The 72,089-nt window shown below is 44.5% G+C and overlaps 1 protein-coding gene across 1 annotated transcript; it reads right to left on the reverse strand.

Annotated features, from left to right (window-relative positions):
• Nucleotides 1–32,599: 32,599 nt before the first annotated feature.
• Nucleotides 32,600–46,238, reverse strand: MAPK6 (mitogen-activated protein kinase 6). The gene is made up of 5 exons (XM_065411661.1): nucleotides 45,684–46,238; nucleotides 44,099–44,243; nucleotides 37,392–37,556; nucleotides 35,800–36,001; nucleotides 32,600–34,963 (listed from the first exon to the last, which is right to left on the reverse strand). Exons 1-5 carry the CDS (start codon nucleotides 46,236–46,238, stop codon nucleotides 33,865–33,867), a joined length of 2,166 nt encoding a protein of 721 aa, XP_065267733.1. The 3' UTR covers nucleotides 32,600–33,864.
• Between the last annotated feature and the right edge of the window lie 25,851 nt (nucleotides 46,239–72,089).

Genomic DNA, 72,089 nt, shown 5'->3' on the forward strand with positions numbered 1-72,089 from the left:
ATTACGCGGCTTGATAGCATCGTCAGACTCCTCACCCTCACTCTCACTGTCACTTTGGATCTTAAGGAATAGTTCGACAACCAAACGTGACGTGCTGGCGACATAAGTCAGCATACGCCTCAGCAGTTCGGGCTCCATTTCCCGCAGACAGATTGCGCTGCCCAGAAACTGTTGAAAGATGGTGCCAAAGGTGAACAGAAACAAAGGGATTTCTGGGATGCGAAGCGATGCATCACTGGGCTTTGGGACAGGACCCAGAATGCCCCGCATCCACTCCCCCTTCCCACAACCCACGGCGCCAGAATGGGAAGAGGTGCTCTGTGGGATAGCTGCCCATAATGCACCGCTCCCAATAGCGCCGCAATTGCTGCAAATGTGGCCACGACAGTGCGCTGGGCAGCTGTCAGTGTGGACAGACTGCAGCGCTTTCCCTACTCAGCTGCACGAAGTCAGGTTTAACTCACAGCGCTGTACATCTGCAAGTGTAGCCAAGGCCCTAGTATCATACTGGTACATTTCATCATTACTTTTTGCAAGAAAGAGCTTCTTGTTGTTAAGATCAAAATCACTAGGAAACCTCATAATGTGTGTAAGCTGACATGCCTCACGGCTGTGAGTGCTGATCAAGCTTTTCAGCTTTATCCCCTCTGCCAGGCTGCTACATGTTACTCATCATGAACCAGAACACCCTAGTAAAGGCAGAAGGTTAGCTCATGGCACATATGATGGCAAGAATCTTGCACCTAGCAAATGCTTTAAGCTGTAGCAGGCTTGACTAATATACAGGAGAAGGGTCACCTCTTTTTTAATGCCTGGACTTGGAGCCAAATCCTGGTTGCATTGACATCAATGGGAATTTTGCTACAGACTTGAACTGGACCATGATTTGGCGTTTGAAGCCCTAGACTAGCTACTCTAAGGCCTGGCTATTCGCAGGTGCGTACCGATATAGCTATTTGGGTTGAGGTGTGATTTTTTTTTTTACCAGTATAGTTATATCAGTACAAGCCCTCGCATGGACGCAGTTATACTTGTATAAAGGTGCTTCATACCAGTATAGCTTATTCCCTTTATCATACAGGAATGAGTTATACCAGGATAAGCACATTTGCACTAGTATGACTGTGCCCACACTGGGTGGAGGAGGGAGAGGTTGTGCCAGGAAAGCTATACAACTTTGTGAGTACACACGTTCTAGCACAATTGCTAAAAATTTGACCTCTTGATCCTAAGGGTTTGAATGCTGATTCTCCATCTGCACAGTGTGGGGACTTCCCGTCTCAGCTTTCATTGCCTTTGGGAGACTGCTTGTTCTGAGTGTGTGGCTGTATCACTAGGAAACAGAGAAGCTGTTTTATACAGTCCCTTATAAAGAAAGCATAGCGTTCGTTCTATGCATAGCCAAAGAACATTAAGCCTATTTGTCTAAGCTAAATGACTTAGATGCAGTTGCATAAGAGAGCACTAGAATTAGAACAGTGAGTTTAAAAGTCAGCAGATTGCAACCTCAGACCTTTGTAATAGCCTAGCAAAGGATTCTTGTATATTTCAGAAGGTTAAACTCATTAGTTTCAACAAGAGATGTCTCAGGCTATGCTCTCTGCCACATTGTCCCAGGCTATATTGTGGCGGCAGCAGCTGAGAATATGAAGATACCAGTTACCACAGTATCAGAAATGAGAGTCTCATGGGCACAATTGTGGTAAATGACTTAGGGGAAGTGTGAGGTGATGAAACCGGTCTGTCTCTGTGCTCTAAGCACAGCGGCAAAAGGTGATGAAGGATAAGGTAAGAAGTAGACAGGCACCAGTCAAATTTGGGGCTCCGAGTTTGTTAAGGGGTGAGATTAGAAATTGCTGTTCTGTTGCCCATTTAAAAATAACAAAGCACTCTGGGCCAATTCACCACAGCCAGCATGTAACAATGGCAATATTCTGGGTCTGGTGTTCCTCTGCCTTGCACCTTGCATAGTCATGTATACCAGCATAAAGTTAAACACCTGCTTAAGTGCTTTGCTGGCTCCAGGGCTATATGACTACACAAGTCTGTGCAATATGAAGCATATAGGCCCAAAGGAAGTTGTAAGCATGATATTATTACTTCCAGGGTAGGTAGCATCCCCATTTTAAATAGAGGCACTGTTGCACAGAGAGGTGAAATGAAAGGTCTCACAGTGAGTCAGTGGAAAGGACAGTTACCCGTTCCGTAACTGGCATTCTTCGAGATGTGTTGCTCATGTCTATGCCCAGGGCCGGCTCTAGGATTTTTGCCGCCCCAAGCAAAAACAATTTTGGCCGCCCCCCCAGTTTTTTTCTTACTCCACCCCTGGCCCTGCCTCAACTCCGCCCCTTCCCCAAATCCCCAGCCCTGCCTCCTCCCCCCAGGCTCTCAAACCTGGGAGGGAGGGTGAGCAGCGGCGCGCGAATCTGCTGTTTCGCGCGCCGCGGCCACTCGGGATCTCCCCCTCCCTCCCAGGCTCTCAAGCCTGGGAGGGAGGGCGAGCAGCAGCGCGCGAATCAGCTGATTCGCGCGCCGTGGTGCGCGAGTGGCAGCAGCGGAGGTGAGCTAGGGCGGCCGGGGCACATTTTTAGGGGCGGCAGGGGCGGCATTCTGGCACCGGCCATGCCGCCCCTAAAAATGTGCCGCCCCAAGCACCAGCTTCTTTTGCTGGTGCCTAGAGACGGCCCTGTCTATGCCACAGTAGGTGTGCGTGCTCGCCACGTGCACCAGTGCCGGAAGTTTTTCCCTTAGCGGTACCCGTAGGGGGAGCGCTGCTGTGACCCCTGGAGTGGCGCCTCTATAGCGCGCTATAAGGGGAGCCACGCGCTCCCCCCACGCTCAGTTCCTTCTTGCCAGACCAACTCCGACAGAGGGGAAGGAGGGCGGGATGTGGACTAGACATGAGCAACACATCTTGAAGAACGCCAGTTACGAAACAGGTAACTGTCCTTTCTTCTTCGAGTGCTTGCTCATGTGTATTCCACAGTAGGTGATTGCAAGCTATGTCTGATGGAGGTGGGTAGGAGTTCACAGATTCCCTGGCTGAAAAACAGCTCTACCGAAACCAGCGTCATCCCTGGCGTGGGAGACGATCGCATAGTGCGACGTGAATGTGTGTACTGAGGACCGGGTAGCGGCTCTACAGATGTCCTGGATAGGGACATGGGCCACAAAGGCAGCCGATGAGGTCTGAGCCCTTGTCGAGTGCGCCCTCACAGTAGGTGGTGAGGGAACCCCTGCTAGGTCGTAGCATGTGTGGATGCACGATGTAATCCACCGGGAAAGCCTCTGGGTGGAGATCGGTTGATCCTTCATGTGTTCGGCTGAAGCAACAAAGAGTTGCGAGGACCTGCGGAACAGCTTAGTCCGATCCAGATAAAAAGCGAGCGCCCTGCGCACATCGAGCATATGGAGGCGGCGTTCCTCATTAGAGGCATGAGGTTTGGGGCAGAGGAAAGGCAGGAAGATGTCCTGGCCCATGTGAAAGGCGGAGACCACCTTAGGGAGGAATGCAGGGTGTGGGCGGAGCTGCACCTTGTCCTTGTGAAAGACCATGTACGGGGGGGTCGCAGGTCAGGGCACTGAGCTCCGAGACCCACCGAGCTGACATGATAGCCACGAGAAAGGTTACCTTCCATGAAAGGTGAGACCATGAGCATGTGGCCAGGGGTTTGAACGGGGGCCCCGTGAGGCAGGATAACACCAAGTTTAGATCCCACTGAGGAACAGGGGTGCTAGCATACAGAAAGGACCGGTCTAGCCCCTTGAGGAAATGCCCAGTCATGGCATGGGAGAAAACCGAGCAGCCCTGGACCGGCGGATGGAACGCCGAAATAGCTGCCAGGTGCACCCTGACGGAGGAAGGCGCCAGGCCCTGAGTTCTAAGATGAAGGAGGTACTCAAGGATAAGTTGGAGCAGGGGAGCCATTGGGGAAGTACCCCGCTCGCCTGCCCACCTGGAGAACCTGGACCACTTCACTAGGTAGGCTCAGCGCGTGGATGGCTTCCTTCTTTCTAGAAGGACATGCCTGACCCCTTCAGAACACCTTGCCTCCTCCGCATCTAGCCATTGAGCAGCTATGCTGTCAAATGGAGGATGGCCAGGTTGGGGTGGAGGAGGCGGCCCTGGTCCTGGGAGAGTAGGTCCGGGCGGAGCGGCAATGGCCGCGGAGGGGCCACCAGCAGGCCCAGGAGGGTCCCATACCAATGTTGCCAGGACCAGGCTGGGGCGATCAGGAGGACACGTGCCTTGTACATTTTCACTTTCTCTAGGACCTTGCCTATGAGGGGAAATGGGGGAAAGGCACAGAGGAGTTGACCCGACCATGACAGGAGGAAGGCATCTGAGATCGTGTTCCTCCCCACCCCCCCTCTGGAGCAGAACCTGTGGCAACGCCGGTTCTGTCGGGTCACAAACAGGTCTACTTGGGGAGTGTCCCATGCTCGGAAGAGCTGGTGAGTGACCTCCGAGTGGAGCGACCACTCGTGTTGGGAGGAGAAAACCCTGCTCAAGCGATCGGCCTGTGTGTTGTTGATGTCTGGCAGGTGGAAAGCCTTCAGGAAAATGTCGTTGGCTATACAGAACTCCCAGAGGCTGAGGGCTTCCCGGCAAAGGGCCGAGGACCTTGTCCTGCCTTGCCTGTTGATGTAGAACATCGCGGCGGTGTTGTCTGTGAGTACTCTGATTACCTTGCCCCGCAGTTGCGAGCTGAATGCCCACAGGCTAAGCGTATTGCCCTGAGTTCCCTGACGTTTATGTGAAGGGACAACTCCAAGGCCAACCACATCCCTTGGGTTTGTGAGTTCCCTACGTGGGCCCCCCAGCCCAAGTCTGATGCATCGGACACTAGGTCTAGTGACAGAGTCAGGTCCCGGACAGGAATTCCCTGGAGCATATTGACCGGGCAGGACCACCATTGTAGCGTGGCGATCACCGGCGCAAGTACCGAGAGGACTTTGTCCATTTTGTCCCGGGCCTGGGAGAACTCTGAGGCCAGCCAGAGTTGGAGGGGCCTCATCCGAAGCCTGGCGTGGCGGACCACATACATGCACGCAGCCATGGGGCCCAGGAGCTGCAGGCATGCCCTGGCCGTGGTGACGGGGAACTCCGTGACCGAGGCTATGAGCCCCTTCAGGGTCTGGAACCTGCCCAGGGGAAGGGAGACTGTGGCCCTGGAGGCATCCAGGAGAGCACCTATGAATTCTACGCGCTGCACCGGAACCAGTGTCGACTTGACCTCGTTTACTAGGAGGCTTAGGTTGGCACATGTAGCCAATAGCAGCTCCACATGGTTCTGTACCTGGGACCGCGAGCTGCCCTTGAGCATAGCCCCTACTTGTAAGAAAATTGCCACAAAACATTGACTATCCTTGCAGGTCTAATAGGGCCACAGTTTGCAAAGCCTCGCCTGAAAGACATGCAAACAGTAAATTGGATGGAACTCATCTCCTTTATCCTGGGAGAACGGGCAAAGGGGTGAGTTGCCTCTGCCAGGATTTTTTACTTTAGATATTTCAAATCTGATTGATGCCAAGACTATTAAGCTACCTCCTCTGGCTAAATCACACAAGGCCACATCATGCCCTCCCACAGAAAAAACTGCAGGTAGGGATTCTAGGTCAGGGCAACAAAAATTCTGTGATGTTTCCCTCCATATTCTGCCCACGCAGGCCTTGGTTGAGACTCTTCATCTGCAGGCCAATTGTGAGGGCAATTCCTGACATGGCTACCTGCCAACTGGACAGCACAGTCTGAGAGAATGCAGCATGCACCGCAGCACACAGAAGGAGCAACATGTGTATCAGAAAAAATTAAACAGCCTTTTCCTGCAGACAGAGAGGAGGAACAGCTGAGGAACAGCAACACCCCTCCTGGAGAGGAGTGTGGTGCTGGGCTGTGCACAGGCAATTTTCCTAGAGCAGCAGCAAGCCTGGCTGGCACCACCTGCTGCTGAGACAGAGGAGAGTCAGCAAGTGACAAGTCATCAGGCAGGGGACGTCATCACAGCAGCAGCACAGTGAAGGGAGCATGAGAGGACTCCTGAGTAGCAGCAACAAGGGAGGGGGAGAAAGGGCAAAGAAAAGAGCTGGGGGGAGGAGAAAAATGGGGCCCAGAGACCAGTGTGGGAGAGAAACAGGGGTGGGGGACTGGAGAGGGTGAGAGAAGAGGGAAGGAAAACAAGACAGACAGGGGCGGGTGGGTGTGTGGTAGAATCCCTGACAAGATGCAAAGGCACGTACCATAATTCATGCAGTAAGAGAAGTAACTGGTGCTCTCCCCGTCCCTTTCTATCATGACTGCTCCAGCCTGGGGAGGTTGTACTACACAGACAAGTGTCAAACACCAGCTGTGTGGAGTTGAGGGAGATTTGCCAATGGAAAAGAGTGAAACAGGAAGGGGAAAAAAGCCTATGTCTCGACTTTGAATATTCTGGGGGAAAATAATTATAAAAATAATAAAGTAAATGCTTTTCTTTTCTTTACTCAATAATGCTCTCTGGGCTGGGCATTTCCTGTTAGTTAATGAACCAAGCCAGCCATTAGCTGCCAGGAAATGCCCAACCCAGTGGTCGTTATTGCTACATTAAATCATTAAACGAAAACATTACCTTGAAAAGTGAAAAGTTGCCAACCATCCATTGTTCTTTTTACAGTACTAACTGGCAAAGGCTACTACAGTAACCAATAGAAAATCAGGACTTCAGACTCCATGTTCCACTGGATTTATAATTACTATTAAAATTGATTTATTTCTACTCTAGAGCCCCCGTCTCCCCTCAGGATACCTATTCTTGCAGCAGCATCACATTCCAACAGAAAAATCTTATGTCTTTAGATAATTATGCAAATATACCTTCAAATAATATATAAATATATGTAAATAAAAACTTGCAATAATCTTCAATCACTACCATGGTCCTAGGGAAGAGACTGATAGATGCCGCTCTTATTTTTATGGTCACAGATTTCTTAAATGATGAGCACATTAGACGAGTATCAATATATGATTACATAAGAGAAAACGCACTTTATATAAGACTGTTCTGCCTTCAAATTATTTATACTTAGAATAACTATTCATATTGAGAACATAAGAAAACATGTTATGTAAGATCCCTTTTAAATCCTTTGGTTTTAAGTTGGTTTAAAAAAATAGTACATTTGAACTATGTTCTAGAAGCAAATCCTTAATATATTCTCAATGTCTGGTTGCTGTAAGCCTTTTGACTCCATCCAAAAATACAGGGACAAGAAAAGAATGCTTAGCTACAGGGCAATTCTAAACTGACTTGATGTTACTTTCATGTTCTGAGCTTTTCATTCGTAATGCTCTGGATGCTTGGCCAACATACCAGAGATTGCCAGGCAATAGTGAGGTATGAACTTCTTAAAGCATGTAATATTACAACAGTTGGAAATGCTACTGAGATTGCTCAGATAACATAGATATAGACCAAAATCTATTGTACATTTGGAAAGCTTCTGCCTGAAACAGGTATTATTTACCAGTCAAAGGACAACTAAAGAAAGGAGCTGATTTACCTCTTCATATACTTAACACATCTTTTTTTTTTTGGCAAATAAATTTTTCCCCAAGCCCCAGAGAAATAAGCAAAAGAAGGTGAAAAGTGAAATAAAATTATGTAATTCCACCAAGTCAGTTGCGCTACTTTGGATTTACATCAGAGGAATTCGGGCTCTGGCCTGTATCACAATTCTGTAACATAGTTAGAAAAAGATTTGCTTCCAGCCACAAAAAAACCCCGTTTTATGACATGGCTAAGCCTCTCCTGTGTTGTATCACACTGTCCCATCATGGTAAAATCTGTGATTACATGGACCCATTGCCTACATTATGCTTTTATACAACATTTCTCAGGGAAAATATCCTTGTCCACCCCAGACAGAGAAACTTTGGTGGAAGCTGTTAGCAACAAGGGGTTCTTAAACACCATTGTTGCAAGCATATCTCCAACCACGTGTCCAGGGTTCATTCTGTATTATTTCCATTATGATAGGGTGTAAGAGCTGCATTTAATGACTTGGACCACATTGTGCTAGACACTGTACAAACAGAACAAAAGGACGACCCTTGCCCCAAGAAGCTTACAATGAGACAGGGGCGGGTTGGTTCAATATGTTCTTTCTAATGTCCGTAACTAGTGGAAACAAAACTTTAATAAAATCAGATTCACTGATTTTTTTTTCACCTCTCTTATTATTAAGACCCCAATTAGACCCTGAGTTCCTTTATAGTTCTCCAGCTTGTAACTAAAAGCAAGGTAATAAATCACTTCAATTTTGTAACCATTGACCAAAGAAAAGAAAGAGACCAGCAGTTGTCTACAGTAAAGTGCTGGACAGAGGTCTAATAATGTCACAAAGAAAATAGTGAGCAATCTTGGTAAACACCGCTATGAAAGTACTCATTCACTTGGGTTCTGGCACTGTCACAGAAAGGTGTCAGTTTGAAGAAGGATAGGTGCCTGCAGTCTGCTCTGCTCAAACGTCAGTATCACCGGGACTTGATTTATTCAACTTTCTCAGACACACAGCGAGAATGCCAATATTTTCATATTTTTCTCTCTTTTTTCTTTGCTGCTTCAGCATGTTCCCAGCCCTCTGTCTAGCAGCTAAGTGCAGAAACAGAGACACAAAGCGTAAAAGGCACATTTCCTCTGTCTAAATGGGTCACTGGGCATTTGGTTATAGCAGAGGCAGCAGGTTGCCTAACTCACTTAAACAGTGCATTCCAAACAAAACTCCCTCAAAGTTACCAAGCTCCGGTTGGTATTGTAAGGCAGTGGTCTCCAAACTTTTTTGATCGCGCACCCCTATCAGTAAAAGTTTTTGAGCACGCACCACCTGCCGCGCCGGCTCTACCATTTTTGCCAAAGAAAAAAAAAAATGCCGCTCGGACTCCCGCCCGATGAAGAAAAAGAAAAAAAGCACTCCTGCCACGCACCCCCCGGGATCCTCTTGCGCACCCCACTTTGGAGACCACTGCTGTAAGGTGTCTAGGATGGTGAATAATGTTCTGGCTGGATACATACATGGACTCTGTCACAATAGCACCAATACACTAACAATTCTCGCTCCTGAGCCTTGAACATAACTGGCTAAACAGGAAAGCACTGTCATATTAATCATAGAACTGGACAGGACCTCAAGAGGTCATCTAGTCCAGTCCCCTGAACCCAAGGCAGGACTAAGTATTATCTAGACTATCCCTGACAGGTGTTTCTCTAACCTGCTATTAAAATCTCCAATGATGGAGATTCCACAACCTCCCTAGGCAATTTATTCCAGTGCTTAACTACCCTGACAGTTAGGAAGTTTTTCCTAATGTCCAACCTAAACCGCCCTTGCTGCAATTTAAGCCCATTGCTTCTTGTCTTATCCTCAGAGGTTAAGAAGAACAATTTTTCTCCCTCCTCCTTATAACAACCTTTTATGTGCTTAAAAACTGTTATGTCCCCTCTCAGTCTTCTCTTCTCCAAACTAAACAAACCCAGTTTTTTCAATCTTCTCTCATAGATCATGTTTTCTAGACCTTTAATCATTTTTGTTGCTCTTCTCTGGACTGTCTCCAGTTTTTCCACATCCTTCCTGAAATGTGGCACTCAGAACTGGACACAATACTCCAGTTGAGGCCTAATCAGCGCAGAGTAGAGCGGAATAATTTCTTCTTGTGTCTTGCTTACAACACTCCTGCTAATACATCCCAGAATGATATTTGCTTTTTTTGCAACAGCGTTACACTGTTGACTCTTATTTAGCTTGTGGTCCACTATGACCCCCAGATCCTAATCCTTAAGAAACATGCTAGTTTCCAGGGGAGAAATACCTGAGATCTAGCTGTCAGTAGCACCACAACTCAGAGCCAAGCACTGTAGGTGCGTCAGCAGTTAGACCTTGTTGGCACAGGCCCTGGTGTTTCAATAATCACTCAGATATATGGCTAAAGTGAAAGGATATTTTACTAGCGCTAGCAAGAAGGGAAAGGTTGCAAATACCCTAAGTATGGAGGTTTAAACAGTTATAGTACAAAGTGAGTGACAGGGGTAAGTGTTTAGGCCCCTGGGGCAGTCCAACTGAGAGTCAGCGCTTTTCAGGCCTTGTGCCTGGGCTGCCCTCTCCAGTCCAGCCTCTCTTCCAAGTAAATGAACATTTGTGGATTTCCAAGACAGGTTCCATTATTGTCTCTCATTGGAGCCCCTTAGCACTGGCTCCCTGCCCAGCCACTGCTGCTCCCCCTAAGTCCCACACAGCTGTAATGTCTGGCACTCAGCCTGTTCCACATGTGTCTCTGTCCACAGTTCCTAGGGCTTCTCTCCAGCTCCCTGCTTGCCATGTGGCTCCTGTTTCACCCTCTCTACACCACGAAGCCTGGCAACGCCCTGTGCAGGACTTTCCCTCTAACCCGGCAAGGGGAAAGAGATGTGCAGTGGGAGGGAGCTGATGGGTGTTGTAGTTCCCTGCTAAGCAGATCCATCTACAAGTAAATCGGTGACAAGTTCTTGCAGCAGGAAGGTGAGTGAATTAGAACTCTTGCCTCTTTGCTTCCCTGCAGCTGGAAACATGCACTGACGTCCAGCCAGCTTTCCCCACCCAACCAGCTTCCTGGCTGCCAGCCCACTACCTGGAAATCAATGAAGGTTAAGTGGACTGCCTTAGAATACCAGTCTGTGGTTATCAGGAAATGATCTACCTAGGAGGCAAAGTGAGGATGTGTCTTGGTGGCAGAGGAAGGAAATCAGCCTATTCTCATCTTTCTACTGCAGTGGGGTTTTGTTGGCTTTTATGAGTTTTCACATAAACCAGAATCCTGATCTTATAGAAAATTGGCCAGTGCTTTAACTGAAAGAATTATGTATAATACGAAGTATGTTGAAAAAGTTTGTGTTGTATCTTTTCAAGCTGGTATAAAATTCTCATTTTAAAAACCAGAGCTAAAATTCTAAGGCAGACAGAGGTGAGGCACGGCTGCAGATAAAGAGCAGGAGGAGGAGAAGAAGAAACAGGTTTTCTGCAGAACTTTGGGAGTATGTTGAGACAATTAGTGTCGGCAGAGCATAACCAGGGCCAAAAAACACTGGCAGGGTGGAGTGGAGCAGGCAGACAGCCAGTGTTAGCAGCAAACGTTCACACAGATATTAGGTATAAAAAAAAAAGAGGGAGAGCACTGATGGAAGTCATACAGGTCTAGGACACTGCAACAGACTTGCATTTTTACTTAGCACAGGAATCATTGCACAACAGGAGTCACTATCTGCCCCCAAAATACTTTGCATATACAAGCTTTCAAGGTTCTTAATATCAGCTTCTCATCTGGATTTGCTCTCCACTGCTCTGATAGCTTCTCTTGACAGATCACTAACATGGATCAGCGTTCACCGTCATACTCCCTGTCAGTACCTGGCCCAAGCAAGGGCAGCTACTGAACCAATCAAGGGACCAAATTTGGTGATGAATACTGGTCACGTGCCATCTGAAGCATGTTGCGCATATGCTAAGAGACTAGCAGTGGGGTTACCATTAGCACTGATGTAGGGATCTTGAGCCAATTGCTGATTATACTAAACTCACCTCCTTGCTGTTACACAGTTAGTATCCTTGCTGCCTACTACATCCTACCCTGTCATCTGCAAGCTCAAACAGCTGTCCTTAGTACAAGCCTTCCAGAGCCGTAATTGGCATTTTGTCCCCAATCCACACTTCACAATTATTTTTATTTTGTGAACCTATCCTGCAGAACCATCGTTATTGTAGCACCTAGTCATGGGCCAGGAGCTCATTGTGTGAGGTGCTGTATAAACACGGAACAAGACAGTCCCTGCCGCAACGTACTTACAATATAAGTATAAGACAAGAAACAACAGATATATACTGACAGATAGATGGGGTAGTCTTGAGAAGATTGCAAAGGGATCTAAAGTGCACCTTGTCCTGTGACTGTGACATCTTGTCTAATGGTATCAGTGCTAATTCACTTCTAACTATTATGATGGTGCTCACTTATCAGCAAACAAGCGCTTTTGGATGTACTCCACCAATTACAGCATGGCTTTCTGAAGATCTCACGCTATGCTCTAAGAGGGAATCATCTCTAATTTAGGTTTCAGAGTAGCAGCCGTGTTAGTCTGTATCCGCAAAAAGAACAGGAGTACTTGTGGCACCTTAGAGACTAACAAATTTATTTGAGCATAAGCTTTCATGGGCTACAGCCCACTTCATCGGATGCATAGAATGGAACACACAGAAAGAAGATATTTATGAGGCTCATCCTATGCACAGTCCATGGAGCAGTAATAACCAGACATGCCAAACCTGTGAAAAAAAAGGCAGAAATTGGGTTTGTTTTTGGCTTAATTGGCTTGTGAGTTGCTTATTGGCTAGTTATTGGCTTGTAGTTTGTTGGGCTTGTAGCTTGTTGCTTCTTTTTTTTGATCGGCTCCCAGCAAGCAGGGTCAAGGGGGGGAGGGCATGGGGCAAGCAGGGGAGAGAGTCAGGGGTGCACAGCAGGCCCACCACAGTCCCAGACTGCACACGGGGGGGGGGGGGAATCTAGTCACATAGAGTGTTGGGGTTCTTAGGGATTGGCTTGTTTTGGCCTTGTTTTGAAATGGGATTAGCTTGATTTTTGCCTATTGTGAAAGTCAGGGTGCTTATTTACCGCATGAAAGTTGGCAACTATGGTAATAACCCTTTTAGAAGACACCAATCTCCTTCCTCAGTCCCCTTCCTCATACCCACTATGGTCTCCTGAATCAAGCACTGGAGATATTCCAGGCACATTAGGTCTTTCTGCTCATTCCCCTGCACTCCACTTTGAATCAAACTTGTCATTTCAATCCTCTGTGCTGCTACTCTCTAATCAAATGACATGGTTCATTAGATGCTATTAAATGACCAAAACCTCTCACCTGGGAAGTTTTTAGGGACCAGAGGCAAACATAAGCTATAGATGATCTTGTTGTGGATGCCCCATGACTTGCTCTGTGGTGTTGGTCAAGTCACTTAGGCCCAAAATTCCAAAAGTAGCCTCTGATTTTGGGTGCCCCACTTGAGATATCTTGGTTTCAATTTCAGAAGTATTGAGCACCTGCAACTCCAGCTGGAGTCAAAGGCAGCTGCTGGTCTCAACACCTCTGAAAATCAAGCCCAAGCTCACTTAAGCTGAGCACCAGAACTTGAAGCATCCAGAATCAAAGGCCTCCTTTGAAAATTTGAGCTTTAATCTCTCTCTGCTTCAGCTTACCCAATTGTAAAATGGGGATAATAATACCATCCTCACCGGGGTGTGGTGAGAATCAATTAACATTTGAAAAGTCACACACACACAAACACACACAGAGCGAGAGAGAGAGAGAGAGCGCAAGCTGAAAACAGTTAGCATCCGAAAAACCTTGCAAATGCTTTGTCAAGAAGTTTTCACTGGAATGAGAAATTTCAGCATCATCCATTACAAATTTTGTTCAAGAACTGTGCTAGGAGTCAAGTGCTGCTGGCGCATGACTGAAGATGGGTTTGTTAGGCTTTTGTGTGGTTAGATGACTGTGTGGAAATCTTCATTTTGGAGAAGACAAACATGGATAATATAAATCAGCTCCAGTTATGAGCATTGAGCTGTCCAGATTTCTTGCATCTGATTTTCTGTGGACTCGTTTTTTTCAAATGACAAATGAGGAATTGTGTGAATGTTTTAATTTGCCATCCAGCTGTCATTCTTGCTTGATGTTCTCTGTTTTTAGACAGGTCACCACTGCCAATATGCTGTGAGGGTTATGTGTGCTATTGTATGATGTTTTGCAAGGCACTAATGCCACACATGGCATAGCCCACAAGTGTGTGCTTTCAGAGTTAATCCATTCCCAGCCATTAGTCAGCTGAGCTGACCTTGGGCTCATAGTTTTGTGGCCTCAGTCAGGAGGGTTTCCTGGCTCAGTGCCACTCTTCTGTCATGCCCTAATGCACAAGTCCCCATCACTTCACATCCTGGATCAAATAGCTTCAGAGCATTCTTGTCATACTTCACTGAGCCAGACCATTGTAAATTGGATCAAAGTGGTGCCGGAAGATATTTCTGGAGCCAAATATTTTTAACTAACTTTACTTTTAACTATTTTATCACTTTTACTGGGAATGCACATTCCCCTCCCCACATGTTCAGCGGCCTCATGCAGCTTTGGTTTCACAAGTGCTTGAAGCCAGTGCTGACTAAGATGACATAATATTTAGCATCTACAGATGACTCAACCCTAAAAGGCACCAGTATTTGCAAAGTAACTGGGGCTGCTTCAAAATGTCAGCAGCGCACGGGGGCGTTTGACCTAGTTCCATCTTTATTGAACCCTTCTCTGATGTGGGCGTGTGCAAGTTTCATCACAAGTTTCAAATCAGGAGAGGGCAAGGTCACACCTGTTACATATGATCACACTGGAAGTGCACACTTCTCTGACATACTAGGTGTGAGACGCTCAGTTCTTGCCTTCCACTGATTTGAATGGATGTTCATCTATTAAAACTGGTGCCAGGACTCATTGGCAGTCCTGCAATAACCTCGCCTTCCCTGCCAGCTGACGTACCTTCTGAGCCTGATTTTCTGTGGTGCTCAGCGCCCACAGTTCCAAATGAATTCAATGGGAGCTGCAGGTGAAAGGCTTAAACTGCCTGAACTCACGGAGAGGTAAAGTTGCTGACACTAGCTAACCATTTTATCTTTCGATAGAGCCACTCTGTAACATATTTTAATAGTACAGTGTATTCCTCACTTGTCATAAAAATCAAGTGATCTAGTCAACATCTGTAAAGTACCTTGGCTGTTTTATCGACTTGGAGCACAATGTTGTCATACTACGTTAACATGGCACCTGTTAAACTGTGATCATGGCACCTGGATGAAATATTGATAATAGCTGCCTTTCGAGAATCAAAACTTCCACAGTCAGAAAGCTACTTAGAAAAGTAACTTTTGCCTAGGAAAAACACTAGAAGGAGCTGCTTCTCAAATAATCCATCGAATCATAAAATATCAGGGTTGGAATCCAATCCCCAACTAAATCATCCAAATTCAATAATGTCTGATGGGGAGGAGATAGACATTTATTGAACATTTTTCTTTCCCATTCATATGATATAATCAGGGAATATTCTGTATATGGACACTGAATATTCCTTTTTAATCTGTAATTAGGCAGGACAAGATGACAATGAGTGAATTTGCACTATGCTGTAGTTAATGAAGCAAAACTATGGATTATATTAGCATATTGCACTATATTATAGCAAAATGCACAGCATATCACCACCAAAATATGAAGCCTTCTCCTGAGACATGTGCTAACCTTGGAGTGGCCAACAGTGCATTGCAACTTACAGCAAGGCAACATGCTCAATCATACTGGTTTGAGCTGTGTGAGACGATACAAATGTCCTTTGAGAATGGAGATCTAAGAGGTATGTAGGATGGAATCAAGAAAGCAATAGGCCTTCAGCCAAGAAGACTGTCCCATTCAAATCTCTTAATGGAGATACCGTCACTGACTGAAGCAAGCAGATGGAACACTGGGTGGAACACAATCATGAACTCTATTAGTGTGAAACCACTGTTTCTGACGCAGCTGATGCAGATCTGACGCAGATCCCCAAACTATCAAAAAGCTTGATACAGAACCATGTATATATGAGCTTGAAAAGGCAATCACCTGCCTAGCACCAGAAAAGGCTACAGGACAGAATTCCAGCTGAAGTACTGAAACAAGGAGGACAGGTGGTCCCTTAAACATATTCACAGTGTCTTGCTTGCCTGCTGGAGGGAGGGAAAGCAGGATACCACAAGACATGAAGGATGCCAACATCATAATGTTGTATAAAAACAAAAGAGATTGGAGTAATTGCAATAACTACAGAGGAACCTCTCTCCTTGTGTTGCTGGCAAGGCATTCACGTGGGTCATTCTCCAAAGCAGGGCCGCCCGGAGGGGGGGGGCAAGTGGGGCAATTTGCCCCAGGCCCCGCAGGGGCCCCCATGAGAATATAGTATTCGATAGTATTGCAACTTTTTTTTATGGAAGGGGCCCCCGAAATTGCTTTGCCCCAGGCCCCCTGAATCCTCTGGGTGGCCCTGCTCCAAAGAATGCAAGTTCTTGCTGAACATGTAGATCCAGAGAGTCAGTGCAGCTTCCTTTCTGATAGATCAAATATTGACACACTTTGGTCTTTGCACTATCTGTGGCAAGGACTGTTGCTCAAGAATTGGATTTTTTAGCCACAGATGCCGACTTCCCAAAGTGCCAGGGGGCGCTTGACCCCCGGCTCTGCCCCAGGCCCTGCCCCCACCCCACCCCTTCTCCCAAGGCCCCACGCCGCCTCTTCCTGTCCAGTTCCACCCCTCCCCCAAGTGCCCCGCATCCTTGCACCCCCCCTTCCTCCAGAGCCTCCAGCACGCCACAAAACAGCTGATTGTGGCAGGCAGGAGGCGTGGATCTGCGGGGCCCACTGGTGGGCGGAAGACACTGGGGGGGAGCTCATGGGGGGCTGCTGGTGGGTGCTAAGCACCCACCATTTTTTTCCCATGGGTGCTCCGGGGTTGGAGCACCCACAGAGTGGCTCCTATGTTTTTAGCTACTTGAGAAACTGAACTGCTTTAGTGTTTCCTGTCACAATGTCTGGAGTGACTCAAGACCATGCATGCCAACCTCAGGGCAGCCTGTCAAAAGGCAGGGCAGAAACCCTAAACTGGGTATATGTTCTACAATTAGGTTTCACCAACCCAGTAACAAAGTGTGAACTCCTAAAGCATTATAACAGCCTTATCATGGAGTCACAGACAGTCCCCTTGCAAGGCAAGCTGGACTATGTGATAGACGGTTACTTTACATCAAAAATCCCAACAATATTCAGGTTACTCCCAGTCCCAGAGGACCAGTCACTTACCCCAAGTCAATTGTACTCCGATCTCACACCAAATACAACGCCTGTTGCCAATCCTGTAATAAACTAACTAAAGATTTAACAGCTAAGAAAAAAATGAGAGTTCTTTATAAGATCAAAACAGGACACATACATACACAAATGAGTTACAGTCTTGGATTTAAAAAAGTAATATAAGCTTCTAAAATAAGCAGCTGTATATGTCCTTTAGGGCTGGCCCATGCCAAGCAGCATGGGGATTTCTTGCTTATGTATAGGAATCTTTTCCCTTCAGAGTCCAGAGAGCATTAAAGATCCAGTTTCTCCTTGTCAGGGATTTTTATCCCCTCTCCCCCCAGAATCCAAGCTGATGGGACAAGGGCTCAACACCTCTTCATGGGTGAGGGGAGAAATTGACAAAGTCTTTATTCCACAATGGCCCATTTGGATTCAAGCCTCCTTCCTGATGAGCAGGAGATGACACCTCTTGGGGTAAACTAATATTTCACACTTGGTAATGCTTTTCCCCTGACTCTGGGGAATTTATAGTCTTAAACATTTTTATAGTTACAGAGCAAACATTTAAACCTTACCTTATAACATGGGGATACAGATATTGTAAACAGGATTAATACATGCAGCATCCTACAAGCGTTCCATAAAGTTTAAACACTAAACATGTTGTTATAACTGTAATGTCTATTTTGATAATGCTAACACCCAGGTGAGCAAGACTGGTTTCCAGCTATGCATTTGTAAGTGTTCAGCGAGGCCTAGGCATGAGCTGGCACCTTGTCTACCATTGTCTTTTGAGACACAGTTGCCATTCCTATAGGTAATGAGTGGAATAAAAAGAAATATTTATTCCCCACTCATGGAATATTTTGCTTCTATCTTTTTCTGAATTTTACTGTGAAACTTTCTGCTAACAGACTGTAGATTGTAAGTGAAATTTGATTGTACTGCTTATACAAGTAAATTTAGTGGTTACAATTTGCGTTGCTGGAAAGCTAGCTGTTATTACACAAGATAAAATAATATCCATTTGTTTTTGGACATCAGAGCTTTCAGAATTATAGGAACATGAGTCTGATTCTTAGCCTAAGAAAAGTTTATTTTCCTGTTGCACACAATGGAACATATTATGCTGCTTTCGTATCTTGCACTTTGATGAGAATAAAAAGCTTTATTATTTATGGATTTGGTTTGTCTCTAGTATGTTGAGATGGCTACAGTAGTTGGAATGCAGGGTTCAGAATCAAAAATGTTTTAAGATTCTGAGAATGATGATTCACCAGCCAATGATGATTCAGCTAATGTAACATCTCAGAATAGCATCACACCCAGGAGTCAGGAGATGTATATTGAATTCATCTCTGCTTGAAGCCTTTTCAATCTGGTTTCCATGGGTGAAAATAAAGATTTTGCTAAATGTGGATTGTAAAAGTCTTACCTTATCCTTACTCATCTGCCATACAGTCCCCAAACCAGAAACCTGCCTCCAGCACTGGAACTGACTCTCATTTCTCATGAAGAGGCCTAGATATCACAATCACTGGTGGAGAAAGGTTTAGATTAGATTGGTAATTGTGAGGCCAAAAAACATCTGAGAACGAGTATTCTGACAGTTCTCAAATAGGCCTTTCACGATGAAAAGGAGCTTTTCCACTGGCTGAGGGGACTCATCTCCTCTGGAGTAAATGCAAGATGGTTACAGAATACTGTGTGCTGGCATCAGACATTTAAAGAGAGTCAGTTATTGGGGGGAAACGTTGCTTGCATTTTATTTTGTTTTACACTTGAAATCAGCTATAGATCACAGCTCTGGCAGCAGGTTTAGATCAGTTCCCAGGGCACCAGAGCTGTGAAACAGATCTTAGTTTTGCTAGTTGACAGTGGTTTTTAGATCATATAAGTTAAATAAACATAATGCCAGACTGAGATATAAGAAATGGTTTATGACCTTCATCATATCAAAAGGGAAGAGAACAGGCAAGTGCTAATATAGGAAGAGAGAGCACATTTGTGTAAATAGGAATAATAAACAATAAAACTTTAAAAAAGACAATACCCCGAAGTGCATTTCTGGGTGATGCAGTGGTGCTGCCGAAGGGCTTTTTTGGTGGCCCAATAAACATTCAAGGCTGCTTACCCTCACAAAAGGCTATAGTTCCAGGTCCTCCTGTTCCCAAGCCACCTGCTTTCAGACAATATTCAATTGCCTCTTTGTAATGAGGTTTCCAAGAGCCCCTTTTCAGGGCAGTTGTTCTAATCTTTCTGTTTCTCATCTTTTATTAATTATTATTCCACCACATGCAATGCACTGTCTCATTTCTGGCTGGTAGGATGGATATAGCATCTGCTGGCTGCACCAGCAAAATTTTGAACAACTAACTGGAATCCTTCTAAGGCTAATCCACTGGTTTCACTTTACCACAAGTCCACATGCATACCACTAACCTGATCACTATGCACGCTGACCCTCTTCCAGCAAAGTATCTAACCATATGCTTAACATCAAGGATATGAGCAGTACCAGTGAAGTCATTTAGACTTCATTCGGTCAATGGGATTACTTGTGTGTTTAAGTATTTTGCTGGATCAGGGCTCGAGCATCAATAAAAATCCACTTTGTTGCTTATGATTTTATCAAGCCAAGGGGAATTATGTTGGCAGCAGATTTACTGTCAAAATTAAAGACATATAGCATTAGGGTTGCCAACCCTCCCGGATTGGCCGGGAGTCTCCCAGAATTGATCTCACGGTGGCTACTGAAACCAATCCGGGAGATTTTAATATGCCAAAAGTCCAATCGTTGGTGCAGTGGGGCTAAGGCAGGCTCCCTACCTGCCCTGGTCCATGTGGCTCCCGGAAGCGGCCGGCATGTCCCTGCGGCCCCGCCAGGCCACCACTGAGCCTAGGAACTGGACATGTTGGTTGCTTCCGGGAGCCGCCCGAGGTCCACCCGGACGGAGCCCACACCCCTCACCTGCTCCCACACCACCTACCCGCCCCAGCCCTGAGCCCCCTCCCACACACAAACTCCCTTCCAGAGCCCACACCCCCTCCTACACCTCAACCCCCTGCCCCAGCCCTGAGCCCCCTCCTTCATCCCAAACCCCTCATCTCCGGCCCCACCTTAGAGCCCACACCCCCAACCAGAGCCCACACCCCGTCCTGCACCCCAACCCCCTACCCCAGCCCTGAGTCCCCTCCCACACCAAAACGCCCTCTCAGAGCCTGCACCCCCCTGCATCCCAACCCCTTGACCCAGGCTTAGCCCAGAGACCCCTCCCACACTCCGAACCCCTCAGCCGTTCCCCTCAACCAAGAGCCCACACCCCCTCCTGCACCCCAACCCCCTGCCCCAGCCCAATGAAAGTGAGTGAGGTTGGGGGAGAGCGAGCAACGGAGGGATGGGGGATGGAGTGAGTGGGGGCAGGGCCTTGGAGAAGGGGTGGGGCAGGGGCGTGGCCTCAGGGCAGGGGTGTTTGGGTTTGAGCAATTAGACAGTTGGCAACCCTATATAGCATATACAGACACATTATGTAGTGGCCATGTTTTCAATATTTAAGCTGCAAAGTATGAGCCTACTAGTCACCAGTAAGTTTATAGCACCTAAACTTAGTCTTCTGGTTCATTTTTAATATTGTTGGTTTCTTTCAATACAGGATGACACCTTTTATCTTCCCTCCTATGGGGCCCTAAGCCACGTGTTCTGAGGTTTCGTATCTTGTCTTTGTAGAAAAATATTGTATACGTTAGGTTATCCAATTAACAAGGTCATTAGAAATAAAACTCTGCCAATAATACTCGAAGCTCATTCTCTTGAACCCACCCCCAGCCAAGAGCTGTGGAAGATGATGCAACATTACAATTGGAACTTCGTACCTTTAAAGGAGGATTTGTACTTTGTATCTGGGCTTGCAAGCATATGAGAAATGCAAACAAAGACACAGCAGCAGGAGCGTCTCTGAACAATGGATCCATAACTAATGCAATAGCATATGGTTAGAGATGTACTCTTGCCTATTTGCATACAGCAAATTAAAGCTGACTGTACTATAAGTTTAAGGATTTCCAGGTACTTTAAGTTTCAGTGACCACAGGTAGGTGCTTCCAGTTGGGACGAACTGGTACAATAGTGTGAAGCATGGAGATGGAGGAACATATGTTTGATGCACATGGACCAGAGTCATCACAAATTCAAGTTCGGTGACAACACTGTCCCAAGACTGCCGCTGCCTCCTGCTACTTTCTAGGAGGCATGCTGTTGACTCAGGCAACTGCCCCTTTGTTTGCTTGTGTATCTGGACTCTTATTTTACATGCTCTTTTGGCACAAGACAATCTGATATGTCTGCTTTGTGTACAGCCGGTTTCTAATCTCTCATGATTGAGTCATAGCAATGAGGCAGCTGACTGCTCTGTTGCTACACTATGGGATAGCTGACGCGCAGGGGGCTACTCATGTTAGCGTACCTACTGTGGCATTGCTTGCTATGTTAGGGCACATTATGTATGATGGATGACCAAATGGGGTCCAGACCCTTGACTTTAGCAATGCATGACACATTTAAAAAAATCAAAACAAAGTGCTGAAGTAATGCTCCATTCAGATGTGAGGGGGAAGTTCAAAACTCTGTTGGAGCTATGTTGCTTCAGTCTGTTTAGCTACAAAGCAAACAGAACAGCAGCACATTGACTGACTGCAGAAAAGCTATTTTTACAACAAGAAGAGAGAGGTGTATTTGTTAGCAAAACAGGAAAGTCTGTGGAAAGAAGCTAGACTCTGGCATTTGCCTGCACCTATGACTCTCCATCACTTCAGGCAATGACACACTAAAGACTTTCTCAGTTCAGTTCTGCACTTCCATCACTATTATCTCATAGAGCAGCTTGGACACTTCCCCCCCCCCCCAATATCAGGGTTGGAAGGGACCTCAGGAGGTCATCTAGTCAAACCCCCCGCTCAAAGCAGGACCAATCCCCAGACAGATTTTTGCCCCAGATCCCTAAATGGCTCCCTCAAGGAGGGAACTCACAACCCTAGGTTTAGCAGGCCAATGCTCAAACCACTGACCTATCCCTCCCCCCATTCTATGATGGAAGAACAGTTCTTGTTTCTCTTAGTCTTACCAGTTCAAACACCGACTGGCTGCTACAACAGGGTTAGCCAATTCACCGCAGAATGTCATCTGGAGAGTGTGGGCAGGGAGGGCATCCAATGATGAGGACTTCTTCAGTGATTCCTCTCCACTCATTTCAGATGTCTCTATAGGATTCATCCCTGGTTCCCCTGCCCCACCTCCTGTTTCCTGGGTAACCTGATCCAGGTACACAATTCAGTTACACCCATGCCAACATCCAGGTTTACTTCTCGACTCCTCAACTTCCCCCTAGGTTCAGGAGTGTGTTTCTGCCATCTTTCCAACACCTCACCCGGGATGGCTGGTGCCAACACACTAAAGCTACTCTCCCTCTCTTTCCTCCTAAAGCCTCCTCTTGCCCCTTAGATCACCAGTGGTAATGCCACCATATACCTCATTCCTCAGGCTCAAAACCAGTGTATCATTTTTGACTCTCCTCACACTGGAAATGTTGCTAAATCGTGCAAACTCCGTACTGAGCATAGGCAGAAGGGAGAGGGGAGTCTTTCCTGTTTACAGGCAATCTGACTGACCCACCCCCGCACATCCACAATTGTGACCAATAAAGACAACCAGCCCAGCTCTAAAGCGGAGAGAAAAGCAAGCGAAAGGGAGGCAGAAAAACCTGGGATAGTAGCGGGGTCACAGCCCCATGCCAGGCTGCCTCTGGAAAACTGACAGGGAGACAAAAGGAGACTGCAAGCCCTGGAGTTTAAGGGCTGATAGACTCAGTTTAAGTTAGGAGGTTGTAGACTGGTCTAATTGTAGATGAATTGAAGGGAACCAGTTAGGAGAAAGCTGGGGCCCCCAGAGAGACTGCACCAAGAGCAGCTGACAGTGCTGTTTCACTTACACACTTCTAACTCTGCCCATCGTCTCTATCCCCACTGCCAAACCTTCGAGCAAACCCTGATCCTCTCATGCCTCGACTACTTCAACTTCCTTCTTTTTGGACACAGATACTCACCTCACTGCCTTCAACCCAACCAAAATGCTGCTTTAAATATTATCTACCTAGTCCACTACTTTCGCTCCAGTAGCTTCCCACTACCAACCAAATACAATGTGAGCTCCTTCTCCTTTCCTTCAGTGCCCTACTTAACCTGGCTGCTCCCTGCCTCTGGGCTCATCTCTTTCCACTTCACCCCTCACCCCCTTTACTCCACCAAGCTGTGTGACTGTAGCCTCTCTGTGTTGTCTTCCCACTGTGCTGCCTTCCACACTGCTTTAGGCATGGGGATCTCCTCTGGACAGCAAACTGTCTTTCCTCCACCCTCTCTTCCTAACACTCTTCATCAAAGGAACCTATGAACACTAGCCTGTCCCCAGCACACACACATCCTGCAAATTGTAGAAGTGGGCCCACACATACAGCCTAACTCCTTCAGTCACATTGCTTGCATTGATCCCTTTCTCCAATTCCCTGGTTCCGTGTTGTCCGCAGAGATTATTAGCTCCTTATAGCAGGAACTATAACTTTACAGCTGATGTGAACAATCCAGTACACTGTTGGTGCGATGCAAATAAATCATAGCAGCAGCTTGGTGGGGTGACCAAGCTTCGGGAGGCACATTGGCAATTTGCCAAGAGTCACACCTAAGTTGTATGTACATTTTATCAAAAACTAAATGCATGCAATCTTACAATTTGCTTGTGCCTGTGTTTTCCTCTACAGGTGAGTAGGAATTACTGGTTGACACAGTTCAGTAACAATAAAAGTCTGCAGTTAATAAGCTTTCTTCCCACACTGGAGTTACCAGCAGTGGGTAGGTGTGGGCAGCACATATCCCTCAGGTTATGTGATGGGCATCCCTGCACTGAAGTCAGTAGGAGTTAAGAATGCTCAGCACCTCACAGAACCGAGGTCTTAAAGTGTTAGTGAGCTGACTCAAAAGCTGATTCTGCAAAGTCCTGCACCCCACGGAATGCTGGGAGCATTCTACACTTCATGAGGGGTTGCCTAGCACCCTGCAGGCCTTGACTCTTGAAGGCTACTAGAGTTTTCTACCTCAAGTTGACTGATTGCCTGCCCTAGAGGGTATGAACTTCTGGAGCCTGGCTCAAACGTGTGCCTTCACACACTAGCCTTTACAAACATTTTAAACCCTCAAGTTAATTGGCAACCAATTAATTCAAGATATAAATATCTAGTATAGACAAGTTCCCAGAGAGCGGGAAGGGAGGGGTAGCATTGACCTCAACATAAACTTTAAAGAAAGATACCCATACTGGTTTCCTGAAAAGAAATTGTGGATGAAGTTGGTTGATACCAACAGAAGACACCAATATTTGTAAGTGTGGATCTTTTAATACAAAAGTGTACCAATTAAGAGGGAAAAAAAGAATCAGGTTATAGCTATAAGTATATCCATAAGTGTCCAACAGGATCTTTTAGCATATAAAACTACCACGATCTTTCAGTATGCATAGACACTACTGAATTTGCTAAGAAACACATGTAATACAAAAACAATTGCCCCCAAATAGGGTGAGAGATGGACAAAATTTAGAATAAAAACCAAACCCATGTGCTGTCTTAATCATAGTTTTTGGAAATGTGCCTGTGCCAGTTATCCAGTCTTTTCAAGAAATGTACTATATACATCTTTGTCCAAACAGAAACATGAGTCACATTAAATCTGTCATTCAATTGTTTGGTCTTTTCTTACAGCTTTGTACATATTAAAAAATATTCTACTGACCCATAGCTTTGGAATACAGCTGGAGGGACATACCAAAATTCAAATGCAAAAGGCTGCTTGTAATTTGATTAACTTTATTATCTGTTTTATTATCTGTTCTCCTATAGTCCAATTATATTAAACAAATCAAGGAGGAGACCATCTACACATTCTGGGCTGTATCCAACCATAACCAATTACACTGCTCTACAGCCAAAATGCTTCTGAAATAAATGTAGTCAAACTTTACTAATTCTGGGTCACTGAGAACGAAAATGATGCTTAAAATTGTTGATTGGCTCTAGTTTTCAAGATATGCTATTGGGTCAGTATATACGACCCTTGACTTGGGAATGGCGGAGGATAAGTGAGTTATAAAGGGAAGGGATCTCAATTTAAACCAGAAATGACTAAAATACATCTTTGACTGGATCTATGAATAAATCTATGACTGGGTTTGGACAGTACTTGCTTTTTAGGCAAAACAATGAATGATGCAATCTGAAGCTGGTATTGCGTCATACATGATATGAATTGCATCATGTTATTCCTAGAAGGCATGGATGATGCAATCATAACGAAGCTTACATCACTCTGCTGAACAAATTGCCCTATATCAGCTCTAGAAATCATACAGTGTCGTGCTCTCTTATTTGTCAGTGTTTCATTTTGCAAAGGGACACATTTCTGTTTAGCCAAAGTGAGCAGAGATGCCTCGTACTTGTGTGAACAGTACAGATAACTTCTGCTATGTTTGTGGTGAAGTGACTTTTGCATCACAAAAGCGCAGTATAACCACTATGGTTAAGAAAGCCTATCACCTTTATTTTGGCTGCAAAATTGGAGATCAGGACAAGAGGTGGGCCCCACACATACGCTGCAACATTGTGCAACAAACCTTCGCCAGTGGTTGAACAGGAAAAGGAAATCTATGCCTTTTGCAGTGCCAATGATTTGGAGAGAGCCATCAGATCATACCAGCAATTGTTACTTCTGCATGGTGCCTCCAGTTGGGAAAGGTGTGTCAAAGAAGAAAAAGTGGACTGTGCATTATCCATACATTCCAGTACGCCCAGTACCCCACAGAGAAGGACTGCCGGTTCCTGATGCACCAGAATCATTCTCACTTGAGTCAGACGAGGAAGAGGAAGAGGATGAAACTTCTGGTCCTGAACCATCAATGTCACAGGACCCACATTTTCTCCCATCCTCCTCCTCTGAACCACACCTCATAACACAAGGTGAACTGAATGACCTTGTCAGGGATTTGGAACTACCCAAGAGTAAGGCAGAGCTGTTGGGCACCAGACTACAGCAGTGGAATCTCCTGGCAGGTGATGTTAGGGTTTCCATGTTCCGTGACCGTCAAAAGGATCTTGTCCCATTCTTCTTCATGGAAGGTGATCTTGTAGCCTGCAACAACATCGATGGTGTGATGGCAGCCCTCAACATCGTTCACGATCCAGATGAGTGGAGACTGTTCATTGATTCATCGAAGACGAGTCTTAAAGCTGTTTTACTGCATAATGGCAATGTTTTGCCATCAATTCCAGTTGGTCATGCAGTCCATAGGAAGGAAACCTATGACAACATGAAACAACTTTTGAGGTGCATAAACTATGACCAACATCCGTGGCAGCTTTGTGGCGATTTGAAGGTTGTTGCTCTCTTGCTTGGTCTGCAGACTGGATACACAAAGTACTGCTGTTTTCTCTGCGAATGGGATAGTCGTGCAAGAGATTCCCACTACATCAAGAAAGATTGGCCACTCCGACAGTCATTGGAGCCCGGGAGGAAAAGTGTTCAGCATCCACCACTTGTTGAATCAAGGAAGATTTTGTTACCACCCTTACACATCAAGCTGAGTCTGATGAAGAACTTTGTCAAGGCCATTGACAAAACACAAGCAGCTTTCAAGTACCTCCGTGGAAAATTTCCAAGGTTAAGTGAAGCTAAGATAAAGGAAGGTGTCTTTGTTGGTCCTCAGATTCGTGAACTTCTTCGAGATGATGCATTTGACCATGCACTGCGTGGCAAGGAAAAGACGGCATGGAAAGCCTTCCAGTTAGTGGCAATAAATTTTCTCAGAAACAACAAGGCAGACAACTACAGGTTGTTGGTGGAAAACCTCCTCAAGGCATACAAAAGCCTTGGTTGCAACATGTCACTAAAGATACATTTTTTGCACTCTCATCTAGATTTTTTTCCACCGAACTGCGGAGCAGTGAGCGACGAGCACGGCGAGCGATTTCACCAGGACATTGCAACAATGGAGAAATGCTAGCAGGGCAAATGGAGCCCATCAATGCTTGCAGACTATTGCTGGACAGTGACAAGAGATGCTCCATTTAATGAGTACAAGAGACAAGCCAAGAAGTGCCGAGTAGACAGTGAATAGGACTAAACTATGTACATAATAGTTTTTTGCCTTTTGTTTCATAATAAATTTTATTTATATAACCCTTTTGCTGATTTTTAAAGTGTTACATAAACAGGACAGGTGAAATATTATCATGTAAAGCAACCATAAACACATGAAAAGACCTAGGTTTACAATTTATGATTAAAACTCTACTATCTACACAATATACATAGACATACAATGTAAAAACTTAAATATCTTAGAAACAGCAGCCAATCTGTTGTTTTAATTGTCATATTTGAATTCAGCACATCAAAATACATAATAAATAGCACATTTTATCTCTGAAGCAGACGACTTCTCAAAAATTGTAGACCAGTGTTACTGGAAAAAATGTACTAAATAAAACAGAAGTTTTAATGAAATTTGAAACAAAGTGCAGTTGAAAGCATCACTAACCTGAACAGAATAGATAGCAAAGGGACAGAATGGATAATCATCAGACTTCTATTATCAAAAGCACTGGAACATAAGGCCAACAATCCAAGAATGAATCACAACAACAAAAACAGCCATATGTGAAAGACTAATGTCCAGAACATAGGATAGAGAAAAACCTTGAGGGCGGAAGCCATTTCTGGACCACAGAGAATCAACAGATTCAACAAACATCACAACATTCACCCTTCAGCTTCCCCTTCTCCATCTATCTACCCATGCAGCCCATCCCTCTCAGTCTTTCCTTCACTCTAATTTGACATAGGGATGAAAAAAATGTTTTTAATTAAAAAACTTCATTCATACATATTTACTAAATGCTTCTCCTTGTAATCTATGGTTGGGAAGGAAATGTAATGGGAGTACGTAAATGTTTGATGTTTAAATCACCTTGCTTTATAAAAAAATCCATTTTCTGTGTGTGTGTGTGTGTGTGTGTGTTAGGGGTGTCTAGATACATGCGACTGGACAACAAAGCTGAATGTAAGTCACTTTGAGAATAGGAACAAAGCTGTGATATTATGTAGCTAATTCAAATAAGTGAAAAAAATCATTTATATGTGGCATAGTTTTATAAGTTATTTTGTTAGATCAGGAATACTAAGAAACTGTTAGAAGTCACACTATAGAAAGAATGCACATAAAGAGAATTATAATCCTAGTCAATGTTTTATGTTGCGCATCACTTATTACTGTTGGCACAGCAGTGAAATAAAGAGCTGGCTTACAACTCGAATGGTTAAATTCTAGATGGTATGGGTGGGGAACATTAACTCGGGGGTCAATGCAACTCCCATTAGTCAATAAAAAGACTCCCACTGACTTCAAGGATGGGGTTCTAAGTGGCCAATTGTACCCACTGGACATCAAGAGCAACACTCCCATTAAGGATTAGGAATGAATTTGCTCCTGATACATACCTATAACATGGGGAAAATACACCTCTACCCCAATATAACGCTGTCCTCGGGAGCCAAAAATATCTTACCGCGTTACAGGTGAAACCGCATTATATCGAACTTGCTTTGATCTGCCGGAGTGCGCAGCCCCGGCCCCCGGCGCGCTGCTTTACTGCGTTATATCCGAATTCGTGTTATATCGGGTTGCGTTATATAGGGGTAGAGGTGTACAATAAAAGCACACCAACGTTCTATGAAAATCATCATGCATAGTGCTTATATGTTCCTCACCAAAGCACTTAGAAATACCAGCTATGGGATCCTCATAACATCAGCATCACAGGGATGTTCTCTCTATTATATTAATAGGGAAACAAACACAGGAAGGTTTGGTGTCTTGCCAAACAGCACAGTAGAATGCTGCATCAGGATCAGCAAGAGACTCCAGGAGGTTTCTGGCTTCCATTTCTGCATCCAGACCATGAAAGCTCACCTCTCTTATACCAAAACCTACACTTTCATAAACGCCATCTTTCAGCGTGGGTGACACACAGAGATTAACTGTAATTTTGGCTGGCACTGGAATAACATTTTACTTATAATAGGAATGTTAGTGTTTGAATTCACTATAAAAGGTCTGCCTTGACTGCAGCCAGACAAATGACAGAGAACATTTGTATATCGTAGCAACCTTAGGCAATCATTAACAAAACTATTTCTAGAAGATTGTGGTACCTAATTATCAATGCATTTTGAGAGCGCTATCATAGCAGGACTTTCACCGCATACTGATTCTTGCATGTAAATTACACTGTCATTAGCTCTGATTCTTGGGGGAAAAAATTGAGGTCACTGAACTTTTAGTTAATTAATGTTTTGAGCAGCTGTTAAATACCACTCAGAATAAATAGACAACCATTTCAAATGTAGTGCCACTTGTTTGAAAGAGTAAGCCTTGCAGGTATGAATGGTTTTGCTGATTACCTGGTTTGTTACTACAGATGGGGAAATATTATTCCACAGATTGTTAGACCTAAACCTTATGTAAACAGATGTAGAACAAGCAGCCAGAAACTGCAGGACTAAATAAGCACAGAAGTAATTCAAGGACTAAAATGCAAAGGGAGTTGGGACTCCTGTGACCATCCCACGATAGAGATTAACATTGAACATACTGGGAGTTGTGTGGTGGTTCTTCCCTTTCTTTATCCTTAACTGATGGATTTAAAACAATCTCTCTGCAGAGGAAGAGCAACTCAGAGACACAGCTTGGAGGAAAATAGATTCAGGACAGCAAATGTCATTAAGGCGTTTCTCTCTCCCTCCCTTTTCCCCCACTTCTTTCTTCCAGGAATGATCAATTCAGCAGTTCTATCACTTAACTCTTCAGGGAGTCCCAACTAATTCTTCATTTGTTTTGTGGCCCCAGTTGCGCAACAAAGAACCTGCTCTTTTGCTCTCTCTCCATCACTCTCCACTTTGCCCTCAGGGCCATTTCTTGTGTCTGTAAGAAGTCCACCTAATATGTAAACTGGAAAAAACAAAAACAAAAAACAACCCTCTCTCTTGCTGACTACAATGAAGTTCAGAAGTGGCAGAGAAAAGTACTCATTTATGACACTGAATGTTCCTAACACATTGGGAAGAAAATTCTCTCTATGAGCCAGGAAACCAGTTAACTAGAAACTGTATGTAGAAGCAATGTACAGTTTTTAGGCAATGAACTAAACCCCGGGGAAAAGGGAGAATCTGCCAGGGTAATTAGGTGCCAGGCAAGGTTCAAGTTGCCTTCCACAGTAGAGAAGGCTAAGATTTTTTTTTTTTTTTTTTTTAAAACAGGACTATGGAACAGGAAAGAAAAGGAGAGGAGTATGTATGTGAGGACACGTCATACAGTTGTGAACAATTAACTAAGTTACCATTATGTCATGGGTCAACATTGTTAAGTGTAAACCAGGACAAATAGTGCTCATCTCAGTGCCAGCTAACTGTGATTAAAATCTCTGGTGCACAACAGAATGCTCAACACACTTTGTCCTGGTCGATGTTATTAAGCTGTGGTCAGCATTATCTCATCTAGTTAGTTCACTTATCATTAATCATATTCAAATTTAACAGAGAAACCCAGAAAACCAGTCAGAAGTTGGAAAAACAAACTTAAAAAATGATTAGCATTTCTCTTCATTGATCTGCTTTCTCTTAAACAAAACAATAGAATTTGAGTTGGCAAGCACCTTGGCATTTACCAGAGGAGCTTTCATCTGGCTTATTCTTAACCCTACTCTATACTGTCATTTTTATATTTTTTGCTTTGGTGATGAGCCTTAGTGACATCCAGGGCAAAAGCAATCTTTCATCCAGAATGAACCAGTCTCAAACCTATGTAAGTACCCTCTGTTCTCCCAAAGTAGGATTTTTGCAGGCTGGCAAGGAAGGACCAAAGACCTGACCAGCCTGTTGTCAATTATTAGCAATAGACTTAACTTTGCCTCTTACTTCTGATGCATTTCCACCTCCTTTAATTATCTGCTCTAAGAGGATTTGTTCTGCTAAGCCACTGCCTTGGCCTCTCAGCAAGAGCATAGACCAGCTGGACGCTCCAGGTGATCACAGACCCAGGCCTCTCTCAGAATACTACTTCCCACCAAAATAAACGAGTAATGTCCATAAAGCACTCTTTTCTACACAGAACTCCTGGAGGTCTACAGCCGTGAAATATCATACTCGATTTAGACTTGGCATCAGATTCTTCACAAAGTGTCCTATTTATGGGTGTAAAATGCTCACATTCTGAGGTGGTAGTATTTTTGCACTCATGTTACATACGATGTGAGGCAGTGGAGAATCAGCCCACACTGACAGTAGTGGGCTTCTGGGCTGAATTTGGTTTGCAATTTCTAATAATTTCATACCCACTCTTCTCATCCAGTTTCAGAATGGACTACTTACCATAGTTCATTTCAAAACAGTCTCCTCCTCCCACTCTCCATCCTAGGCAAAAAGAGGTCATAGAGGGGTCCAGCACACCAAGATGACAGTTTGAACTCAGGACACAATGTGTCTTTGCTAAAACACTTTACACTAGCTAGCCCCAAATGGCCATTTGTGTGCCATGTTCAGCTTGTTGCTCCATCGTTTGAGGAGCTCTGCAGATGGGACTGGATAACCCCCTACGGAAGGGTGGAGAGATTTGGGAGAAGGGCTAAGGCTACAGCATCAACACCATGTTAGTTCTCTCCACATACACATTATGAAGTGCTGCCTATTTGATATGCAGTTACAAAAGGGCTAGATGCCTAGATCCTAACAATTTGTAAAACAATGCTCATTTGTGCCATGTTGAGGGTACATCATGCCAGACCTGCAGGTAGGACTAGCTTTCAGGCCGCATACTCTAGTCAATCTAGCCAATTTTGCTGTCCCATGCATTTGGGGCAGACATGGCTTAATTTCTTCCCTATGCCTATGCGCTTCAGGGAGCATAGGCTATGGTGATAGGGCAGGACATGAGGAGCCCCTTCCTTCCCCACCATGTGACCTGTTTATGCATGTGGAATAGGAGGGCATAATCTGACCCTGTATAAGCAGGGCTCCAAGCAGTGGCCAAAAGAGAAAGGGTACCTTGAAAATTTGCTGGTACTCTTGGAAAATTATGCTCATAGCCATGCTGTTTTGTTGCTGTGTGCGGTCAATGAAAGCAGTAATGCTTATTTATAAATTAAAGATTTTCACCTACAATAACTGAATTTTCATTGATCAGATGTATAGAAGCTACTCCTCATCTGCCTCCAAAGAGTATAGTCTCAATACAGCACATTTGTGACCTTCATAAATGTAATATTACAGGATACTGCTACAGTAGGAGATCCAGTAATACATCACCTAGGGTTTGTTTCCACTACAAAGGGAGTTTTGTTTTCTATCTGGCAACACTCAAGTTATCATAGGCTGAGGGTGCAACAGAAACCATTTAAAACTGGGGGCAGGCACACAGGCCACAATATAAATGGTGACATCTACCTAAGTTACAACGCAGCAGGTAATTCTCATTGTACAAATAGCGAAACGAGAGTCATTTTTTGCTGGCCATGTTTTATTTGTCTTTCTTTAAACAGGGGAGCCAATAATACATACAGTATCCCAAAAAACCCAAAAAAACAACAAACAAATAAAAAACAGAAGGTAAAACAAATTTCCAGAAGACCAAGATGCTACATGCTACATTTAACCTAATTTTATTCATGCTTGTTTTGGGGCTGGGAATTATTCGGTAAAAACATACAGTAAAAGCAAAATGTTTCACCATATAGAACTTTTAACCTACAATAATAATGTACCTTAATTATTTCCATGCACACAACTAACATTACAAAATTTAAAAAAAAAAAAAGAACACAATTAAGATTTCTAGGAGCATTTTATAATAAAGCAATTCCTAAATTTTTGTAGAGAGATCAAGCACCCCCAAATTACAAATTCCTATACACAGTGAGTGCTTTACTTGAAATGAAAACTTAAAAAAAAATAGATGTATTGGACAGCCTCAGAATAAGCCAATGTTATTATATATTCAGATATGTAGGCAATAAACCATAGTGCTAAACAAAAACCTTATCTGCCAAGTAACTTCAAAAATTAAGTTGACTTTCTGTAATTACAGAAAACATTTATTTGTTAAAATAAATAAAAGTGCCACATATTAACACTTCACTATAAAGAATGCATACCAGAACATTTATAAATATTGAATGATTTTTCAGGAAAAATAGCTACTATGATAATGCTGGCTAAAGAGAAGTGCATAATGAGAAGCACTATGGGTGATTAATGTTTTGCCACATACTGCTGTTACCTTGAGGTAGATAACACATGCGTACCAAATTCTGCATTCATTTTCAGTTGCTGCTGGTATCATGTGTCTAAGAAATGTTTACAGTATGAAAAACTAATACACGAATGAAAAAATGTTTCAGGGAAAAATAGATATTTTCATGCAATTATGTACAGTCTCACTGTGTAAATTTCAAGGCAAGATTCTTTTTTCTGCAAAACATGGACAACTGTTTTACTGACAGAATGTTTTTACTTGGTTTAGTGCATTTTTTTCTGTTTCCTCCTACATTTTGCATTATTCTGCTCTATTCTTTTATTTTGTGTGCAAACGACATGCCAGTTTAAAAACAAAAAACTAACTCATGTATAGAAATTAATTCTGGATTGTAAAAATGATGGTAAACAGAAAGCTAATGAAATCCATACCAAAATTACACCATCTGATTCAAGTAAAAAAATTACTTACACTAGTAATAAAAAAGACAAAAACATCTCATGAAGAATACCAAAAAAATGTCTGCTGAGTGTTTTAATTTAGATGTTTCAGAATGCTGCTGTATGTTTTATGGGGAATTTGGGGAGATGATTTCATAGCAGAAGGTGTTAATGTGGCCTGAATTGATTTAAGTGGTGAACCAACAGGACTGTGAAACTGAGGGATACCTATAGCCTCTAACTGCTTGTTAAAGAGAAACTCCCCACTGTTACTAAGAAAGCTCTCTTCTCTTTCCTTCTCCCCAAGCTTCCCATCTTCTACTGGCTCAGTTTCTAGCATTTCTGTATCTTCTTTCTTACTAAAGAACTTGTCCAAATAACTGGTGTAAGTGTTTTCTTTTTCAATTTGTTCATCTTTCCTGACTTCACAACAAAACTGATCTATGAGGAAGCACTCCTCCCCATCACTTACAAACTGGCTATCCCAAGAAGTTTGGTACAGCGCTTCCAACTGTGCCAAGTTGGCCATTCCTTTTTCCTGTTTCTCTCTGCTTACTGACTTTGATATTAAGGCTTTCAATTCCAGTTGGGACACTGAGCTATTCAAGTCATTTAATTTATCAACATCAGTAGACTCATGTTGTAAACTAAGTTGAATGGTTCCTGCTATAAATGAATCAAAGTCAAACCCTTGATTCTTCTCCCTTTCTTTTTCAACAAGCTGCTGTGATGCTTCCTCAAGAGCTATCTGAGCTTTCACCAATCCATTCCTTTCACATTTTGACTTGCCTTTCTTATCAGACTTTTCTTTGCTCTGCTCCTTCCAGTTAGAAAGATCTATAATAAGCTTGGGCTCATAGTAATGGTTAACTTCACTATCTCGCCAAACTAAGTTATCTAGGTATGAAGATGACCTCATTTTGTAATTACAAGTGTGGCTACATTCCAGATCACAGTACTTGTTTTCATGGTGGTCGGGATATTGCCAGCAAGGCTCAGTAGAGAAGTGTGTGTCAAAAGCAGGATCCTCCAGATACTTTTCACGATCTCCATCCAAATATTTGCGAGGATCTACTTGCACTTCTTCCTCATCAGTGACATCAGAAAGAGCCCTTGGATCACGCTGAACTTCATCAGCTTCAAAGTTATTATGAATAGGCCAGTCATGATCTGAAAACTGACTTTCATGGTATCTGTAATAATTAATTTCCTAGAGTTAGTGAATGAAAATAAACCTTCTTGATTACAAAATTATCCCAGACAAAAAAAAAAAAAAAAAAAAAAAAAAAAAAAACGCTAGACCATTTACAATTCAACATATGCAAGTAATTTCTTAACTGATCTGGGCTGTATCTGTATTTTAGATTTTTAAATGCATCCTGAATATGGTAATTTATACATGCATGTCTTTAATAATTTTAAATCCCAGAATATAAATCACTAAAATATGAGATTTAACCCAAATTAAGAATCCCCCCCCACAAATATTCTCCTATCAGAAATGCTATTTTAAGTAAAGATATTTTTAAATATGACTATTGCAATTCTATGCTTTTACTAGTGTATTTACTGAATGTAGAATATGGAAAATTTGCATTCCTGACCAATTTGTCTTACTGAAGAAAGTTAAAAAAAAATTAATCTTAAAAGTCTAGCAGACTGAAAAATAGTCATACATCACCATATCCAAGTCAGTCTTTGTTGTGCTTTATATTGCAGCGGACAATTATAAAGCGCATAAAGACTAGTTACAGAGACAAGCTGTGGGAAAATTCATATCCTCATGTTAATTTAGAAAAATCAATTAAAATACAATTGGGGTTTCTGGGGAGGTGGAGGGGGAAGGAGGAGGAAAGACTTCTCACCATGGGAATACTTATTCCTGCTTTCTGCAGAGTTCTACTGCTCTTACAGTGATGTACTCATAGCATCTCAGATATAGCCTCTTACTTTAGATTTAAGGGAGATGTCATGATTCAGCGGCACAAGACAATTCATTAATATCTAAACAAATTTGGAATAAATTTACCTTTCCCAATTATAAATATGGCTGTGACTTTCATCCATGAGCAGAATATCATCAACCTCATCTTCAATGTGAAAAGGATGACTTGAAATGGGCTCATCCGTTGGAAAGGAGTAAATGCTCATATAAGAATGGGACAAAGCTTCTTCTGCTGTCAATCGATCCATGGGACTAAATGTCAAAATTTGCTCCAGGAAGTCCAGTGCTGGAGAGTAAAACCACATCAGTGATCAGTAATTAGAAGCTGAAAATCTTTATTCCTGAAACAATTACACCTGGGGATTATAAACACACTGCTTTATTTTACACGTGTATGTCTATGTCAAAGACTGTTGAAAACATTGAGACTTAAAGGCTACAGAATGATTTTAAGACAAAGCAACCAGGTGATAAAATCAATGTGGACAAAAATCTATACAGTAATCTAAGTTCCCTCTAAGCTGCGTGGCCATGCAGCAAGCTATCAAGGGTTGCGCAGGCAGGGAGAGGCACCTCTCCCCTGGCCCCAGCCCCAGCCCCTAGAGCTACCACAGCCGGGCAGAGGTGCCTCTCCCTGGCCCCGGGCTGCTGCGGCAAGAGAGGGCTGGGGGGAGTCCTCTCTCCTCACCGCAGCCCTGGGGCAGCCTGCACCCCAACCCCCTCATCCCCAGCCCCACCATAGAGCTCACATCCCCAGCACCCCAACCCTCTGCCCCAGCCCAGGGCCCCCTCATGCACCCCAAACCCCTCATCCCCACCAGAGCCCACACCCCCAGCCAGAGCCCTCATCCCCCCTGCACCCCAACCCTCTGCTCCAGCCCTGAGACCCCTCCCCCACACTCCAAACCCCTCGCCCCCACCCCCACCACACATCACCTCCATATTGGTGCACATAAAATTCATTCCGCACATGGGATGTAAAAAATTAGAGGGAACATTGACTGTAACTATAAATCTGGAAAGGCAGAATACAGCAATAAGTGGTGATTTTTAAAAGAGAATTTCTTATTAGTTTTAAGTTAATCGAGTTAGCATGGTCTAAATCAAGCTAGCAAGTGCCACTGACTTCTACCCAGGAATGGTAAAAAAAAAAAAGATTCAAAATGTTTTGTTCAAGCAGGAATACTTGAACCAAAACTTTTCTATTTTGAAAAAATAGTGCCTAAAATGTTTTCAGAACAATTACTGTATACTCCTGAAGCAATTACATCATTCACATGCTCACATTCACATCCTTAGAGGATTAACGTCTCAACAACCCCCTCCACCCCTCAGCATTATTTGAATGGTCACAAAGATATCCCCTCTTTCTATGGCTCCCTGCAAAGCCATGCAACACTCCTCTAGCACTGACGAAGTAGCTATAATAAAGTGATCCAAGATGCTCCATTTCTCACAAGGGCTGGAAACAACTGCCTCCACAAAATTCCTATTCTGGAGAATGACCAGGAGTCAAACGTGACGTCATATATAGCATCGACCCTGCCATCCATGAAAACATGCTTAATACATAACCAAGTTGGTGCCAAAAATGTTCACTGTAAAGTTGTCAGCTATGATTTTTATGGTTTTTAATTTACAGGGACTAAAATTAGATTTTTTTCAGAACCACTTACCTTCAGGACTGATGCCTGGAAGCAGCTGTGTTAAAGGTTTGTGCGGCTCAGTCATATCATTTTTAATGTAAACTGGGATTACACTGAGAAGCTCCTGACGGTCCTCCTCATGCACAACAGGAATTGACTCTAAAATCAGCTGCATCTGTTCAAGTTCATGTGCACCTAAAAGTTAAGCAGACAAGACAAGAAGTCAGTTATGTTCCAAACAACTTTCTTTAATTTCTGACAAACAAATGAGCTCAAAAGTAGTTTAGTACACCTAGAAGGAATTAGTGTAGTATGGCTAGATATTAGCCTATTATGTCTTACAGAGTCTTAAATTTCTGTACATCAAACTCCAAGAATATGTCTCACCACTTGTTTTTTGCCAATATCTTGCCCCCTCCAGCTGTTCCATTTTGCTTACTCAATAGTTCATTCGATATCTGGAGCACTTTATGTTCCGTGCTCCTCTACCATCAGAACAGCGATGATTCATCTCAGCTTTTAATTACTTTAACGTAATTCACGGACCCACCAATTGATCCATTTGAAGTACAATTCGGAACTGAAATCTTGCAGTAATGTCAGGAATGCTATTACAATACATCAATAGCAGTTGATTAAAAAAGTGTTCCACATAAAATTCGTACAAATATTGTTTTTTATTTTTGAAGTGCAGTATTAACATTTAAAATAGTTAATGAAGTGTACTTATGCATATTTAAAAGGCAGCCATGCAACACTGCCTTTAAGAAGACTATTAAAAAACCAAGCCTATAAATATGGGACAGCAGGCACAAACACAAAACGCTTACTAAATTAGAAGGGAGCTTTTCCACTGACCAGCTGGCCATGACTGTGAGGACGATGACGATAAACCCCTAGCAGGAGCCATTCAGTAGTAGGGTGGCGCCCCTGTGGCCAGGCCCAGGGACTCATCCTCCTCGCAGTCCTGGCCAGGATCTCTGCTCTGCCCTGCCAGGACTGCACCTTCCCTCCCGCACCTTCACAGTTTGGGTCAGGTGTCAGCAACACCCTGGCTATGCAGGGAGCCTTTTGCAGCCCTGCTGTCATGGAAGTGAGCAAGTGGGTCCTGGCAGTACAGATCAGACACTCCCAGCCAGGACTGCAAGACCCATGCCACTGGGGAGGCTGCCCCACTGTGAATGGCTCCTACGCAGGACAGCCCCCACACACTCCCAGCTGATGAGGGAGCGAGCAGATGCGCAGAGGATACCTTGCACTGATGCAGTGCCGCTGACACCTGATCCCTTTAGGCACAAGGTGCAAGAGGGAGACAGAGCACTGACTGCTGGCCAGGACTGCAAGGAGGAGGAGAACCCCAATAGGAACCATTCATCAGCAGGGTGGCCTCCCCTGCTGCAAGGGACTCATCCTAATAGTCCTGGCCGGGGACCTCTGCTCTCCCATGAAAGGACCGCAGCTTTCCCTGCACCTTGCCCCTTCAGGAGTTAGGTGTCACTGGCTCTGCAGCTTTGCTGTGATGGCCCCACTCCCTCACTTGTCAACCAGGGAGCTGTCCCCAGCCAGGAACTGTTCAGCAGTGGGGTGGCCTGCCCTGTGGTTGCAGGCTTGTCCTCCTCCTTGCAATCTTAGCTAGGGGTCTTGCTGCACTGAGCTGGGATGACTACAGCAGCCACCCTGCATGTTGTGCCATGGAGTGGAAGGTCCCTTGGCCATGCAGGGATCTAGTCCCACTGTCAGTGCTGGTAGGGAGCCCATTGCAGCCCTACTGTCAGAACTGGTCGTAACTGCTGCAGTCCTGCTGCAGCCTCACCGAGCTGTGGTTACCACAGCAACATCTTCACAAAATGACTCCTGGGCATGGTAAGTTCCCATGGTAACAAGGCAGCTTCCTGAAGCACAGTTACCTAAACCACAATTTGAGCCCCACCCATATTTACGTTTTCTGGCATTACATTTCACTATGGAGATTGGGGGGAAGGGGGAGATAGAAGTGACAGATTTATTTAAATCAAATCACAAGCACTTCTTGTGGAGTTATGTTAGCTTATTTAAATGTATACATGCTTAACTGTCCTTAACATATTTGTATATATACAAAAAACGTAGCTTTTGGGAATTAGTTTCTGAATTCTTTAGTTAGGCTGTACCTCACTTGCCTGGGCTGACGAGCAGCAGCTGCTTTGGTTTCTCTCTCAGTCTATTTAAGAATCTGCTTAAGAAAATGAAAGATCTTCCCTTTTCCCCATTCAAGATGAACTATTTATTGTTTAAATATTTGCTTGGAAATGTGAATGTATAACTGCTATTAAAAATATATTACTTCTGTATTTTACACTACTCTTAAAAAGCCTTCTAAAAATTCCTTTATAGTCATAATCAACTTTCTTCCCGAGCCCCAAGTATTCTGGGATGTCTACCATTTCCTCTTTCATTGAAGTTGCTTTCTAGTAAGCAGGATTCTGAGGGATAACTTGGAAGCACAGACAGGCAATGAACATTAAAAACCTCAGAAGACAGTGTTCCAATCAGAAAAATCAATTAATGTCTTGATATTAACATGTTAAATACAACTGTTAGATACTCCTCTAGATTTTCCCCTCCTCCCACTTATCTAAAGACATTAAAAGTTAGCTTCCTGAAAAAGAGAGAAGTAAAGATGATACTAAATTAGCTTCCTGAGCTAGGACTTAGCGGGAGGCTTTTCTAGTTGCTTCTTTATCTGATATCACATGTAAACAGACATGCTGAACTTGGGATTTTCCCTATAAAGGCTGAATCAAAACTTAAGTCTGGATGATGAATAATGTATGTTTCCAGATATACAGGCTTACAACTCCACCTTCTTATGATTTACTCTTAACTTTTTTAAACTGACACCACACATGAAGAAAACATGTACAAGTATCCTACTTGGTGGATAAACAAGAGAGACTCAAATATGCATTTGTATAGCCTGCGGCCACAGGATGCATTAGATACAAGAATCCCACACCTGCTGACAAAACTGCACAGAGCTAGAAAGAAAAGTCTTTACCAAGAAATTACGGTCAGATTTTCAAGCAAGCTCAGCTACTTCCCCTTCAGACACCTAAATGAAGTGGCCAAATTGTTAAAATTGCTCAGCTGCCAACAATTTTCCATTGAGAACAATTCGCTCTCTCAAAAATGTGGTCCCAATGGTGGGCACTAAGCACTTTTGGAAGTTTGGCTTGTAGTGGTTTTAATTTGGACATTACTGTATTAGAGAGAGAAAAAAACTGCATAAGCCTTTTGCTTGTGCTGTGAGGGTAACTGCAATTTCACAAGATGAACTTTACAATATTGTACAACACACACTCCTCTTTCCAGCTACAGTGACATTTTCCATTAAAAGTCATTGGCTTTTCTAGGAAACCACCTCTTAGCAGACTACAAACAGACAACAGCATTAAGCTCTCATTAATGCACCCAACTCTGTGCATCCCCAACGTAAGTGCATCCTATATTTTTTGTTATACCTACTAAATATGAAAGAGCAGGGGTCGGCAACCTACGGCACCGTGCCAAAGGTGGCACGTGAGCCGATTTTTAATGGCACGCCGAGGTCCGGGCCACCGGCCCCGCTCAGCCCGCTGCCGGCCTGGGTGAAGGGAACCCCGGGCCGGCAGCGGGCTGAGCGGGGCCAGCGGCTGGAACCCCAGCTGGCAGGAGCTGGCCGCCGGAACTCCAGACCGGCAGCAGGCTGAGCCGCTCAGTCCACCGCCGCTCTGGGGTCCCGGCCGCCGGCCCTGCTCAGCCAGCCGCTGCTCTGGGGTTCCAGCAGCCGGCCCCTAGAAGTGAAAGTAAGGTGGAGGGTGCATGCTCGGAGTCGGCCGATGCTGGAACGCTGCGCTGCAGCTGGAGGCACGGCGCGTGTCACGCTCCCAGCTGAGGTCCTGCTGGCTGCCAGAACTCTCCTGCAGGCGGCCCCGTGCACCGGACTAAGCAGCATGCAGTCAGGCAAGTGAAAGGGGCTGGCGGGAGGCGCGGTGGAGGTGTCCGCGTCCCAGCCTGTCCTGCTGTCCCTCTCTCACCACTGTGGCTGGATACCAGGGCACTACAGGCACGTGTCATCCCTGGGGCGTGCACAGCTGTGGCCCTTCGGGGGGGAAGGGGAAGGGAGCGGCAGGCCAGGGGGTCTTCTGCCGCCGCCCCCCATTTGCCTGCAGATGCAGTGCCCCCACACAGCTGGCCCACAGCTCCCTTGGCAGGAACAGCGTGGGGCAGGGACCCATCCACCATCCAGGTAACCCAGCTGCAACCGGGACTGTCCCAGGCCAGCCCCAAGCCCCCGGCCCACAGGACTTCCCCCCTACATACACACCCCAACCCCCTGCCCTGAGCCCCTCATGCCACCCAACCCTGACTCCTGCACCCCCCATGCTCCCAGCCCTGACTCCTGCATCATCCACATCCCCACCCCTCGCCCTGAGCCCCCCACACCCCAACCCCCTGCCCTGAGTGCTCCGCCCCACCCCCACACTCCCTTTTCCCTGTAAAATACATTGTTGAAGCTACCATGCATTCGGCACTCAAAATTAAGCTGTACTGTAGCATTTTAAGAGATACATAGCAGCCAAGCTTTAATCTAAATACTTTTTTTAGCCCACTCTTTTCATGTAATAAAATAAATGTCTGGACTAATACTCAATCTTGATATTTAAATCAAATCAGTCCAAGATAAAGAACAAGTCTCAGTCTATGGGCATAGCAGAGTGTGTAATGGTGAATCTGCCTGTAATGGGATGGCATGGTTTCCAACCATGTCTAGAGGGCAAAACAAATGTGAACAGCTGAAAAACTCTCTCTATGGAGGGTAGAGTAGTTTGAGCTTGCCAGTCCATAGACAGTGGAGGAGGAAAGCATGATACAAAAGACAAAATGCAAGACAGTGTCATCTAGCCAAGTGGGGAAGGGGTAGGGTGTTCTGAAGCAAAGTAGAGTCGTCTGGCCCATATGCAATGAGGTTTGGTTCACTGGTCAGTAAGCAGAATGTGGAGTGAGGCAAGAAGTGGTTTGTAGCCCATAAGGAAGATGTAAATAAGTTAGGGTGCACAGATAAAGTAAAGTGGAGGCGGTCTATAATCCATAGGTGATAAGTGTTCTGAGGCCAGCTTAAGGCTGAAATTGAAACTACAAATATACACGGTTTGTCCTTTGATTTTTCAAGAAAAATTGAACAGACAATGGAACGAAGATGTAAAATTAAGCTACCATTATGAAAGACATCAAGACAAAAGAATGGAAGCATACGAGTACATGGTTTATGCTTTTATTTATGTAATAGTTTTGACATAAAAAGGGCCAGAGCATAATCCTAGGATCAATGTATATTAAAAATGTAATCTAAATTCTAGTGATGCAACATTGTAATCTAAAAATATTTTAGCATTTTTAATATACAGAGATTCTATGTTTGTGCTATATTAGAACTGCATCGATGAACGCATAGCACCAAATTTCAGGACTTTTTGTTACTGACTCAGACAGCTCTGATGGAAAAAATGCTACATTTCTTTCACTCATTCTCAATAAGCTAGAGGCACATTATATTTCCATTTTTTGAGTATTAAATATTTTGCTTCCAAGAGACACTTCAGTACCCATTTCTCAGTGCTCACTGGAAGATTTAATACATCTGTTAATTCCAGGACAAACTTCTGGAGAGAGGCAGATCTCTATGTAACTTCAAGTTCCTAGCGATTTTCAAAGATATGACATCCAATTAATGGCATTTTAAAGCACAAAATGCTCTCAACTTAACTTTTATATTGATGCCTGAAGTTAATAATAATGCTGTAAGGAAATTCCTATTATTATTATTTTTTTAAGTGTATGGAAAACTTGTCACACTCCTAACTCAAACAGCTGAATGGATTTTGCTTGTACTTTTGTGAGACCTGTATTTCATTAATTGTACATGTGTTAGTTAGACTGACAGAAGTTAACTCCTGAGTTAGTGTAGTTCTCAGGGAGAGAAGTAGTTTGCATCCCATGTGATCAGAAACATTAATGGAGGTTACAAGTTTTGCTGGCAAAACCACAAACTCATAAGGGCTGTGAGCCGCATTAAATTCAAAGGGACATATCCTACCCTAAACAATGTCCTTTCTGCACCAATGGAGCACCAGAAGTGGGTTATAAATAAGGCTACGTTTTAGTCACGGGTATTTTTAGTAAAAGTCACGGACAGGTCACGGACTGTAAACATTCACGGCCCGTGACCTGTCCATGACTTTTACTACATACCCCTGATTAAAACTTGGGGTGGGGGCAGCTTGGGGGGCCAGACCAGGGGGGGCCAAAGGTGCTGGGGGAGGCAGCTGGGGGCACCACAGGTGCTTGGGGGGGAGGGAGAGAGGGTTGGCGAGGCTGGGGCAGGCTCCCTACCCTGCTCTTGAGCACCACATGCTGCCGCTGCTCCGCCCCACCCCGCCCCAAGCCCAGTTCTGCAGCTCCCATTGGCTGGGAACCGTGGCCAATGGGAGCTGTGGGGGCCGTGTCTGCCGGCAGAGGCAGCCCATGGAGCTAGGAAGAGCTGAGGGAGGGGAGTTCCTCTCGCCCTTCCTGGGAGCCCCCCCTAGGTAAGCACCTCCCCGTGCCCCAGCCCTGAGCTTCCCCGCCCCAAACTCCTGCTGCTGCAGGGTGAGCTGGGGCAAGACTGCCCCAGCAGCAGCCGGTATGCCTGGGTGAATGACAATCAGTACGCTACCAACCTGCAAAGAGGGTTTTCCCAGTCAGCATTTCAGCAAAGATGCAACCTGCAGCCCACATGTCAATGGCTTTAGTGTAGTTGTTAGGAGAAAGTAAGAGACGGGGTGATCTGTACCATTTAGTAACCAATCCCTCAGAAAGATGGCCCTAAGAAAGAAAAAAGAATATGCAAATAAGATTTCTTTAAGACAAAAAAAATTATTGTAATCCAAGCCTCCAGAGATAAAGACAATATTATACCATTTGATCACATATATCGTCCTACCGGTTACATTTAGTGTACCATGCATACCAATACTGTATATTTTATAAGCACACTAAACAAGTTTAAATACTGTTTGCAATGAGCTCCAAGTTTGATCTCCAAAGGGCTATTTTATACAACCACCTTTAAAACAGAGTTAAGTCCAATGGTGATTGTATTTAATCAATCACTTGCAACTTGATTTACATGAGGTAATAGCTCCTAAAAGTTCCTTATTTCCAAATGTCAAGTTAATGGAGATAATAAACAAATCCCTTCTGAGACATGAAACAAGAAACAGGAAGATCACACTATACTAATAAATCCCAGTGAGTCGTCACATTTGTACATTGGGGATGCACAGATATTTTAAAATAATCTAAAGTTCCTGTAATTCTACATCTATGAATTGCTCTTAAAACCTAAGTTGTGCATTTGTTCATCTAAATACTGCTTTTATAAATACTCAGAGTTAAATTCCCTTCCTGGTTATGTGCATGCAATCTCCCCCTGGAAGTAAACAAATTGTCTGAGGGCTGAACCTGCCCCCAAAATATTAAATTTATGAGGATTTTAAAAAAAGCAGCGCTCTCATCCACTGCATTTGCCAAAATTTTAAACACTAACTCTGGATTATCTCCCATGGCAAGGTTACAAGTAAATTAGTTAACTAAAGTAGCATGCTCAGAACTTTCAAAAGACCAGATGAGATACAAAGCCATCAGAGGTGAAAAATTTCAATGTTTTTGGGGCTGAAGGCAAGACATTCATGGTACACTAGCAGCCATTAATGCCCGCCTATGGAGATGATGACATTTTAACTTGGGCTATGTCTACACTAGCACTTTCATCAAAATTTTTGTCACTCAGAGGTGTGAAAAAACCTCCCCTCCCCCAACGACAAATGTTTTAACGACAATAGCGCCAGGGTGGACAGCGTTTCATCGGTGGGAGCTGCACTCCCAGCGACAAAGCTACCACCCCTTGTTGGAGGTGGCTCTATTATGTCGCCGGGAGAGAGCTACACAGCGCACCTTACAATGGTGCGGCTGCAGCTACACTGCTGCGCCGTTGAAAAGTACGCAGTGTAGACATAGCCTTACTCTGCCAGCGTTCTTAGCCAAGCAGCAAATGCTGCAACTTTGTAAAATACTGTGAGGGAAAGTTAGTTACCAATCCAGGATAGGCTTAAGAAACTTTCCTCTTGCACCAACCCTGCCCATCAAGCACTTTTATTATAATGATGAATACTACTAAAGTACCTAGACAAAGAGAGACCAATCTAAGATGGACAGGCTATCGGGATATCACTTTTTAAAAAGTGAATCCATCTCTCCACAAACCTTATGGGAATAATGAGGATCCATGATCCGTGCAAGACCAAAGTCGCCAATCTTCAGCACCAAGTCTTCAGTATTAATGAAAAGATTAGCTGGTTTGAGATCTCTGTGCAGAACGTTTGCAGAGTGAATATACTTGAGCCCACGTAGCAGCTGGTACATGAAAAGCCTGGCATGTTCTTCCAGTAAAGGGCCCTGCTCTAACAGGTTAGCCAGATCCGTCTCCATGTACTCTTGAACAATGTAAACACAGTTCAGTTCCGTAAGGGAGCCCACATCATCCGTTAACTGGCTTCCATTGGGACCAAGAATTTCAAATACTTTCACAATGTTATCATGGTCAAGTCTTCTAATAATTTTAATCTCACGTAGAGCATGTTTAACACTCTGAGGATCTGTGAGGACAATTTTCTTGACAGCCACTCTTTTATCACAGTCATTATCGACAGCAGAAAAAACTAAGCCATTTCCACCACAGCCCAGTGGTTTCAAGTCCATATATCGAGAGCCCAGATCAAAACCATGAATGTTCATGAGACTTTCAAACTTTTCTGCCATTTTGAAATTCTTCTTTACGTTTCTTTTTCCTCTTAAACTACCAAGCTTCTGTAAATACGTAGACACTCTTCCACTGGTATCTGAAGGAAAGATCTTACAGAAAGGGAGAAGAAAAACTCGGCTTTGACTGCAATATGTTTTTTTGACACACTCATTGCATTATTAGCCAACCAGGCCTGTTGTGTCCCCTTAAATTTAGAGCTGACAAACGCTATAACTCAAACTGAGCGTAAGATAGAAAGATTGCAGCATTCATAGTTCAAGAAAGGTGCAGAATCTCTGCAGACATTAAAGAAAATACTCACAAGAAACTCAAACGAAATGAAATGACATACTATGCACTCAGCTCTACCATGCAACTGGGTAACATTTAACAAAAATGTGAATAAATATGCACATAATAGACTTCTATTAACATCCTCCTCCTCACAGTGCAGATACATTCAGTGTTGGACTGGTCCTGAGCAGCGTCATTCTATGGTGCTGGTAAGCACTATGTTTTTTCTTCCTCCTTTGTTTACAGTCTAGTTAAACAGGAAACTGGCAGATCTTGATTTACAAAAGATGCCTTCTGCTAATGATCAGGTGGCTCCAGCTCACCACAATCACAATCAAAGCTACCATCCATTTTATTCCGTGACAACCTGGAGGGGAAATTAAAAAAAAAAAAGAGAGAGAGAGAGAGAGAGAGAGAGAAAGAAAATAGGTCAGTGTTTCTATACAAAAAAGACTTTTAGACTGCTTCAGACAAGTTGTAGGTCATTATTTGAGCACATCACCTGTAACCACAAAAAGGACCACGACCATAATTTTAGAACGAGAAATAATGCATACTTTTCATCCTCAAAGAGCATAAAGTGACATTAGCCTTCCCCCCACACACACCCAGAACCCCTCCACTGAGCCCCAAGCACCCAAACCCTCACCCCACTGAGCCCCCCCATCCCAGTGAGCCCCCCCCATCCAGACTCCCTGCCGAGCCCCTACACCCTGCATCCGGACCCCCACCCTGCACCAAGACCAGTCTCCAACGAGCCCCAACCAACTGCACTCAGACCCTTACCCCACCGAGCCCCATTTCCCATACACCCAGACCCCCACCCCACTGAGCCCCACTTCCCCGCCACCCCATCGCGGAGCCCCCACACCCAGACCTGCCGAGTCCCATTCCTCCACACCCAGACTCCTTCCTGCTGAGCTCCAACCACCTTCACCCAGACCCCCCTGCAGATTCCCACTCCCCCTGCACCCAGAACCCCACAACGAGCCCATGCACAGATCTCGCTTAACCCAACCCTCCCTGCACCCAGTCTCACCACCGAGCCTCCCGCACCCAGATTGCCCCACACAGAACCCTCTCACCCCATAAATGGATCTCCCCACACTAAAACCTTCCACACTTGGATCCTGGTGGGCTGAGCCTGCTTGCCTCACACCTGGATCGGGGGCCAGAGCTGGGCATGCATGCGAGACACTGTCCCTCTTCCTTAGTATCTTGGTGCATCTAGGGTGGAGGGGCAAGGCCCCCAGGGTGTTTCTGGGACATGCATAGCCCTTATGCTGTGTCAGGTCGGGTGCAGCCTCACTGCTGAATCTGTGTGCTGGGGGTGGGGCAGGCTGCAGGGTGATCTCCCACCTCACTGCAGCCAGTGGCCTGTGCTCCCCACTGCCATACTGGAGCATCCACATTTATTGACAAATAAAATATGCAGAATTTTAAAATATTATGCACAGAATTTGTATTTATCTTTTTGGTGCAGGATTCCCTCGGGAGTATCCCTTACTCGTTTGTATCGTTTGCCTTTTTGGAATGTGTGATCATTGGATGACACATTCATGTTTCTTGGGCTCTTACAATGTATTGGATCTTTTACAGCAATTGAAATTTCTATCTGACATGGTATTCACATATAGAGATAAGGGGAACTGGAACGGGGGAATCAGGGGACCATGGCCCTATCACTTTTTCCTGCCTCAAGGGCGAGTGAAGGGGGGGAAGGGAGTGGAGAGGAGCGAGTGGTGGGCAGCAGGGGCCTCGGAGGGGGGGGGGGGGAGGGAAGAGGCCACAGTCCAGAAACAGCAGTCCCCCCCCCCCCCCCCCGATTTCTAGGGAGCTTCCGGCGTTCACGTAGCCTCCCCAAACGAAAGACTCCCATGACGCCTATACCTGGCAAGCATAATGAGCCCCTTCCGAGTACGGGCCCGGTGTGGACAGCACCACTGGGAACCCGGTACTGAGCATTAAAGGCACTGCAACCGCTGAACTGAATGTGTTAGAAGTAGGGCTGACAATTAATAGCAGTTAACTCAAGCAATTAACTCAAAAATTATTTGAGATTAATCGCACTGTTAAACAATAGAATACCAGTTGAAATTTACTAAATATTTCTGGATGTTTTTCTACATTTTCAAATATACTGATTTCAATTATAACACAAAATACAAAGTGTACAGTGCTCACTTTATATTATTTTTTATTACAAATATTTGCACTGTAAAAATGATAAACAAAATAAATAGTATTTTTCAATGCACTACAGTACTTGCATGAGGTGAAATCTCTATCATGGAAGTGCAACTTAGAAATGTAGATTTTTGTTACATAATTGCACTCAAAAAACAAACAAACAAACAAAAAAAACAATGTAAAACTTTAGCGCCTACAAGTCCACTCAGCCCTACTTCATGTTCAGCCAATCGCTAAGACAAACAAGTTTGTTTACATTTACGTGACATAATGCTGCCCGCTTCTTATTTACAGCACTACCTGAAAGCGAGAACAGGCGTTTGCATAGCACTTTTATAGCCAGCATTTCAAGGCATTTATGTGCCAGATATGCTAAACATTCGTATGCCCCTTCGTGCTTCAACCACCATTCCAGAGGACATGCTTCCATGCTGATGACGCTCATTAAAAAAAAATGTGATTATTAAATTTGTGACTGAACTCCTTGGGGGAGAATTGTATGTCTCCTGCTCAGTTTTACCCGCATTCTGCCATATATTTCATGTTATAGCAGTCTCGGATGATGACCCAGCACATGTTGTTCATTTTAAGAACACTTTCATTGAAGATTTGACAAAATGCAAAGAAGGTACCAATGTGCGATTTCTAAAGATAGCTCAACCCAAGGTTTAAGAATCTGAAGTGCCGTCCAAAATCTGAAAGGGATGAGGTGTGGCACATGCTTTCAGAAGTCTTAAAAGGGCAACACTTCGATGCAGAAACTACAGAACCCGAACGACCAAAAAAGAAAATCAACCTTCTGCTGGGGTCATCTGACTCAGATGATGAAAATGAATATGCATCAGTCCGCACTGCTTTGGATCGTTATCGAGCAGAATCCGTCATCAGCATGGACACAATTCTTCTGGAATGGTATTTTTTCTTTTTAATCGTGCGATTAATAAAAGTAATCGTGCGACAGGCCTAGTTAGAAGGTATTTATATATTGATGCAGTTGAATTTTGTGAGAGTGGTGGGCTAGTTTTGATGACGTATTGTATGGTGTGTGAGTGTAGCCTTAAAATTATTTTAGTGAATTCTGAGGAATTTGAGCAACCTTAACTGTAAACAGATTAAGTGTTTTTTAGGGCTCATAAATTGAATGGAATACTGAGAAATCATTCAAGCAATATGTATGTTAACCCTCTAAAATTGACCTGCTGTATGTAAAATTTCTAAACACTTGTTCTTGTGCCCCAAAGCCCATTTTTAGTTTATAACAGAACATATGAGGACCTTTCCTAAGGTGTAGTCACCTATCATCAACTATCTTCCTAACACCTTGATTGTTAATTCAATTTGCTTTTACCTTAGAGGAATTTGTGATGTACATCAGTAATAAAATGACAGTCATTTGCAAAGACAGCTTCATTTTGTCAACAGGCAATTCATCTACACAATCTAACAGGAAATCTCAGTCAGATTACTCCCCGCAAATCAATTCAACTCACTGAGGGTTACCTTTCCTTTATATATTTCTAAAATTGTTATGGAAGGATCATTTTTAAACTTTAATTCATTCAAATCTTTCATTAACTCAGGATCCAACGTCATCTACATATGTACTTCTAAAATTTTAATATTTCCATTCTTTAGGGTCTTTTTCCCCCCCCATAAGTAACACTGTTGTCATGTCACTGCTCCGATTTTTTCTATGTGCAGGCAATAGACTCTCTCAAACCCTGTTTGATACTGCATCCAGAGTCCATACTTTAGTATGTTTCACTGAACAGGACAGGAATAGGAAAGAAGATACTTGGTCAGACCTTTAGCTAGGACACAGAGGTAGCAAGCAAAATCTGCTTATCTTCCCATCATCATTTCATGGTTTGCACGGACGTGACAACACTAAAGAACGTCAAAAAGCAGCAAAAGCAGCTGTATTAACTTTATGTGAAAAGGAAGTTGCAGTCCCCATTCCTTCTCTCCCCAAGTCTCATTCCTAATCCCATTAAAGATATCATATCAGGTCATGCAATATCCTTCCTCTGCATGACATACTAAGACAATTTTCATAAGAACTCTGTTAAAATGAAAACAAAGGAAATATAAGTCGGGCTACCTGAAAAGGAAGTATGAAAAAACACTGGAGAGATAGGTTTCAGAGTGGTAGCCGTGTTAAGTCTATAAGCAAAAACAATGAGGAGTCCTTGTGGCACTTTAGAGACTAACAAATTTATTTGGGCATAAGCTTTCGTGGGCTAGAACCCACTTCATCAGATGCATGAAGTGAAAAATACAGGAGCAGGTATAAATAAATGAAAGGATGGGGGTTGCTTTACCAAGTGTGAGGTCAGTCTAACGAGATAAATCAATTAACAGCAGGATACAGGGCTGGCACCAGCTTGTCAAGCAGGTGCTTAGGGCGACCGCTCCGGAGAGGGGCGGCATGTCCAGGTATTCGGCGGCAATTCGGCGGACGGTCCCTCACTTCGCCTCAGAGCGAAGGACCTCCCGCCGAATTGCCGCCGCAGATCACGGATTTTTTTTTTTTTTTGTGTCTGCTTGGGGCGGCCAAAACCCTGGAGCCGGCCCTGGAAGGATACCAAGGGAGGAAAAATAACTTTTGAAGTGGTAAGAGAGTGGCCCATTACAGACAGTTGCCAAGAAGGTGTGAGTAACAGTAGAGAGAAATTAGTATTGGGGAAATAAAGTTTAGGTTTTGTAATGACCCAACCACTCCCAGTCTTTATTCAGGTCTAATCTGATGGTATCCAGTTTGGCACATGATGGCATGTATCACATTGGAGAGTTAAACATTAATACACAGACTTCCTCTGTGACCATAGTCAAGTCACTAGACTTTCTAGGCCTCAGTTTCCCATCTGTAAAATGGGAACAGAAGTATTTCCCTACATCATAAAGTGCTGGGAAGATAACTATATTAAAGATCGCAAGGCACTCAGATACAACAGCAATGGGAGCCACGGAAGCACTTCAGATAAATAGATATACAAGCATTCAACCATTTGAAAGGTGTCTTGCAGTTAGTGTGCCTTAATACGGTTCTTTTGTAGGAACTAACTCACTGGACTACCATGTTATAACCCTCTTTGTCCTACAACTGCAGTGATGTTAACTGCCCACGTCACCTTGAATGATCTCTTACAACATGTTAACTCCTTATGCTAAACAATCTGTTCAACCTTGTATTGAGCTGTGACACTCTGGGTCCCTTTTCCCAGATGTGAAGAAGAGATTATGTAAACTCAAAAGCATGCCTGTTTCACCAACAGCAGCTGGTACAATAAAAGATATGACCTCACTCACTTTGCCTCTCTAATATCGTGGGACCAATACAGCTACAACAGTGTAAAATATGTTATAAGTCAGTCACCCTTGTCCAAAATGTAAAATATATATATATATACATACACACATACATACACACATACATACACACACACACACGGTGGCTTCTAATAATGTGGTGGAGATACTCAAGGTCTTTATCACCACATAAACATAGCTCACACCAATGAGCAAGAGGAAGATGAGCCACAATTCTGACTATAATAAAGTTTTCAGCAAACAAAAATCCAAAAATTTTGCCCTTAATCATTAATTCCCTATTATCTTTTCTCTTTACCTGCACATCTTCCACCTAGAAGGTAAATACATTAAGGACTAGCTTGATAGCTTTTTCAACAGTGCATCACTGTGCTCAAATTCTGTAATGTGCTCATAGCAATCACCTCTTGGATTGGCTCTGGATAAAAACTGGCAGTTGCAAGCTATTCTCTTCCAGGAATCCAGGTTTCATCATACTTTTGCCTCCTCTAGTGGCTGGTTAAGCAGCAACACCGCATAAAACTGTTTTCCCAGACAAGTTAATAAGTACAGTGTTTTATTGGACTATAAGAAGTGAAGGGGAGGAAAAAAGATTAAGGAAAGTTGGGTTTAAAGTCATTATTGTATGCTCTTGTCAGAGTGAAGGGACAATAAGTTATCTGGAACTTCTTATTAGGCCCTTCCCACTCCAACCTCAAAGTAACCTCAAGTGGTGACGCAAGTTTGTTTTTCTCCGAACAGTAACAAATTTACAGTTTCAATCGTGCCTTTTATGTTTTTACACATAAAATTGAAGTTTTTAATAAGAGTTCAAACTTGCCAAGAATGACATTTATTAAACACAAGTCAGTCAAATCTGGATCTCATATACAATACACGGCCTACATTTTGAAGAGTCAGTCCAATTCCCTGTCTTGAGACTCCGTATAAAAGGATAAATATAAAAAAAGATTGCTTTTCAAGTAGCTATCTGCAGCTACTAATTCTTTTTTCAAGTTGCGACACAGATACACTGAACAGCTATAAATATTTGAGAATGCAGCATGTATAAAAGATATCTTCATGCTAAATATAGTGCAGTATAGGACACAGTACAGTGCACTCTGTAAGTATTACTGGTATAAGAATCAACCCCATATAGTGATCAAAACCACTGGGACAAAATCATTCCTATACTAATCTATACTCTGCTTGCAAGAATAAACTGCTCATAATAATCAAATCATCCAGGACATCTGTGATTCTTATACAAGGAGTGCATTGTATAAGAGACTAAGGGCCAGATTCTGCCCCCTTACACATATTGAATAGAACTACTTAAGTACAGTACTGTAGTTTTAGCTAGACTATTTGTGATACCAAGTACTACTCAAGGTGATCACACTAAGTAGGACTCTTACAACTCCAGCCCTCTCCCCCCCACAAAATAAATTTCAAGTAAATCAACGAAGGGATTACCATCTTTGTACAGCCATGTTTTACAGGAAGGTTAGTTTTGGCCAAACAAAATTGCTTTTTTCAGAAGTCACCTGCCAGACCATCTTCCTTGAAATTGTCAGCCCAGCAGAACATTAACACAAGCAATGTCATGAAGCTTAATTCAGTTTGCAAAAGGTCTTTTAAATATCTCCAATTTCTCCCCGACTGCACACTACATCAATCTTTACATTTAAATATAATAAATGCTACAGACAATAAGACACTGCTGTAAAGTATTACACTAGATATTTGGGTTTTTTTTCCCCCCCAGGAATCCCAGTTACTGGGGAAAAAAACAGCTAATTTTAATTATATAATCATTTAGTTACAGCTAGAGTAGTTACTCATATGGAAAATACAAGACTAAGAAAGAGTCACTAAAGAAAGCTATTACATAACCTGATATGCCCTGTCCCTTAAACTGTAAAAGATTCGGTGCACATACATATATTTTTTTTAGATCAGCCACGTTGCAGTCAGTAGGCAGAATGAGTCATCACGGAATTGCTGCTTTTCTAAACCCTCCTACTTACTACTCCCTACATGGTTTAGGGAACTGTATGCTGAGAGTAAGCAGATGTTACTATTAGTTTACTCTCAAAACTAATGGACAGATATAAAAAAATGCATTTTTCTTTTTTGCACAAACACCAATATTTAGAGGCCCTACTATTGTAATTTCATGCAATAGTCAACATTTCACACACAGAAGCTTCATTTGGTAAACTCTGATAATAACAATTTTGCAAGGTGGCTGTAAATTTGTTGCTTTACTGGGACATGATTTTCAACCAGAGTCTCGAGAATAAATATAAAAAGACTGATCAGAAGAGCATATATTCAGTCAGGCTTCTGGCTGCACGTCTAAATTCTAACTGTAGTTTCCACTATCCTTTTTCAAAAAGTATCAGGTTGTATTACTGCTCCCACCTAAAGTCTATTTCCATTATCAACCACCACCTTCTGGAATTTATAGCTAGATTAAAAAACTTGTTTTGTGAAATAAAAATATAATACATTTTTTGCTGGTGGTAGCACCTAGCATAATGTTTGCACTGGCTCGATCACAACCTTTTTTCACACCAGTTAATTTAACCATTACAAAGTTGATCAAAAATAATACTGTATTAATGTAACAAAAGGTATTTTCACCATTCACTGTTGCTTTAAACATTACTGTATTTTGCCAGTTTGATCAACTGTGCCCATTTCTATTAATTCACAATCATGTAAATTGTGCTCTTTTGTTCTGTAATTTAACTACTTATAAACAAATAAAAAAAATCAAATAACTTCTTTCCCGTCACAGGGTCATCTAAGGTCCCCTGGGAAGATCCATGAACGCTTCTCACCTCAAGATTGTACCTGCCATCATCCTTCTGAATACTGATAACTGGAGAGGACTCCTTTTAACTGAGTGATGGTCAAAGGTACCAGAAGGATTTCCTCAGCTACCAAAAGGCACAAGGCACTGTTAACTTTGGAAGAAAAAGACGCTAGACAAAATCCTAGTCCCATTACTGAAACCAATTGACGTCAGTGAAGCCAGGATTTCACCCCTAGAAACTAATGTCCCAACTGGTAATACAAAGCGCTATGATACTAGTTTGGCCCCTCAATTTTACCAACTGCAGGCCAAAGCTTTTGTAGTGTATTTTAATTTTAAAAGAAAAGATAAGCCACCAAGAATCTATACATTTTAGTTCACATTTGTTTTTTTGTTTGTTTTTTATTTGCTCAACTGATCCTTTCAAAGACCATTAACAAGGAAAACTGTCATTTCCCTAATGGATTGCATTTTTGTACCTGTTGAACAACCCACCCATCCCGTTTCCATGAGTGAAAGATAAGTTCTGTATTAAAAACCAGGCACTATACATAGACGCACAGCCTTCCAATTTCGTGGGTCCCCAAAAGGGAGACCATTCTAACTACCAGGAGCATTACTTCTGCCCCATATTGGCTCTCTGCCATGACTGAAAAATTTTAAGATAGGTGACAAGAGTAATGTTCAAAAGACAATTCAGCACTGACCTTGTACCTGCCACCTATTACACCTGACTTGATATTTGACAAGCTATCCTGCCCGCGAGCCACTACAGCACATAAGAGGTCTACCTTCAAATGTCCTTCGATTCATTTGCAGGCAGAGACAAAGCCCTACCATTACACAGCTTCCTCCATCGCAAGGGCCCCCAAAGCGCACTACAAACTCAGTAGCGACACACGCTCCTTCCCTAAGGCAGCCACCTCTGGGCTGGAGCCCAGCCGCTGTCTAACAGCGCACCCTGGGCTCAGGCCAGGCGGCGGGTGCGGAGCGCCCCGGGGGCTAGGAGCAGCGGGGACAGCCCCGGTTACTGCTCGCCAACCCTTCCCGTAACGGAGCAGTTGAGTCACCCGCTGCCCACACGGAAGCCGCAGCCCGGAGGAAGAGCCCAGGGCAGGCTGCGGGTGCCCCGTGGCCGGGGTCGCGCCCCGCGGGAAAGTCCGATCCCGGGCGGCAGCCGAGCCAGGCTTCCCCGCGCCCCCTAGCCGGACCCTTCCCCCCGCGCTCAGGCGCAGAGAAGCCCCCTTCCGGGGAGCGGCAGCCTGGCCGGCCAAGCTGCCTCAGCCCGGTGGGGACCACGTCTCCCCGCCCCATGGGCCCCGCATAGCGCCGCTGCCCCGGGGACCGGAGTCTCCGCGCGGGGGGCGCCCGCCGGGGGTGAGGGAAGCTGAGCGGCCTCGTCCCCTCCGCACGCGCGGCCGCCCGACCTACCCCAGGGCCGGCTGCCGCCCTGCCCGGCAGGGGCACGTGCCCGCCGCACTGCGGAGGCTCCCGGCCCGGTCCCGCGGCCCCGCAGGGGGGAGGGGACCCCGGGCAGCAAGGAGGGAACAAAGCGCCTTTGTGCGGCCAGGCCCCGCGCGGCGCGCACTGCGGCCTGGCCCCCGCCCGCTCGCCGGCCGCACTCACGGGGCTTCCCAGGCTCATTGAGGGGCTGCGCTGCACAGGCTCCTGCACCGCCCGGCCCTGACGGCGGGCTCCGCTCCGGCTCCGGTTCCCGGCTGCCTCGCTACCGCTCCAGCCGCCGCCATGTAACCCGGCTCCAAGGGTAGAGAGGGGCGGGCGCCGGCTGGCTCCGCCTACGTGGGGCGAGGGGCGGAGCCTAGGCGCCAACTCCGCCTCGCGGGGCGGGGCTGGGCGGGGGCGAATTCGGACGGGGCGGGGGGTTGCGGGAGCGAGAGAGGGTGATTGCGGGAGGGGGCAGGGCCTAGTGGGGGGCTGCAGGTGGGAAGGGCGCGGGTATAGGCACAGGTACGGAGGGCGGTCCCGTGGGGTAGGAACTGATGATCGGGGGGGCTTACCCTGGATTGTCATGAAATGGCTGGGGCACAAATGATTGGGAAGTGGGGCATGGCTTATGGTAGCAACAAGGGGGCAGAAACAGAGGAGGGGAGGCAGGTTGTGTGGATTATGAGGGGCTGGGTGCAGATAATTGAGTTCACAGGCACGTCTCTATACAGATTACAATGAGAGCAAGGCAGTCTTGCTGGAACCGAGGGACTGCACCCCAACTACAGGAGTGAAACAGGAGAAGGATAGTGCTAGAATAAACTGAACAGCAGTAAATCACTTGACCCAGCTGGGATAAAGTCAAAAGCTCAGTAGTAATTTAAGAATAAAGTAAATCAACTGATAAAAACTCACAATCTTTTCATGAAAATTGGTTGTTCTAGGTGCTGTACAGACCCCAATCTCCCCTTCCCGCCTCCATAAACTCCTTCCTATAATAATCCTTATCAGCACCTGGCTGGACCCATTTACTTGTCTCCAATTGCCTAGCAATGTCTGTATTTGAACCTCCTCCCCCAAATCTATGTACTGTACAAGATTGGCTGACTTCTCCCACATCATTATATACTCTCCCACTCCAGCCCTCACATTTCATGTTTATTACTTGAAAAGAATAAGTGTCTCCTTATTACACACTGTGGTGAAGACCAATACAAGCAACATCCTTGGGCCTTGTTTACAATAGAAAAAAAGTTTGTCCTCCTACTGTAGAGGCAGTTATAACGGCCAAAGCCCTTTGGCGGGTATCAGGCTTCTTTATACCACTATTATTGCATCAACACTACACTAGGGGTTATATCTATATTACAGGGGTGGCTAAACTTACTGGCCCTCCGAGCCACATACAACAGTCTTCAGAAGTTCGAGAGCTGGGGCACACCTGCCAGGGCTCGGGGCTTCAGCCCCGCAGGAGATGCCTGATGGGGCTTGGGGCTTCAGCCCTGCTCCTGCTGAAGCCCTAAACCCCAGCAGGAGCACCCCACAGGGCTGAAGCCCTGAGACCCCTCTCCCCACTGGGCAGAAGCCACTACCCCACCACCACACCACCACCACCCTGCTGCAAGGCACAGGTCCCCAGTTCCCCCCTCCCTCAGTCTGGTAAGTGGAGAATGGGGGGGGGTGCAGGTGGGCTCCGCTAGCCGCACTTTAACTGTAAAAGAGCCACATAAGAATGGCCCTACTGGGTCAGACCAAGGGTCCATCTATCCCAGTGTCCTGTCTTCCGACAGTGGCCAGTGCCAGGTGCCCCAGAGGGAATGAACAGAACAGGTAATCATCAAGTGATCCATCCCCTGTCGCCCATTCCCAGCTTCTGGCAAACAGAGGCTAGGGACCCCATCCCTGCCCATCCTAGCTAATAGCCACTGATAGACCTATCCTCCATGAATTCATCTAGTTCTTTTTTGAACCCTGTTATGGTCTCGGCCTTCACAACATCCTCTGGCAAGGAGTTCCACAGGTTGACTGTGCGTTGTGTGAAGAAATACTTCCTTTTATTTGTTTTAAACCTGCTGCCTATTAATTTCATTTGGTGACCCCTAGTTCTTGTGTTATGAGAAGTAGTAAACACTTCCTTATCTACTTTCTCTATACCAGTCATGATTTTATAGACCTCAATCATATCTTCCCTTAGCCATCTCGTGAGCCACAGTTATATAGCAGGGCTGGCCAAACTATATCAGTTAAAAAAAAAATCACAGTCCTACCCAGCATAGTTATATAAAAACTATACTACTGTACCAGGGCTTAAAAGTTATCCCTCCTAGTTTCCTTCTTGCATAGTACTTGTCATAGTTTATGCTCCTTTTCAGGGCTCAGATTGGACCACCACCTACCAATTCAGAGTACTAGCACCTCCATGAAGGTGCTCTCTTGCTTGCTAGAAACTGTTTTCCTTTTTTGAAATGAATGTTGAACTTAGACCAGTTTTAGATTAGAAACTTTTTTTGGTATAGTAATGGCAATTGGTGGAGGGCTTGCAGAATTTCAGTATTGGTAAACCCTTTTAGTGTAGATGAAGCTCTACCTGCATAAAAATGCTTTTGTGGGTACAGTTTATTTTGCTTGGGGCAGTGGTTAGCTAATACGCATGTTATAGATATTGCACACCATATTAATATGTATTATACATTATATATAAATGTTAACCTAAAGTTTTATATTTGAATCATACTTACTTGGAACCGGGTTACATATTTGAATCATACTTACTCTGGCTACGTATCCCATAACACTCTGCAACGCTGAAGTCAGCTTTGGAAAATTCAAAATCTGTCAAAATCAAAATACGTTTGTTCTATGTCCTAGTATAGTTACCTTCATGGGCAGCTGGTTTGGAATGTAGTATCCAAACCAGAGACAAGAAAAGTACAAAACCGAGGAACAAGTTAAGGAACTGTTATGGACTGGTGGGTGGGATTTTAGTGTCGTGTAAGGACTTTTGTAACTTGTAAACATACTATAAATAGCTAAAATGCATATCTTTGAAACATACCTTCTGTATAATGTGAACATGTTGAGAGATAAGAATTGCTTCCAGGGGGATATATATGTCTCCTTTTCATATTGTACTGCTTTGTCTTTAGACAATACATTTGGTTATGTGCTAGTGTACACTTGAAATGCTTCAGTGTAGACCAGGGATAGGCAACCTATGGCACGCATGCCGAAGGCGGCACATGAGCTGATTTTCAGTGACACTCACACTGCCCGGGTCCTGGCCACCGGTCCGGGGGGCTCTGCATTTTAATTTAATTTTAAATGAAGCTTCTTAAACATTTTGAAACCTTATTTACTTCACATACAACAATAGTTTAGTTATATATTATAGACTTATAGAAAGAGACTTTCTAAAAAGGTTAAAATGTATTACTGGCATGCAAAACCTTAAATTAGAGTGAATAAATGAAGACTCAGCACCACTTCTGAAAGATTGCCGACCCCTGGTGTAGACACTGCCCATGATGACAGAAGGTGTTCTCCTGTCGGCATAGGTAATCCACCTCCCCAAGAGGTGGTAGCTAGATCTCCAGAAGAATTCTTCCATTAACCTAGCACTGTCTACATGGGGACTTAGGTCGGCTTAACTACTTTGCTCATGGGTGTGGATTCCTGAGCAACATAGATGGGTTGCTCTACTTTTCTAGTGTAGACCAGCCGTAAGTTTGGTTATGTGGTCTCTTGACCATTCTTAGGCCTGGTCCACACTAACCCCCCACTTCGAACTAAGATACGCAACTTCAGCTACGTTAATAACGTAGCTGAAGTCGAAGTACCTTAGTTCGAACTTACCGCGGGTCCAGACGCGGCAGGCAGGCTCCATCGTCGACGCCGCGTACTCCTCTCGCGGAGCAGGAGTACTGGCGTCGACAGCGAGCACTTCCGGGATCGATCCCAGAAGATCAATTGCTTACCACCGGACCCGGAGGTAAGTATAGACGTACCCTTAAGAACAAACTGTGAGTGTACTCAAACAGTTGGCTACAGCTTTTAGACAATACAGTGATATAAACTACACCAGCAAAAGCATTCTGGTACCAGTAGAAGCTGCATCTACACTAGGAGGGAATTGCAAGGCAAACTTTTTCTAGTGTAGACCTGACCGTATGGTTAAGAAAGCCTCAAAAATATGCCCTGATTGGAGATAAGGCTGCAGAGAACCTGGAACAATAGCTTTGAGAGGTATGAACTACCCCATTGATCTCTGAGCTTGGCGTCACTAATTTTTGTATGCGGATGAACTTGAGGTCCAGGAGGTCCCCTGTATACATTGGGGTTGCATTCTTGAAAAGGGTGATGGATATCAAAACGACGTATACCGGTGAACTTTTCCCCATAAGACATAATGGAATAAGGGGTGCGGGGGGAGGCGATCACAACTTCACCACTCTCGCCTATGACAATGCTTTTCGCCTAAACAGTGTACCTTTTTACAATGACAGGTTATACAGTACAAATTTTACACAAAACATTGAATAAAATAACATAGAACCCTACTAACACTGTTCAAACACAGAACATTTTAATACAGTAAATACAGTACAGTAATACAGTATAAAACAGTGTCAATTATACTAAACTTAGGTAGGGGTGGCAGCAGGGTTTTCCTGGGCTGGCTTTTCCATGGCTGGTTTTTTTGGTTGCAGAAGTCTTAAAAAAGGATTTTATCGACGTCTGCACTCTTGCATGAATCTTTGAACGAGAGATCTCCCTGCAGCAAGCCACTGAATCGAGAGCCCTGGAGACTTCGGCAGACCATTTATGAAAAGGATCACTGCTCAGTATGATTTGCGTCATCTCATCCAGCAATCCAAAGAAACGGGAGAGATTCTTTGTTGTCAGACTACTGGCTTCTTGCCCTACGTCATCATCATCTTCATCCTTGCTTTCTTTGGATATCCGTTGTTGGTCCAGTTCAATCAGTTCCTCATTTGTCAGTTGCTCAGCGTGAGACTTCAACAACTCCTGTACAGCACATCCTCCTCCTCTACCTCCTCGAAGCTGACATATTTCACCAACTTGACAATTTCTTGCTCGAGAGCAGGAACGGCATCAAATCCCACGAAGCTGTGGACAGCATCTGGCCATGCATGACACCAAATGTCATTCATACATTGCAAAGTGACCTCTTCCCATGACGCGTCAATGTTTTCCACGCAGTTCAAGATGTTGTAGGACTTCCAAAACTCGTTTACACTGGGCTTCCCTTCACCTGCTGTCTCTTTAATCAGCATGGAGAACATCCTCTGAAGGTAATAACCCTTGAACGTGGCCAGCAGACACAAGTACAGTACAATTAGGGAACATGTTCCAATTCACGTTTGTCCCAATCCATGTAAATGACGGATATACAGATCAGGACCAACGTAAATCAGAACAAGTATCCCTATTGATGAGCGACGGATATCCGAAACAACGAATAAAGGGGAGATGTATACCGGGGACCCCCTGTGCCTAACATTGTTGTGGAGTCTAGTGTGAACTCCCCACACTTTTTGTGCAAAGTGTCCTGAATGATGTCTCAGTTTGGTGCCACCAATGTGGGTGGGGTTTGAGACACACCATATATTCACTACCCCTCCCCCAATTAAGAAAGCGACAACAAGCCCATAGGCAAATTTATGCCCAAGAGAGGCTAAACTAGGCTCAAGGAGCCCCGTGAAACTCCGCACAATATCATATTCTGAACATCCACAGATCCTGTGAATAGCATCTCATTTTGATTATTCATCTGAGCAAAGTTGTTTGTGATTAGAGCTAGGAATAGTAATACCCCCTCCCCTCTATTTCAATCCCTGTTCATTTCCTTTTCCTGAAGGAAATCTATTTGGCTCATTTAACCTCTTGAATTTTGTCATTTTGCCACAGTGATTTACCTTTTATGTTCCCACTTCCTTGTTTTGTTGAGGGGTATGCCTGCTTTCTGGGACAGGGAGGATGAAACCGGGAAAATTGGTCATCATGTCTGTGGGGCTGAGCTCCAGGCACCAAAAAGACAGGAGTTGAGGAAAAAAGGAGTCAGCTGCTGGAAGTGTTGCCAACTCGACATAGCAGGAAGTCACCAGAGAAACCCTGAAAAGTCACTAAATGTAGCTGTTTAAGCACTCAAAAGGAGTCAAAAATGTCACTAAACAAAACTTCCAGAGAATTCAACAGAGAATTTTTTATATATGTGTGGGTGCGCGCGCGCGTCCAGGCAAGTATAGTCACAAAATCATTCACAAGTAGCTCAAGATCATAATAAAATCCATTGTTAAAATCCATGTTCTTCTTACTACATTCTGTTGGACACCAAGACAACGTCATTACCTCTCAATTGAGCATGTCCTTGGAAGGAATTGCATTCAAGGGCTTCTTGGACTAAGATCACTATAATCTGCCGGCGAGGAAAAGAAGTTTGTGGAGGCCAATTAAATATTTTGCTAAAGCCAGGTGCACTTTGGAGAGAGCAGCACATTAGCCAGGGCTTGTTTTTAGCCAAATGTGTTCTTTCTTGCTGCTCCAAAGTAGGTAGCATGTCCTGTGATCCAGGGAAAGATGGCTAATGAAGTGGGCAGAGTGGGGGAGGCAGGTTGTTGGCGAATGCTCTCCTCCCCCCCCCCCCCCCCCCGGCTCTGGGCCCTCCCTTTCACTAAACTGTCATCTCAAATCTAGGCTGGCAAGAAAGAAATTAACCAAACCCAGTCCCCCTTCAGACACATTTGGCAGGTCATAGCCCCAGCACCTCTGGGCAGTGCTTAATTTGTGCCGGGGCATGCCAGGACTGAGGGCAGCTGAGCCCTGGCCCCTCTTTCATCACAAATTAAGCACTGGGCATACCTAAACCTGCAAAATATCTTCGTCCCACTGCAGCCCAGGTCGGCTGGGGCTGGTTAATTTCAGCTGAGCCTCGCCTTTCTTGCCAGCCTGGATTTGAGCCGACAGGTTAGTGCAGGGTCGGCTCCAGGCACCAGCTTAACAAGCAGGTGCTTGGGGCGGCCAAGGGAGAGGGGCGGCACCTGCGGCAATTCGGGGGTGGCAGGTCCCTCACTCCCTCTAGGAGCGAAGAACCTGCCGCTAAACTGCCACCGCCAATCGCGGCTTTTTTTTTTTTTTTTGCTTGGGGCGGCAGAAATGCTGGAGCTGGCCCTGGGTTAGTGAAAGGAAGGGCCCAGAGCCAGGGGAAGGAGGGCATTTGCCTGACCTGAGCTCGGTGCCAGAGGGAGCCAAGAAAGTAGATTTAAAAACAAAAATCCACTAGCCGGACCCCTTCCCCCCCTCTTCCAGGGTTTGATTTCTGAAAACAGATGGGCAGCTAATCCCAGGCCAAGCCAGGGGGATACGTAAAGGGGAACCAAATCAAGCTAGCTCCACCTTTGATCCTGTAGTAAGGGCTTCCTCCCTGGAGGCATGGTGCCTCCTACCCCATTGGGGCACATGGCTCTGTCTCATCCAGAGGCGGCTCTAGCTTTTTTGCTGCCCCAAGCACGGCAGGCAGGCTGCCTTTGGCGGCATGCCTGAGGGAGGTCCCCGGTACCGCGGATTCAGCTGCATGCCTGCGGGAGGTCTGCTGGTCCCGCGGCTTCAGCATACCCGTCGCCGAATTGCTGCAGAATCCGCGGGACCGGCGGACCTCCCGCAGGCAAACCGCCGAAGGCTGCCTGACTGCCACCCTCACAGCGACTGGCAGGGCGCCCCCCGCGGCTTGCCACCCCAGGCACACGCTTGGAGCTCTGGTGCCTGGAGCCACCGCTGGTCTCATCCCACCTCACCTTCCATCTGTGCGGCTCTCCTCACTGACTAACCTGCCTCCCCCACCCTGCCCACTTCATTAGCCATCTTTCCCTGCATCACAGGGTATGCTACCCAGTGAGAAAGAAAAAACATTTGGCTAAAAACAATCACTGGCTAATGTACTTCTCTCTCCATAATATGCCTGGTTTAAGCAATTAGCCTCCACAAACCTCTTTCCCTTGCTTGCAGATTATAGTGATCTCAGCCCAAGAAACCCTGGAATGCAATTCCTACTGATGACATAATCCCAGCTGAGACGTAATGACATTGACTTGGTGTGCAAAAGAAAGTAGTAAGAAGAGCATGGAATGGATTTTATTAACACAGTTGAGCTGCTGGTGAATGATTTTGTGACTATATATATTGGTGACTTCTTTCTCTAAATGTCACTGTAATTGGCAGTGAAAGTCACTAGATTTGTCACTGGTCACTTTGACACTTCTTTTTACGCTAGGAAAACCAGAAAGTCGCTATATCTAGTGCCAAAATAGCTAAATTGGCAACAGCCTTTGCTCCCAGACTTTTACTGCAGGAATCACTCCCCTTACTTTCCTCAGCAAGCAGAACAGTCTAGAGCACCACAGTGACACCAGTGGGGCCTACAAAGAAGAAAATGGAAAAAAAAAAACCCGCTTATAACTTTGAAGCTATCAGGAGGAAAAACGAGAGTGGGTTTTGCATACAAAACCCAGGTATGCTGACTTTTCGTGCAGCGTTTTATACAGTCTTAAGGGTGAGGTTTCTAGCAACATCAAAAGTTACAGTTTTTTTCCCCTAACGCTTAAAAAATTAGAAACTAACTATAGCATAGCTGTATGGAAGTGTGTTGATGATCATGAGATTATTGTGGGAATTAATGTACAACCTTCAAGATTAGCCTCTATATTCATTTTTATTAATGAAAAAAGTCTCAGTAACAACATTTAGGTTCTGCGTGCAATATTGCATACAATGTCAACCAAGCCAGCCACAATAATAGCCCACCCATGGGGAGAGCTGGGTCTAGCCCAGAGAGAGTCTAGTTTCCTTGCAGTTCAGCTCAGCAACATGTAGGGACAGCAATGGTCAGTCTTCTGCAATCATTTTTGACCTGTTTGCTTTCAAGGCTGTCAAGCAGCAAACTTTCAAAACTTGCCAGGCCCGGCCCGAGATCTCCTTAATGGAAAGTGGCCAAAGAGTCATCTGGGATTCTTAGGGAAATCCCACAATCTTGAATAGCAGTATGGGGACAGCTTGGAAAACCCCTGTCCAAAATCCTCTGCACCAGTGGAAGCACTACACCAGGGGTTCTCAAACTTCATGGCACCGTGACCCCCTTCTGACAACAAAAGTTGCTACACAACCCCAGGAGAGGGGACCAAAGCCTGAGCCTGCCTGAGCCCCGCTGCCCTGGGTGGAAGGGCCAAAGCCCAAGTCCCACCGCCCTGGGTGGGGCAGGGAGGCCAAAGCTGAAGCCCAAGGGCTTCAGCCCCAGGCAGGGGGCTTGTAACCTGAGCCCTACCACCCAGGGCTGAAGCCCTCAGGCTTCGACTTCAGCCCTGGGCTGTGGGGCTCGGGCTTCGGGTTTGGCCCCAGGCGCCAGCAAGTCTAAGCCAGCTCTGGTGATGCCATTAAAACAGGGTCACTTTGGGGTCCCAACCCACAGTTTGAGAACCGCTGCACTACACAATGGCTGCTCAGATTTTCCCACTATGCACCAATGCATATACATTGTTAGGCAGCATCGTAGATTTAGATGTGAATGCATGGTTAGCACACAGTTTTGGCAGACAGAGAAACTGCTATGTGGACTAAGTTCAATAATGCTTGATTTGGTTCAGATCTCTGTCACTATGTGGTTAAAAAAAAGCCATGATTGGAAACTAGTGCAGACAGGCTGGGAGACAGGCCTTTCTTGTTTAAATAAAAGCAAAAAAAACAACCCCCAAACCATCTTCAAATATAGCTACATTGACTCAGATTTCACATCTGCATCATGGTCTGCAGTTTTGATATCACTATTGGTCCCGAGTCCATTTATCACTGCCTTCCCCCTCTGCAGAAATGGTTTTCATTTCTCTCACCGTGACATTGTCTCCCTCCTCACAGAAGCAGCTGAGGAACAAAGATTCCTCAAAAAAATAAAAATAGAGCAACAGCTAATGTTTTCCAAAGATTTCTTCATGAGGCTTTAGTGCCTCAGAACAATTTAAACACAATAAATCATGGGAGAGAGAGAAAGAACACTCTGATTTTCACTTGTTCCAGATAGTCAGAGACATCTGTAAGTACTGGGTCTACCTGTTACAGGAAGAAATCTGTTTGCGGCTCAGTTTCAGTATAACTCTTCAGGGCAGTGTGGAGTTCCCCCTGTTTTGTTCCGTGTGGGAACTCTTTAGTATAACATGACTAACAAGGTGGAGGCTGTGGGATCCCCGCTGTGTTAAAAATAATAATAAAAAAAATACTTCCACCAGTTAAATTAGCTACTGGAACAGAAACCAATATAAGCAAATGTTACACAAGTACTAGCTCAGGGCGTTGTGCTTACATCTGCTCTCATGTGGAGAGTGGAGCCAAGTTTAGTTTAACTGGGTCATGGCAGCTAAGCTAAAATTTTGACCGGTAATTCAGAACAGTCAGTCATATACCAGCCTCCACTGAATAATTATTTTTTCCCTAACAACTTCTGGAAACTCATTTGGGCAGAATCAAAATCTCCATTTATAAAGCCAAGCATTAGTGCTCTAACTTAGCCAGATGTGTTATTAACTCTTCTACAGGCAGAAGCTACAAAATAAAAAGCAACATCTTGCATGTAATGCTACTGAGGTAATTCTGCTACTCGGTGCCAGCATTTCAAGTACGTAGAACAATGAGCCATATGCTCCCATGGCTTACGTGCTGAACACCGTAGCAACTTATTACAAATTCGACACGCAAGCTAAAACCTACTATTTGGTATGCTGCCACTTTGTACTGACCTGCAGCACAAAAATGGTCCCACGCAAAAGGGAGGGGGAAGCATATGGGGGATGGGAAGTAGAGGAGGTGTGGCAGGAATCAGAGTATTACCCTGAAATATGAGGAGAGATTAATAAGACTGGGACTTTTCAGCTTGGAAAGAGACGACTAAGGGGGGGATATGATTGAGGTCTATAAAATCATGACTGGTGTGGAGAAAGTAAATAAGGAAGTGTTATTTACTCCTTCTCATAACACAAGAACTAGGGCTCACCAAATGAAATTAATAGGCAGCAGGTTTAAAACAAACAAAAGGAAATATTTTTTCACACAACACACAGTCAGTCTGTGGAACTCCTTGCCAGAGGATGTTGTGAAGGTCAAGACTATAACAGGGTTCAAAAAATAATTAGATAAGTTTGTGGAGGATAGGTCTATCAATGGCTCTCAGCCAGGATGGGCAGGGATGGGGTCCCTAGCCTCTGTTTGCCTGAAGCTGGGAATGAACAACAGGGGATGGATCACTTGATGATTACCTGTTCTGTTCATTCCCTCTGGGACACCTGGCATTGGCCACTGTCGGAAGTTAGATCTGGGTTAGATGGACCTTTGGTCTGACCCAGAATGGACATTCTTAGGAAATAGCAAAAGTAAGTTGCAGCAGGGAAAAAGAGGAAAAAATCCATTCCTCAGCACTGGAAATTATAAATGCTTCTGTGGCTAAGAGCACAACAGGCACCATCTGCACATGGAGAGGGATTGTGGACTTTGTATATCAAACTGCCAGAGGCTTGGAAATTTGCCGCATGTATCCATGTGTGGCTCTGGCCTCTTATTACAGATTAAAAAAAAAAAATACGATCTGCATCCCCACAATCACATCATCAACTGGTATTTTATCGCTTTAATAGGGGTTTCTAGCCATGCTCTACATCAGTTACTAAAGACTTCTCCTCCCACCCACTCATGACTAGATGGCAGGACATGCATTGACACACACAGATCAGTTTTGTGGGAAGTGTCGGAATAGCCCAGTGCATCTTTTCTGCACGTGTGCAGAAGGGAACCTCTGCAGTGCCTCTCTCCTCTTCCAGAGCTCTGTCCCTTTCTTGACCCAGCACCCCGACAATATCCCTCCATGGATGCTCAGTGCAAAAAGGGCTCTGCTGATTTATTATTTTTGAAGAATTGCTGCTCTGCCTCCCAGCCGAAGTTATTCTAGATGTACTGTACAGCACTATTGCCTGCAAACCAGGTGGGTTTCTGTGTAGAAAGCCAATTAGGAGTCATGTTCCATGTTCTGCTAACTCTCTCCCCAAGTCCCCTGAACATGCCTGTTGCTCAGCAACCCCAGTGACCCAACCAACAACCACATCAAGAGCCATGCTACCAAGGTAGGAGAGGGGCTGTTATCCCTGCAGAAGGCACCTGCCTATACAATACTGGGGTACCCTTCCTTGTGAATCACCATGATCCATAGCATTGGAAGGCCTGCCTCTGTCCTTGCTCTACAGCCCCAGAAACCTTTCCCCTTGAGGACATACTGTACAGGAAACACAGAGGGGACTTTGTGGATACTTTCCCCTTCCCCCCCCTTCCCCTACACCCTCCTGTGGGCCTCGTGGGGATGGAAGAACAGGCGATCTTAGAAATTCCTAGACCTTTTTACTACAGCATGGAGCCTATGACCCAAAATGTGTATTGAATCCATCATTTAACCAGACACATTTTATATTAAAGGTTTCATAAATAATAATAGATGTTGTAAGCATGTTCCAGACATGAGCAGTATGGGTTATAGGTATGAACACAATAGTAGGGGTTATAAATGGTTATAACCAATCTATTACCCCGTGGCACTAACAACAGATTAAAACATTTAACCCTTTATCAAATGGAATCTTAACATAAACCATGACCAGTGAACTCCCTCAGCCCCCAAGTTATTAGAAGGAGAAAAATCCCTGTCCTCATTCACATGCATAAACAAACAGATTATTCTTGTCCACTCCCACATCCCTCCTTCCGTATGGGTGCATGCACTTTGAAGGGTATAGGAGATAAGAAGCAGAATAATTGCAGTTCTTATGCCTAATTGAGCACAAGGACTTTGCCATCCCAAGGGGGCTGAGGCCTATATTTAAGTACAACCCAAAAAAATGCAGAATTGAAATATTTTAAAGACAGCAACACAGCAAAACATACGGGGTGGTTGTGGCTACTTGCATTAGAGAGAGATTTGGGACGCAAAGGTAGGAGGAGCAATGTTATTTCTAAAAGCCAGAGTGACTTTCATTATATTATAAGAATCCTCCCACCTACACAGTCATTATGTTATTGCAGCCGTGGACTGAAAGGAACTAAGGACAAGAGCAAAATGTTCCTCATTGATAGCAACAGAAAGGAGAGAAAGATCTTGCAGCCTTAGTACAGTCCCCATACAGCCTTCCACTGCACTGTGTGTAAAGTGGCTCCATATCCATGTTTGCCATTTGAAGCAGGTGGAAAGGTCAAATGACTGACACTTGCTCTGTGCTAGTACCAGATCAGGTTATAAATGCAGTTTGGTGAACATGGCTGTCCATAAAGGGATGGTGGTAGGGATTATTTACCCTGTGCAGCATGCTCCCAGTCAAGTTACATGGCAATTTCTCATGTAAATTAGTGCTGCTTGTTGCACCATCAATTCCCCCTCAGTTCCTTTAACTAACCTCAGATGGGGAGGTAGCTTGTGCTTGGAGGGGACCAATGGCAGCATTGCACCTGAGCCAAACACACTTCTAGTTTTGTTGTGTGGGTTTGGGAGGGTCAGAGAGGCAGGATCTCCACAGGGCTGAAGGGAGGCTTTCCCATAGATCCTTAGACACCAGAGATAAGATGGGGCTGTGCATGGCTAGATGGCAACATCTTATTTATTCTGGGCAAATGCCAATTTCCCCCTATCTTCCAAGAGCATCATGCATCAGGTTTTCCTCATGTCCTCTTAACACACAAAGTATTGGTACAGGTGCATCTCTTTCACAGAGTTCTCTGTGGGACAGGATGATAGGGGCCAGAGGAAAAAAATCATACAAGAGGACCTGATGCAGAAATATTCTCATGCCTTTCTTCAACATCTGTATGTCCAATTTAGCAATTCACATGCATGTGGACAACTAACTGTCATCTGTAGCCTATCATTTAAATCAGCTTCTGTACCAAATGACTGGAGGATAGCTAATGTGACGCCAATTTTTAAAAAGGGCTCCAGAGGAGACCCAGGCAATTACAGGGCCAGTAAGCCGGACTTCAGTACCAGGCAAACTGGTTGAAACTATAGTAAAGAACAAAATTGTCAGAAACATATATGAACATAATTTGTTTGGGAATAGTCAGCATGGTTTTTGTAAAGGGAAATCATGCCTCACTAATCTACTAGAATTCTTTGAGAGGATCAACAAGCATGTGGACAAGGGGGATCCAGTGGATATAGTGTATTTAGATTTTCAGAAAGCCTTTGACAAGGTACCTCACTAAAGGCCCTTAAGCAAAGTAAGCGGTCATGGGATAAGAGGGAAGGTTCTCCTATGGATTGGTAACTGGTTAAAAGATAGGAAACAAAGGGTAGGAATAAATGGTCAGTTTTCAGAATGGAGAGCGGTAAATAGTGGTGTCTCCCAGGGGTCTGTACTGGGCCCAGTCCTATTTAACATATTCATAAATGATCTGGAAAAAGGGGTAAACAGTGAGGTGGTAAAATTTGTAGATGATACAAAACTACTCAAGATAATTAAGTCCCAGGCAGACTGCGAAGAGCTACAAAAGGATCTCTCAAAACTGGGTGATTGGGCAACAAAATGGCAGATGAAATTCAATGTTGATAAATGCAAAGTAATGCACATTGGAAAACATAATCCCAACTATACATATAAAATGATGGGGTCTAAATTAGTTGTTACCGCTCAAGAAAGATCTTGGAGTCATTGTGCATAGTTCTCTGAAAACGTCCACTCAATGTGCAGCAGCAGTCAAAAAAGCAAACAGAATGCTGGGAATCATTAAGAAATGGATAGATAATAAGACAGAAAATATCATATTGCTTCTATATAAATCTATGGTATGCCCACATCTTAAATACTGTGTGCAGATGTGGTCATCCCATCTCAAAAAAGATATATTGGACTTGGAAAAGGTTTAGAAAAGGGCAACAAAAATTATTAGGGGTATGGAACGGCTGCCATATGATGAGAGATTAAAAAGACTGGGACTTTTCAGCTTGGAAAAGAGACGACTAAGGGGGGGATATGATTGTGGTCTATAAAATCATGACTGGTGTGGAGAAAATAAATAAGGAAGTGTTATTTACTCCTTCTCATAACACAAAAACTAGGGGCCACCAAGTGAAATTAATAGGCAGCAGGTTTAAAACAAACAAAAGGAAGTATTTTTTCCACACAACACAGAGTCAACCTGTGGAACTCCTTGCCAGAGAATGTTGTGAAGGCCAAGACTATAACAGGGTTCAAAAAAGGGCTAGATAAATTCATGGAGGATAGGTCCATCAATGGCTATTAGCCAGGATGGGCAGGGATGGTGTCCCTGGCCTCTGTTTGCCAGAAGCTGGGAATGGGCGACAAGGCATGGATCACTTGGTGATTACCTGTTCTGTTCATTCCCTCTGGGGCACCTGGCATTGGCCACTGTCGGAAGACAGGATACTGGGCTAGATGGACCTTTGGTCTGACCCAGTATGGCCATTCTTATGAGGCTCATTCAGGATGCCTCAAATTGGGCACCCAAAAATCACTAGTCACTTTTGCAAATGTGGACCTATATCTCCACTCAAGAGTTCAGTGTGCAGCTATTACAGGCAAGAATAAAATGGCTGTTGTGCACCTTACACAGGGGGTGTATCAGACATTTAAAAGGTGCAGCACACAGAAGATAGGAAGCTTTCCATAGCTCCGTACAACAAAGGTAATAGTGTCTTCCAGATTAGCGTGTTAAAGAGAATATCCACATATGCTTTCCCCCCTCCAACGTGGAA

The sequence above is a fragment of the Emys orbicularis genome, chromosome 10 (assembly GCF_028017835.1).
Source record: "Emys orbicularis isolate rEmyOrb1 chromosome 10, rEmyOrb1.hap1, whole genome shotgun sequence".
NCBI classification, from domain to species: Eukaryota; Metazoa; Chordata; order Testudines; family Emydidae; genus Emys; species Emys orbicularis.

Bases quoted from the DNA above. Each gene is read 5' to 3' on its own strand.
- MAPK6 (XM_065411661.1), bottom strand. From the start codon at position 46,238: ATGGCAGAAAAGTTTGAAAGTCTCATGAACATTCATGGTTTTGATCTG. The intron at 36,002-37,391 runs GTAAGTGGTTCT...TTTACTCTCCAG, and splicing joins TCCAGGCATCAGTCCTGAAG to CACTGGACTTCCTGGAGCAA. The intron at 34,964-35,799 runs GTAAATTTATTC...TAATTATTACAG, and splicing joins CATATTTATAATTGGGAAAG to ATACCATGAAAGTCAGTTTT.